Here is a 72,089-nt window from a genome sequence, read left to right on the forward strand (position 1 = left end):
AAAATCGGTGCTACCTAACTTGAGTTGCTGCAGCCTACAGCTAGCCATGCAGGCAGCTACAGTGCTACACTCTGGGAAAGCATGATTTTTAAAATGCTGGAATTATCCTTAGTAGGTGGGAAATTCTGTTAAAGTCTCTCATATCAATGGCCTAGTTCAAGGGCCCACGATCTTCTTACCAGTGGTGTAGGGTTGGCTGTTGTTCTGTCCACAGTTCTTCATCTTGACGGGAGACAGGCACGGAGGCTTGACCACCTTGTGCGTCCCTGTGCACCAGTAGGAGGTAGAGAAGGCCAACACCGACAACGCCAGGGCCAGAGAGGTCAGCGAGAGGGACAGGAGTGAGCGAGACCGGCGAGACATGTGCTCCAACATGGTGACACCCAGCGACAGTGAATGACCGAACAGACACAGACACAGGGGCGATTAAACAGTAGACAAAGAAAAGGACTAAGACAACAAAGGTTTACAGAAGAGGTTGTGCAATATGGGTAAAATGGTGAACCCTTTATTGATGTTGATTTGTTTTTGTGTGTGTGTGTGTGTGTGTGTGTGTGTGTGTGTGTGTGTGTGTGTGTGTGTATAAGAGAGAGACAGAGGGCCAATCGTATCGTATGGATGGATTATGCGCTATAAGGAGAGGATTGCGGGAACAGATGAGATGAGGGTAAGAAGACAGCTATAGCCAAACAGAGCAAAGAAGGGGGAATGAAGAGATAGAACATAGGGTCAAAGGTCGGCGAAGCAGTGGAAGATAAAGAAGGGATTTAAGCAGAGTTGGAGGAGAGGGATGGATGGATAGAGAGACAGATGTATGGGTCGGGCCGAGAGATTCCCATTGACACAGCAGTCCACTTTGGCTCAGGCCAAAGGGCGTCCTGATGCCGAATTATCTATCCGATATTGGTTACCCAAGAGGTTAAAAAAGTTGTCCAGTCATTGGGTGGGGCCCGCTTGGGAAGTGATGGGTTCAGCTTTGCTGAGAAGTGGTGTCGAAACAATGTGAGGAGGCATGATGGCAATGTGGGGGAAAAAAATAAATAAATAAAAAAGAAAGTGGACCAAGTTCATAGCTATTCCATCATCCTAGTTTCCCTTGAGTTCTGTCCCAGACAGCATGTTCCAGATCCACTTTCATAATCCCTTGTCTGTCCGTATAGAGACAGCTTTTCCTTCAGTTTTCATGCATTATTCCCACTCCACCTTCTTAGGGTTCTTGGAAAGATTAGAGAGTTCTACCAAACTGATTATTCCCACGTCTTCAGTCTACTACCTCTCATTCCTTTGTAATCCTTAAAGATATGAGTTAAGAACTTCAAGATAGGTGCATCTCTTTAATCCCCTGGGATCCTGCATGCATCCATTTGCATCTTATGATAGGACCTAGACAAAACAAGATGCACAGAAAGACGTAAAGACAATGAAGGAGATTATGGTTCTTTGACAGAGAGAGAGAGAAAGACAGTATCCTTGAAATTGAGTCACACAATTGAATGAAATACAATCTAATCTCTTCTCTTTTAAACATGTCAGCTTTTACATCATATTTACTGTGCCTACAGAGTGCAAAACAGACAGCAACAAAAACGCTAACAACAACAACAACAAAACAACTAAAACAATTAATGGAGGTATGCAAGAAATTATTTCAAGCTCTTCTTTAACGAATGTTTAAACTGTTTATCCAGTGCAAATAGCTCACTGAACTCACCAGCTCATTCCAGAGTTAGTAAGATACCCATGTGGTCAGTTTACAAATTTGACTTTAAAACATTTGCTTATAGTCAATAATAACCCTCCTGCCAAATGTGTGAGAGTCAGTGCCATCAGCATTTCTGTAACTCACAGGACTGGGCATAGACTCAGCTGCAGCCTCAGTCTGTCTGACTACTGGATACTACCAGTTGCCAACATCTCCAGATGCACAGCTGAATTGATGTTTATCTGAATGATCATTTCATCTGTTGAAAAGAAAGAAAGATAAACAAAACAAAACAAAACAAAAACATTACACTAGCATACCTCCTTGACTTTCATGCTGTCTCCTGTCTCCTTCTCTCCTTCTTTTGCCACTTTTCTCCTTCTCATCATCTTCTTCTTCCTCTGTTTCTCTTGGGTGGCTTTCTGTCAGAAACCCACTCAGATTTGTCTTAATCCACACTCATCCATCTGTTCCTTCACTCCTCTCCCTTTCCCCCCTTCTCTTTCTCCCACATCCCTTCTTCCATAGTAGGAGTACTCATCCAATCCACTTGTCCCATGTGGTCCAGAGACCTCTCCCCCTTGATGTGATGATGATGTGTTTTAATTAAACCCGGAGAAGCTGGTGTGTGTGTGTGAAGGCCAGAGTGGAGGGGAGGCTTGTGGGAATCCCTGTGTGTCAGTCTTATGTGACCCGACCCCCGCTCACACAAGTGCAGCAGATCAGATCAGTCCAGCGCAAGATCAGTCCAATCGCAGCCACGGCAACCCTGGGGAGGGGCAGAGTGGGGCCATCCCTGTGGACATCTGTCCACAGCTGTCCAATGACCCTCTACTCACTCACTCACTCACACACACACACACACACTCACTCACTCAGTCAGTCACTAACCTCACTCACTCACTCAGTCAGTCACTAACTCACTCTCACTCACTCAGTCACTCAGTCACTACTCACTCACTCACTCACTCACTCACTAACCTCACTCACTCACTCACTCACTCACTCATTCACTCACTCAGTCACTCAGTCACTACTCACTCAGTCACTACTCACTCACTCATTCACTCACTCACTCACTCACTCACTATCTGTGCAGCCAGATTTTTGAGGATATGCATTATGCAAGAAACAATTGCAAGCCCTTCTTGAATGAAGGTCCAGGCTGTTAAGTGTAAATACTGTAGATTGCACCAGCTCATTTTAGACTCTCCATCTTACCAATTTACAAAGTAGGAAAGTGAGTGCCATCACAGGCATCCATACAGTGCCTATAAAAAGTATTCACCCCCTTGGATATTTCCCCTTTTATTGCTTTAATAAAATGAATCTTTGTCCATTTATTTTGGCCTTTTTAAAAAATAATTTACAAAAATCTCCTCTTTCAAAGTGAAAGCAAAGTTCTACAAAGTAATGTTAATTAATTAAAAATATATAATGCAAAAACATTTTTGCTTTACAGGCACTGTACATACATCATATCACTGTAAAAAATAGACCTTATTGCCTTTTGTTCTAGTTTGTAAGTAAATATAAATCAAATAATCATAAAGACATGATAAACTAGGGGAAAAAAAACAATTATCTCTGTTTGTTTTTCATCTCGCAAACTTGTAAAATTCAATTGACTCAACTTAAATATTTAATTATTTGTATCAGTGCAAGATCCCAAAGTTCACTAGTAGAATCATCAAGAATCATCAAGTCTTTCCTTAAGTTACTTCAACTTATAAAAATAACTAATGTAATTTCAACTAAATTTCATGAGTTAACACTAAAAAAAAAGTCAGATTTCTTTACAATTTTCTGGTTTTGAAGACAACATATTATGATATTATAACATATGAAGAACATAACAACAAACAGTATAGCCTTGTCACTGTCACTTGTTGCATTTTATTTCCAGATTACATTTCAATAAGGATTGATATGTGATATCTATTTAAGAATATGTTGGCTGGGGCTGTGTCATTCTGGGAACAAACTTCCACTACACTTTCAAGTCAACATATTTATTTCAACTGATGATCCTATTTTGAAACAACATGCAAATTAATCAAGTTAAATTAATCTAATTGAACTTTTGATCTAATTGTAATTTTACAGTAGGACAGCCTCACAAACAGTATAGGCTACTTTTACAGGACTCTCTCTACAGTATAAGTAAATCATTATTAATTCTCCGCATGTGTGCATGCAGCCTACGCATGGTGTGAGTGTGTGTGTGAGGGAGAGAGCACAAGCTGGTAAACTGTTGCTAAATTTAGGCTACAATGATGCTAAGCATTGAAAATCAGATGCTAATTATGTGGGCAACAGTCTCTAACAGCGATCAATTGTCATTTTTTCTGTCGACAAGTTGTGAATTTGTTGTAACATTAAAACAGGGGACGACTTACTCTGCGCTAAAAGTGATGAGCTCCAGCGGTTTCCACTGTACAACGAAACACTAGGAAGAATCATGTGAACGATTTTCATTGGTTGTTGCGTTCAATCTTACCCAGCTACAGAGGTGCTATTTCCTGATTGGCTATTATGACCCCTTTCTTTTTTTCCTTGTTTATTTTTATTGGCTGGTAAGTGACAGGCTCGAGTCATGACTAAAGCAGGCACGGAGATACGCTCATAAATGCCGTTTCCAGCGAGAGCAGCACTAGAATTTTAATGGGGCACTGGAGACTTTTACTAAGGCCTAGTCCACACGTACCAAACCGATCTTTTTTTCCTCCGTCTTCCCTGGAACCATTATCAAGAATATTTGCGCCCAAACGGATCCATCTCAACACGACTCAACACGTTACTTCATACCCCAGGCCTATAGGTGCCACTGTGTCTTTACAGAAATTCACCAAAACTTGCAAAACTTGCGCTTTAAAACAGACAGAATAGGCTACTGGCTTAAAATGGCTAGTGCAAGGAAACCAGAATTGTTTGTGTGGACTGATGGTGAACTGTCAACTGTAGCCAACTGTAAAACTAATAAACTTTATTTTACGGTTTGTGAAGGGTGCAGTCCTATCCTTTATTTGGCTAACGCAGGTAGGCCTACTAATCACCTTTACTTTCTTTGGTTGTAGGATAGTCCGTGATTCACATTAGTTTTGGCTATCACCGCAATTAGGCTACTAAACGCAAGGCTTACCCAAGTTCTAGGCTATTCTGTCGCCACATTTATAATATTGCCATAAAACCTTCGTTAGTACCAGTCAATACTTTTGCCTGCATCAAATCGTGCATTCGCATTCAGTGTGCTACCATCGGCTTAACGTGAGTTCTAAGCGTCTTTGTATGCTTATATCTGATTTCACTCGACTGTGAATGCATGTATATATGTTGTAAGACATGTAAAATAAATGAATGACACTGGCACTACGCACAAATTAATGTACCCTAAACTTACACTGCACTTTCCTAATAACTTAAGTTCTCTCGCGTCACTGACAGTAGCTAAAATGCATAAAAAACACCGGGAAAAACAGTGTTCAGTCCACCAAGTCATAAGCTATCGGTGCTGCGCAGCATCAGTTGTGATATTTATCTTAACGGAGTGTAATCGTAGGTAATGTCATGTATGGAAACTAGTATTGTTAGGCAATACTATAAGTGCAAGTCCAGGGCAGCTGAGGTGTGGCGATGACATCATCGATACGCAAGCAGGATGTGCGGTCTCGCTGTCTAAACGAACTCAAACGGGCTACGGTTTCAGATTTCTCCACTCTGGGACCAGGTTTCAGAAAAGTGCGGTTTCGGGCAGTGCGTTTACAGGATTCGTTTGGACGCTCGGCCAAGACGAAGCAAAACCTCTGCGTTTAACCTAAAAAGCGTCTCCGTGTGGACAGGCCCTAAGGCACGTGCCCCAGTGAATAAGGTCTAGTGACGCCCCTAAAGTCCTCCTTAATTACAATACCGAGACCTTCGATTAGTTGGTATTAATAGATATGGAAGCATTTGATTTAACTTGAATATTTGAGTTATTTACTTGTCATCACTAAACAAAACAAAAAACAGTGAAATAGGATGACTTTTTAAAAGTAAAACCTACGATGGAGTATTAGGGCCACACATGAAGAAAAAAAATATTTTTGCCATGGCGAGATTAAACTCGACATGTTGACTTTTGTACATGTCGACATTTCGAGAATAAAGTTGAAATGTAATGTCGACATGCTGACATTAAACTCGCAATATGGCCCTACTATTTAAACATAGCCTACACAGTTTAAGCTATGTAGCCTACACTAATACACAATATGTTAAAATATGTGGACTAGGCCTTAATATGTTAAAAGAAAAATGATCTTTAAATAGGTGTTATTTTAGATAGATTGCTAGATTGCAGATATTCAGATAGATTGCGTCTTGTCTGTTAACTACTCATTGCAGTCATCGTGAAGTGCTGTCTCGCGGTTATGGAAATACCATGCACTATGCCGTTTAGGCTAAATAGCCTAGAAAAATATATGTATCCAATGATATGTTTCTATACAAAATGTTATTTCACTCTGTTTTACGTGGTTAAGGCCACTGCACATCCAAATAACTGCCCTTCATGACCCACAGGCCGTCCGGGATAACATGGCAAAACTCATTTTACTAAAACTGCTTTTCCATGTCTCACCTGCAATACGTATAGGAGGCTAGAAACACATAGCCTAAGCATATATACTATTTTGATCCCGTGAGAGAATATGTGTGCATGCACTTTATTTATGCACTTTGTGTGCATATGTGTGGATGTAGGCTACCACCCTACATGTGGTGGTCGGGAGGACAGCTTCATTCGTCCCTCCATAGACATTCCGCAATAGGCTGTTTTGCATCCATTACAAACAAGCAACGTGAAAGTCTAGGATTAGGGAGAGCGCCTAGTATGCCTCTAGTGCATAAGCATGAAGTTGAACCTTTAGATGAAAAACAACACTTTAATAATAGGCCTACAATAAATAAATAAACCGCTATGACGTTTAGGCTACTTTTGACCATCGCATTTATCGCCTGTAACTCCGTGATAAGGACCTAACAGCAAAGTATTTGGCTGAGCAACGTAGGTTAATATGTTCTATGTTTTGTCCACATGATATAGGCCTATGTCTAATCATTGTTGCACTCGAACACTCTGAATTATTGTTGCACATTGTTTCATTCGTCCTCCCTTTCAATCGCCCCGAGCGGTCGTTCTCTCTCCAAACTAACTTTATTCTCAACATGTTGAGTTTAATGTCGACACGTCGAGATTAAAGTCAACATGATATTTCAACTTTATTCTCGAAATGATGAGTTTAATGTCGACGTGGCGACATTAAAGTCGATACGTCGAGATTAAAGTCGATATTACATTTAAACTTTATAATGTTGACATGGTGACTTTAAAGTCGACATGTCGAGTTTAATCTCGTCATGGCAAAAATAGTTTTTCCTTCATGTGTGGCCCTAATACTCCGTCGTAAAAACCAGACAATTTGTTTTACAGTGTACATTTATCCACTTATTTTTTACGTGTTCCTTCAATGAAACAAAAACAGATTACAGGGGAAAATAGATAGGCATCTATGATATAATAACAAGAAATAAATTCTAATCCAATGTACAACATGGCAAAGCAGATAATAGAAGAACAAAACAATTTCTTATCTACAGAAATGTCTGTCATATTTAGTTCATGAAGAACTCAAGAATAAGAACAAACAAAATGTAAATTCATGACTCAAGTGAAAGTAAGCAGTTGCCAAAAGTTTCTCTGACACCAAAATTGTTTTTCTGTTCCACAAGGAGCCCTTATATAAGAACACACTTAAGGAGTCTAACAACTTAACATTCCTCTATTTCAAAAATGATATACATTGAGATGCACTTTTACATCCTGGATGATGAAGGCCTGTCTTGACTTGGTCAGGCATTGTGCTCTCATACGCCCTCTGTTGACCACTTCGAGGTACTATATTTGATGTATAGCTGATGTTTGGGACAGTGTAGGGACTGTAGGGACAGTGCCCCTGGAGCGACTCGGGGTTAAGTGCCTTGCACAAGGGTACAAGGTGACACATATGCAGTTAAAACTATCCTACGCTTTAGTTAGCATGCAAATGTGGAGATACGCTAATGTGCAGTATGTAAAATTACCAAATATTTTTAGGCATCTGGTAGGCTAAGGATCATGTTTCTGTGGTAAACCTAGATCAAGATGATCTAACGAGTGTAATTAAATTTGTATTACATATGTATAGATTAATATAAACATACATCACATACACACGCACAGACACCCACATAATTGACAACAGTCTCCAGTGTGTCACTTGTCCAGTTTATTTCTCAATTGTGCACTTTCACAGGGAAACAACACTGCTTTGACATACCTGGTAAAATAAATATATAATTTTTTTAAATATAAAACCAACTCATATTTCTGACTATATATGTATACCATCAATAACAATAACAACAGACATCAACACAGACAACCCCTCGGCTGAAAAAGAGAACAGAACTGCACAGAGAAGGTCCTCCACGTTTCAATGTATTATTGTTTGTTTGATTGCATCATGTCATTGCTTTTCTTCAGTCTGAAGCCACAGGCACTCCGATCAACCAATATGATGGCCTACTGGTTTGATTGATAAGGAAAACAGCTTTTCAAACTTACAGGGGGATATTTCAAGTACGTGGTTTAGTGGCAATTCTGGGTAAGTTAACTTAGAGTAAGTGGTAAACCTCCTAATAGAAGAGCTGTATGGATTAATTCTCCTTACAAAACAATGCCATAGGGCTCTTGTTGTTGGAGGTTTACCACTTACTCTGAGTTAAAGGAGAATTCCGGTGTGATATTGACCTAAAGTGTGTTGAAACATGATACCGAGTGTGAACGTACGTCTCATAGCCCATCTCGGCTTGTCCCCTGCACTCCAAAATCTAGCTAGTTAGCCCGATGCTACCAACAGCTTTTTTCAATGGTGGTGCTTGACATCGGAGCTAACCATGCAAATAAATCACTGTTTTACACCATTTACGAGGCTCAATGTATCTCCACACTTCATTGGTAGACTTCCGAGGGCCCTGACATTTAAAACGAGACAATGAGAACTTTGAAAAAGCACTGGTAGTTTACTTACAAGACGATTTATACAGACAGTATCTTCACAAAGTTTAGCGTTTGCAGCCATCTTGAATTTAGTCACGATATGTAGAGCGGCGAGTAAGAATGAACAGGTATGATAAGGGATCAGATTCCAAAAAAATAATTCAGTGGAAATGCATGGATTCCAGTTTCTTCCAGTAGCAGCAACTGGAACCATGCATTTCCATGGAATTATTTTTGGAATCTGATCCCCTTATCATACCTGTTCATTTTACCGTTGTTCGACTTATCGCGGGACTAAATTCAAGATGGCTGCAAACGCCAAACTTTGTGAAGATACTGTCTGCATAAATCGCCTTGTAAGTAAACTACCAGTGCTTTTTCAAAGTTCTCAATGTCTCGTTTTTAAATGTCAGGGCCCTCGAAGTCTACCAATGAAGTGTGGAGATACATTGAGCCCTCGTGAAATGGTGTAAAACAGTGATTTATTTGCATGGCTAGCCCGGCGTCGGGCACCACCATTGAAAAGCTAGCAGCATCGGCTAACTAGCCAGAGATTTTGAGTGCAGGGGACAAGCCGAGATGGGCTATGAGACATACGTTCACACTCGGTATCATGTTTCAACACACTTTAGGTCAATATCACACCTGAATTCTCCTTTAACTTATCCAGGTTTGTCACTAAACCATGTACAGTACTTGGAATACCCCCCAGATGACATAACAATCCAACAATTGAAATAAATAAACAAACAAGTAATAAATAAGTAATTAAATAAATAAATACATAAATAGCAAACCAGGCTATTGTCCCATCTATCTGTTAGAACTGTCCTCTGACATAATGCAATGCATGATTGGAATGTTCCAGAAGCAAGACAAAACAGCAAAAGTCTGTTTAACAAGTTTTCCCTGTGGCTCCTACAAACCTGTGCTTATTTGCAACCTTCTCTCTAAGCTACAGAATCATCACTCCAATATATCTGTCCATGAAACAAATATCGAACATAACAAGATAAAAAAAAAAACATAATAACTGATATGATTTCACTCATCTGAAGAGTAGCAAGCCCCATGGTGGTCGGATGACTGATGTGTGCACTATTATGGCTAATGTAGCCATGGCTGACAATGCCAGGTCACCAAAGTCTTTTTTTTTTTTTTTTTACTGAAACAGTGGCTTTGTGTAGGTCAGTCTCTGGGGGCGAGTCACATCTGAAGAGACCCTCCCAAAGTTCTTGACTCAACTGAGGAGCCTGAAGGTTTACACTGATGTCAAAGGAAGGAGGGCATTTCACATACATCCAAACCCCCCCTTTCACAATTCACATCCTCCAAGAATGAAAATACAGCACGGGGAGGATTAAGGGCTTCTACACACAGTTGCGTTCCATCAACGCATGCCAGTGGGTGTTCCCGACGGTAGCTATGCAAATGACTTCAGGTATAACCGTAATTTGATTGGCTGGTGCCGTCCGTCGATTGGCTTGATTGGCCAGTGCCGTCCGTCGGTGCAGCAACAGCTGAACGTCTCAACGCGAGCGACGGGAGCAACGCGACGCAACGGACCCACAATTCAGTTCGGCAACGGATGACATAACCCCATGAAAAGTGAACGGGGTGCGTCTCCAGCACTGCAACGCACGCAACTGTGTGTAGGAGCCGTAACTAAACAAAAAAGGCTCTACATCATTCTCTCACTCTTCCTCTCTCACACACACACACCTGTTCAGTCAGCCTATACATTCACTCTACTGAGGGATTCAACAGACATGCATTTCCTTCCTCCAGATGAAGGTAAAGACCACATATGCGCATATTATGCTTCTTATTGACTTTTATATAGTGTTTTTGTAATCTCCAAACATCATGTATATCTTACAGTAAGGTATATCACACATACACTGGAGGCTTGCAGGTGCAGCATCAGGGTTGATAGGTGGTGGGGGATGGGTGGGTGGGTAGTTCATAAGATATGGATGACAGGATATGATGTATACAACATTCATAGGATATGGATGTCTTCAGATGAGGAAAGGGTTGTTTGTGTTTGCACCAGTTACAAACATGCCAACACCACCACCACATGGCGGCTGAGGAGGTGGAACAGGCATCCTCATCCCAGACGGCATTGGGGAACCAGCCATGCCACTGGGAGACCCTCCGTAGGGAACCCCTTGCCGGATGGGTGCCACCATCCCAGCTCCCCAGATGGGGGACGAGGCATGAAATCCCCCCATGGGGGTGAGGTGGTGACGCGGCACCCCCTGGGGGACGAGTGGGGTATAGCTGGATGCACCTGCGAGCCTGGTGCTTAGGGGTTGGAAGCGTTTTGGGGTGACGGGGTTGAAACCAAAAGGGCTGTGTGCCACAGGGGTGGTTTGGTTGACCCCTTCTTTACTAGGCATGGTTAAATCCAGGGACAACCCATCTAGCCATGCTGAGAGGCCTGGGAAAATGGAGGGAGAGAGGGAACAAATACGAAACAAAAGGGGAGATAAAGGGGGAGATGGGATGATGATAGATGGGTAGGGATGAGCGTAAAGGAGGGAGTGAGAGAGAGAAAAAGAGAATGGGCAGAGAGAGAGAGAGAGAGAGATGGGAAGACCAATGAGGATGACTTCTACACAACTACATCTACCCAGGGAGGGTCACATGACTTTTTACCTGCTATAAGGTACATCTACTTCAGAGTCAAATACATAGGGAAGGGGTTGGAAAATCACAAGCACTTAGTTTGAAATTAATGGCTGAAGGAGTATACTTCTCCCTCATCTCTCGCTCTCTCATTCTCTCCCTCTCCGGTTTACTCTTCCTTACCCTGGGGAGCTTTCGTCTTTGCTCCTTCTGTTAGGTTCCCTGCAAAACAAAGCAATGGCCAGATGCTGTTGTGATTTCACTCATTATTTCCATCTAGCACGTTAATTCTATTCTAGCACATTAATCTTGATTCTTGTGGACTGAAAAAAGATCATAAAAACAAAAATGTACCTCAGTCAGTCCTCAATCAGGAATATAAGCCAACTATGTGTGTCTGGCAGAGCAGGAACAGTGTTTGTTTTTCTCAAATAATGTGAAAAGTTACAAACCATTATTAGCACTTTTGGTTGGCGTTCCCCAAGCATCTGTAGAGCCTCCACCTCCAAAGGGGTCACCACTGGGGCTGGTGGCGGCAGCTGGAGGAGCCCCCCATGGGTCATTTCCACTAGGAGGAGAAGTGGCTGTGGAGATTCAACTGATTAGCACCTCATAAGGTTAACATAGCTTAAACCTAGCTGTAAGCATATTTTGAGACATGACATTAAGGCTCTCAAGTCCTGTGATTCTAGAGACATACTTTCAAGGTAACAGTTGAGGAATAACCACTGCATTATGTATTATCCAAGGGTTACTTGGCTAAAATATTACTGATCAACAAGGAAATGTTAAGTGTCCAAATGTAGCATAGGACTGGAACATGGACTGGAATATGGCTGATTATAAAAACACAAGTTGCATAAAATAAGTATGTTCCTATCCCATAACCATGCAGAGTAGATGGAAAGTGTAAGCGTACTCGGGATTTAGCAAACTGCACATTTAATACAAACAAAACATACAAGCTGGTGTACTGGAAGAATCTATTAACAGATAGCAGCATCATATAATCTAAAATGGTGGGTGGTATGATGTTAAACTTGCTAATATGCTAAACTTGCTAATATGCTACTGCAGACATTTTACCTGGGGCACCCCAAGGGTCACTGTCTGCTTTCTTGCCATCACCAAATGGGTCGCCAGGGGACAATGCTGATGCCCCATCCCCAACTCCACCCCAGGCGTCTGCCTTGGTCTGTGGGGCCTCTGCTGGTGCGTCCCATGGATCTGGTTTGGTAACTGGTGCTTCTACCGGTGCATCCCATGGATCTGATTTGGTTTCAGGTGCTTCTGCTGGTGCATCCCATGGGTCCAGTTTGGGTTCTTGGGACTCCAAGGGTGTATTAAATGGGTCTGGTTTGGGTTCTTGCACCTCTGTTGGGACGCCCCAAGGGTCAGAGCTGGCTGGGGCTGCGTCAGGTGAGGTTTTGGCAGCGGGTGTCTCCCATGGGTCTGATTTAGCCGGTGGAGATTCCACGAGTGCATCGAGTGATGCCCCCCATGGGTCGCTGCTGGCCGGTGGAGAATCGTTTGGGACAATGTCTGATCCTCCACCAAAAGGATCACTGGTGGCAGGGGTATCTTTGGATGGGGCATCTACTGTGATGCCTGAATCACCCCATGGATCATTGCTGACAGGGGCAGAATCTTTTGTGGTGTCACTTGCTCCTCTATCCCAAGGGTCGTTCACTACAGGTGCTTCTGTGGATGGCACATCTCCAGATATGCCCCATGGGTCGTTGCTTACAGGGGGAGACAATTTTGGGGCAATGTCTGACCCACCACCAAAAGGGTCATTTGTTGCAGGAGCGTCCTTTGATGGGGCATCTCCTGCAGCACCCCAAGGGTCATTGCTAGGTGGAGGAGATTCTTTCGGGGCAAAGTCTGATCCCCCACCCCAAGGATCATCACTTGCTGGAGTATCTTTTGATGGGGCATCAACCGAACTACCCCAAGGGTCGTTGGTGGTGGGGGGAGATTTTTTGGGGGCAGTGTCTGATCCCCCACCCCAAGGATCATTACTTGCTGGAGCATCCTCTGATGGGGCATCTCCAGCACCACCCCATGGATCATTGCTAGCAGGTGCAATCTCCTTTGGCGCACTGTCAGCTCCTCCACCCCAAGGATCATTAGCTGCAGGAGCCTCTTCAGATGGAGCAGCCTCTGATCCCCCACCCCAGGGATCTTTGCTGGCAGCAGCTGGTTCGCTTGCGCCTCCCCAGGGGTCATTTTTAGCTGAACCGTCATCCTTTGGAGGTTTGGAAGGGGCGCCCCACGGGTCTGAGCCAGAGGGTGGTGCAGTGGTGGCCCCCTGCTCCCATAGGTCTGGTTCCGTATCACCCTCCTTTGCCTGGAGACAAATAGAAAAGGATCAATTGAATAGAAGGTAGAAAGAAACAAACAAACAAAGAAACAAACAAAGACAGTGTGCGCGGGAGATGACACCATATAGGAATCCACACCAAATGCCAGACATTTTGAGTATCAAGCAAGGCGGGGATAGATTCATGTATTTAAACCTGATCAGATGCCCTATAATATTGGCTTAATATATTGGCTGGGCTTGAAAGAGCTTTATAAAAAACACAAAAGGGACATTTATGATTGTACCCGTCGCTCCTCTGCTTTCTTTTTCTCCTCTTCCTTGCGCCTCTCTTCCTTCTTGGCAGCCATCTCGGCCATGAGTTCGGCCACTGAAGGGATGTTATCCAGCTTGGGGAGGCCAGTGTAGGGTGCGATCACTGGCTTTTCTTTCTCTGCTGCTGCTTCTGTCGCAGCTACAGGTAGAAATTGGACAATGGTTATAGAACTTTAGCAGTTAGGATTAGGAAACAAAAATATGAGTATAGTACAAAGTACAAAACACTAGCATTTTCGCAGTCATGTAGCAGGATATGGCTTGTCACTGCTAAGTACCTGTGATTGCCTTTGCTAGTTTAACAAACATAAATACTGTGTACATACGAGGTACAAAGTTAGGCTTTTTATATTCATGTAGCAGGATATGGCTAGTTGCTGGAAAGTACCTGTGATGGGCTTTACTAGTTTAACAAACAAACTGTATGTAGATAGAGATAGACAGATAGATAGATAGATAGATAGATACTTGATTGATCCCTAGGGGAAATTCAAGGTCACAGTAGCATACAGACAACATACACACACACATTTACTAAAAGCAGAAAAAGTAATTAAAAGTATTTAATATAAAAAACACAACTAAGCAGGACTGTAGAAGATAAAGAATATACTAATATACTAAAATACAAATTATCCTAAATAAAACTTAATCTAAATCAATTCTAAAAAACAGTATCCACATAGTGGGTGATTAATCAATCAGGTGCGCTTGCAATGACTGAAGCAGGGACTGAGCCTGTGGTCTTCTGTGCATAAGGTAAGGTAAGGTGCTCTTTGTGAATGAGTGTCATGGTGATGGTGCAAATGAGTAAGTCAAACGAGTAAGTCAAACAGTGCAACATGTATTTGATGTATGTATATGAGAACAAAGTAGTATTTGTACAGTCATGTAGCAGGATGAGGATAGTTGCCACTAAGTACCTGTGGTTGCCTTTTGTAGTTTATCTTTATGTTTCATGGCCATTTCTCGCTCTTCCTTGAGCTTCTCTGGATCCTCAATCAACACCAGCACAATCTTTGCTTTCTCTCTGATGGTAGCACCCTGTGAAAAGAACAGTTGACGTCACCATATTAACCATGACTTCACAATGTGTGTGTTTTCATGAACAGTATGTATGTGTGCTGTGTGTGTGTGTGTGAGTGAGAGCACTATGGAATTAGGGCTCGGATTCAGGTCATATTGTGTCACATCTCCCGCACCTGGTCTTTGCCGTCTTTGTCTACGGCGCGGAACTCGGTAAGAGCTTTGACCACATGGACGTTCTCCTGGCTGGCAGTGACCACTCCATCTGCGCCCGTCTTCAGCAGATACTCCAACAACACAACAGACTGACAATGTGGAAGAGAGAGGGAAGAGGAGGAAGGAACGGAGACATGAGTAAATTTCAATCACATGGCAGAAGGCAGAAGCACACACACTTGCCAGATTTTTTGTCTCCTGTGTCCTATAACCAAAGCCAGTAATAAAATGGAATAAAAACAAGTAGTGAAAACAATGTGAAGTACATTTGATCTAGGCATTGTTATTTATGTGTGTGTGTGTGGCTATGTACTGTATGTTTATGTAAAACATGAAAGTATGAGTGTGTGTGTATGTTCATGCTGTGCCCACCAAGACCGTTGATATCTGAGCCACTGATGCTGTTGGACCCAGGGGCTAATTGCATTGAGGCAGCTCTTCAATCATGAATAATTTAAAGCCACATCAACATACTAAGTGCCTTGCCATGACCCATGCATAGCAAGCCCATGTGGAGACAGACCGTTTACAAAAGCTATAACAACACTGGCAGTTACTGTTTACTGTTACTGATGTCAACAACAGCAGGCTGTATTACGTCCATAGTCCTCTATGGTAACAGAAAGGACAGACGGATTATGCTCTTCACCAGCTGTAGGTATGTGTAGAGATGAGGATTTTTTACATTTAATGAGTGGAGGTTTTCTTTGCAAAACGCACGTTTGCCCAAACAATGCAATAAATACATTCAACACAAAAAAGTGGGGCTGGGTTGTTCTGTTTCCATAGTAACAAAGCTTTCTTCTCTCTTCTTCTGTCATCTTCCTCTCATTTCCTTCTACTTCTCTCTTTTCCACTACCTGGTTCTGGGGCTGAATGATTTTGGGGAAAATATCTATTTTTTCCTTACAGATATTGGTAAAAGTAGGCTACTGATTGATGTAGTATTAATTGCCACTAATTAATTGATAATTAATAATTAATAATTAAGGTCCTCTGCATTGTAGCTTGAATGTTATTCCTTATTTTTGTAAGTCGCTTTGGATAAAAGCATCTGCTAAATTAATACATGTAAATGTAAATGTACTGTAGATATTGTGATTGCAATTTGATTTCTAATCAAGATTCAGTTCAATATTCACAACGTACCGGTAATACGTTTAAAAATAAGTCTGCTGTACATTCATTGTTTTGGTGCCTATGGTGCTTTTTAAAATGTTGATACATGTTCACAGTGTTGCCACAGGAAGTATCAAAATACTCACAAAAAATGAGTTGTGAGCTGTACTATTAGTTATGGCTTTGGTAATTGTATTATAGCTTAAATTGCTATTTTGATTAAAAATCGATTAATCTTTCAACCCTACCAGGTTCCAATATTATGCTATCTTGACATCTGTTCATAGCCATCATAGCCTTTGGACATATTGTAATGACTATCTGTTGTTACTGACATCTGTGGGTGATAGTATCTAGATAGTTATAGACTAAATGTAAGTGTAATCTCTAGAAATATATGTAGAAAGCCATAGAAATATATGGTGACAGCAGTGATCTGCTACAACAGCAGTATCCTTGAGCACATCAAGTAGGGCAGGGTGCTAACAACATTGGGGTCAGGAACATTGATGGGCAAAGTGCAAAGTCTTAAGTCTAACTAAAGCTAGACAAAATGTATTTGCTAGTTTAACACCATGGGCAAGGCATTAAAGCGCCAACATTGATGAGTCAGCTCAATGCTTCCATGTACCACACAATGCCTGTATTTGCTTGATAACAGACTTTGCACTTTGCCCCAGGTGTTAAGACAGTCACGATATTCATCTACAGCCCACAATACAGCACACTGTATTCATCTTTTTCAACATATCCCACTCCACGCTTCACTCAATTCTCCTCTCTGTATCTATTTAAATCAATCTTTATATATAACCATAACCATATCTATAACCATACAGTGTCAGTAAAAATTTGAATCTTCTCAAGGTGCTTTGCACAGCCCTGAACCTCCAAGATAAAGCACTAAGGTGACTGTTGCAAGGAAAAACACTTTTAAATGGATGAAACAGCCCTGAACCTCCAAGATAAAGCACTAAAGTTGGGGTCATTGAACTGTGGTCTAGTAATAACCTAAACCAGTCTCCTCTTGAACCTAGAGTTTAGAACTAGACTGTTCCCGCACAAGCACAGGCCCTTCCCTCGTGCGGGTTACACAAGGAAAAACACTTTTAAATGGATGAAACAGCCCTGAACCTCCAAGATAAAGCACTAAGGTGACTGTGGCAAGGAGAACACTTTTAAATGGATGAAACACTGAGCAGAACTCAGCTCATTAAGGGGGTTATTTGATGTCTGTAACTCTCTTTCTTTTGAATCTCTCACTCTGCCTCTGTTCCGTCACAACTTTTTACATTACATTACATTTTTGGCGCTTTTATAGCCAAAGCGACTTACAACAAACAAGGTAAACAGTTTAAAGCTTTTTAAAACAATTCTCTCAACAATTCTAGAAAAATTTAAAACAATTTAGAAGGTAAAGTACAATAAGAAAAAGTACATTAGTGAGTGCTGTTTTTTATACAGTCAAGTGTCAGTTCTAGTCAGGTGGTAAGTGCCAGAATTAGCAAGGCCAGTTGTAAGTAGTGCTACGAGAGGACATATTGTCTGAAGAGCTGGGTCTTCAGGAGTTTTTTGAAGATGGCATAGAACACAGTGGTCGTCTGGGTTTCTCTTATCTGCACCTCTCCTCTCCTCTCCTCTCCTCTCCTCCTCTCCTCTCCTCTCTCCTCTCCTCCTCTTCTCTCTTCCCCTCTCCTCTCCCTCCCCTCCTCTCCTCTCCTCTCCCCTCCCTCTCTGCTCTCCTCTCCTCTGCTCTCCTCTGCCTCTCCTCTCCTCTCCTCCTCTCCCCTCCCCTCCTCTTCTCTTCTCTTCTCTTCTCTCCTCTCTCCTCTCCTCTCCTCTTCTCTCTTCTCCCTCTCCCCTCCCCTCCCCTCCCTCTCTCCTCCTCTCCCCTCCTCTTCTCTTCTCTCCTCTCCTCTCCTCCCTTCTCCTCTCTCCTCTCCTCTCTTCTCCTCTTCTCTCTTCCCTCTCCTCTTCTCCTCTCCTCTCCCCTCTCTCCTCCTCCTCTCTCCTCTCCTCTCCTCTCCTCTTCTTTTCTCTCCCCTCCCCTCCTCTCCTCTCATCCCTTCTCCTCTCTCCTCTCCTCCTCTCCTCCTCTCCCCTCCTCTTCTCCTCTCCTCTTCTCTTCCTCTCCTCTCCTCTCCCCTCCCTCCTCTCCTCCCCTCCTCTCCTCTCCCTCCTCTCCCCTCCTCTTCTCTTCTTTTCTCTCCCCTCCCCTCCTCTCCTCTCCTCCCTTCTCCTCTCTCCTCTCCTCTCCTCTTCTCTCCTCCTCCTCTCCTCTCCTCCCTTCTCCTCTCTCCTCTCCTCTCCTCTCCTCTCTCTTCTCCTCTCCCCTCTCTTCTCTTCTCCTCACCTCCCACCTCCCTTCTCTCCTCTCCTCTCCTCTCCTCTCCTCCCTTCTCCTCTGGTCTCCTCTCCTCCCCCTCCCCTCCTCTTCTCTCCTCTCCTCTCCTCTCCTCCCTTCTCCTCTCTCCTCCTCCTCTCCTCTCCCTCCTCTTCTCTCTTCCCCTCTCCTCCTCCTCTCCCCTCCCCCCCTCCCCTCCTCTCCTCTCCCCTCCTCTGCTCTCCTCTGCCTCTCCTCTCCTCTCCTCTGCCTCTCCTCTTCTCTCCTCTCCTCTCTTCTCCTCTTCTCTCTTCCTCCTTCTCCCTTCCTCTCCTCTTCCTCTTCTCCCTCTCTCCCTCCCTCCCTCTTCCCCCTCCTCCCCTCCCTCCCCTCCCCCCCTCCCTCTCCCTCTCCTCCCTCCCTCCCTCCCCTCCCTCCCCTCCCCCTCCCTCCCTCCTCTCTCCTCTCCTCCCTCCTCCTCTCTTCTCCTCTTCCCTCTTCCTCCTTCTCCTCCCTCTCTCCTCTCCCTCCCTCCTCCTCCTCCTCATCTTCCCCTCCCTCTTCTCTCCTCCCTCCTCCCCTCCCCCCCCTCCTCTCCTCTCCCCTCCCCTTCTCTTCTTCCCTCTCCCTCCCCTCCTCTCCTCTCCCTCCCCTTCTCCTCTCCTCCCTTCTCTCCCTCCTCTCCCTCCTCTCCTCCCTTCTCCTCTCTTTTCTCTTCTCCTCTCCCCTCTCTTCTCCTCACCTCCCTTCTCCTCTCCTCTCCTCTCCTCTCCTCTCTTCTCCTCTCCACGGAGCTCACCTTGTACACGTGCCTCCAGTTTTTGGCGACGTCGTTGAGGCGCTTGAATAGCATGCTTGTGATTTCATTGCAGGCCACCACGTTGTACGTCAGGTCTGAGATGTCGGACATCTGGGAGCTGGAGGGGCCCCAGGGGTCGTTAGAGGTGGCCTCTCGGACCTGGCAGCAGCAGGAGGGAAAAGAGAGATATGTCGAGTCATGCTCTGAAGCGCTGATGCCAGATGCAGGATTGGCCACACTGTATGCGCTGTACTTTGCTTACGAATGTGAATCTAACGAAGCATTTGCTCATTCTTGACAACTGGCTTATAGTATACCTCTCACCCCCCCCCCCCCCCCAAAAAAAAAATACTGCTTAACCTACTCACAGTCTACATTCTCAGCTTGACTAATATAAATTGTGATACGCAGTCATTTCCCTCAATTGCAATTGCCCAGAGAGTACTGCACAGTAATCCATGTTTTCACATGCTGACTCCATCAGTGCTGCATTGTATCAAGTCAAACAGATGTGTGTATAAAATAAGTGTGTCTTACAGTAGGTGGTGAGTATGTCAGGTGAGCACTAATCTTGTTTGAATTATTCCTGTTTTTTTTTTATAAAAAAAACTGCATCTATACAGTAAATATCAGCTAAGGTGACAGGCGAGTATAGCGTAAATATTGGATCTGACCTTGACTTCAGCCTCAGAGAAGTTCTGGACCAGGTTCTTCAGTGTTCTACGCAACATTGAGTGCGTCATGGTGACAGATAAGTTGGCGTACCGCTGTGGACCAATCAGACAAATACATAAAATGAAACAAAACAAAAAGTACAGTGATCCACACATGCACAATAAAACACAAATGTATAAACAGATATTACATAACGTTTAATATAGCATTACATGCTACACTTCAATAAGAACAAAACGGTGTTAAACAAAGCTCTATGAAAAAAGTTTATGGAGGTAGCTTGCCATTTTTCTTCTGCACCCATCTACAGAATTTAGACAATAACATTCAAGTCAGAGAAATGTCTGTTCTACAGAACAAACTTGTCCACTCAATTAACTATTCCAAACAAATAGTGTATGGACAATTTACTATTGCAAACAAATCTGTTCTGAGAAAATGACAACAGATTGTGGAAAATCAACAAAGTAAACTTCATCGATAGACCCTTTCCACCAAACCTATTTGGGAACCAAAGAGAACATTCAAGCATTGTTTTTGTTTTTATTGTTGAAAGGGTCTATAGGCAAAGACATCTTTTGACATGTGTTGTGAGCTGTATCTCTACTGCCCTCTTCTTTAGGGTTTCATGAGCTAAACAGAAACAGCATCATCCTTACAAAGAAACAGTAAAATGTTTGTTATGTTGTTGTATACAAAATGTTAACATTAACTGTTTTTTATTGTATGTGTTTTGTCTTGTATTTGTCTGTCATTTGCTACATTTTGTATTGTGCTATGGACCATTTTTTGTGTCTTGAATAAATAATGAATTAAAGTAAAACAGTGAAGGCCCTGTGTCCCTATAAAACAGCAAGAGTGTTTGAAACAGGCACGTCATTTACCATTTATGCTGACCTCTTACCAGTCTACCTATATCAATGCTAAAGCAATTGGCACCACTGTTGCTAAAACGGCAGAACAAGCCATTAAAACACCATGGTCATGGGCTCAAAACCCAAGGTGCACATATACTGACATCTGTGGGTAATGGTATCTTTTAAATGACTACATGCAAGTTTTTTTCTCTAGATAGATTATACATAATATATATTATACAAATATATAGTGACACCAGTGATCCACCACAACAGTAGTATCCTGAAGCACATCTGGTAGAGCAGGGTGCTTGAGTGAAGCTTTTTCAACAACATCGATGTAAGGTGTTTGGTAGTCAGGGAGCAAAAACAGATATGCACCTGTAGACTATAACACAGTGAATCCCTCTGAATTACAGCATCTGCCAAACACCCAACCTCCTCCTGCAAATTAATTACAACAAGTGTGCAGCTGTTTGAGGACAGAGAGAGATCTTGTCTTGTTATTCCTTTCTCTTTTAAATCTATTTTAAAGTTAGGCCTACACCACTTGTCTTGAGAGTGTCTTATTCACTTTCCCAGAGAAAAACACACTCTGGGCACTGCTTTCTTCGTATGACCACAAATGGAGTAATGGACTCTTGCAACACAACTCACGTTTTGTTTCAATTGATTTGCACAAGAGTCTAGGGTTGGGCTCCCCTAAACTCTCCTTGGTAATAGTCCTAGCTCAGGCAGGCAACTATACAGTTTTGAATAGCCAAACCCTTGCAGTTGCATTTGGCTGTGAGGCATCATCGTGAACAGGATATATAAACTCTTGGCTCGCTCACCTGATCGCAAAGGTTGGTGGAGGGCTCCCTGTGCTCTGGGCTCACTGGCTGCTAGTAAACAGTGCCTCCCGCCGGGGCAGCAGCATTAGCTCGGACAGCCACAGGGCTGGAGAATTTAGCCTACAAAAGCAAGAAATGTATATTTTACACCTGGACAGAGATACAGGTCAAACAGCTGAGGCTTCTACCCACCTCCTGTGCTGCTGTGCACGGAAGAAAGCACATCTCGAATCGTAGGCTACATAACGGATGTCATCGAGCATAAAAACAAAAGTGAACTGAAAAATACAGCAGTTGTCAAATTAAGATAGAAGTCAAGTTGAGACATCGGTGCAAGCGGTACGTGGTAAGACAGGAAGAGGGAAATACGCTTAAATTAATACTGAGCACTGAACAGATATCCGTCTGCAAGTCACAAAGGATTAGCCTAATTGTTGCAAGGAAACATTGTTGCTTTGACATCCAACTAGCAGCAGGGGATGCGCCGTTTGTTGACAATACTATGAAACGTTACAATATGACATTTCATTCTATAGGCCTGTGGATTGTTTGAAGCCAACAGACAGTAGGCTAGTATCAAGTGGATAGCCTACAGTTAGGCTACCTAGGCTATGACAACCTTCTACATTGGGGCAGGTGCAAATTAATTTAGCTGCTAAGAATCCATTTCAACTGCACTACGTATCAGCGAAATAACCTACTACTTCCCTGTACGCATGGCCACATATGTTCTGATGCACAGGTATACAACACAGAAGAAGGAAATCGTGATCTGAAAGGATAGGCTCGCTGCATGCATCAACTGAACCTTCTTCGGAGATAGTAACATGACACCTCCTTCTGCTCTTGCAGTTCTAGACGGAAGTGGGAGCTGTTCCATATTTCAGTGCTGAAAGGTCCATTGCGCATCATAAGCAAGGCTGCATCTTACTGTGATGAAAATAAACAGCATTTTCCCATTTTAGTAATAAACATACCAACCTTGGGTGATGGGGAAGGGAAGGAAGCAGCTTCTTCTAGGCAACTAAGGAAATTTCCGCTTCCGTTTTGCGTCCACCTGTCTAAAGATAGCTGCTCACAATCTTAAATCCCTCCCCTTCTTAGAATATTCACGTAGTGGGCGTATTTACACTCGTTAAACATTACTGTAAAATCAATTTATGCATTGTTAAAAAAATAGAATCGACTTGTTTAACGTGGTTGCTTTGCCCTGATCTGTAACATTTTTAGGTTGACATTTGTTTGCCATGGGGATTTATTTACGCTACATCCAACCGATTTACTGTAATTCTTCATCCGTATCCACTGACTTACAATCAAGTGAATACAATAAGGTCAAAGCCCAATGCCTGTCGTAGCCTATCCAAGTGCTTTACAATCGGTGGATGCGCGTTTGGCCCGCAGCTTATCTCTCCCCGCATCCAAACTCAAGGACCGCATCACGCCATTGACATTTGGTCGCGACGCAAGCGATCCACCCGCTAAACCTAGCTGGGAATTCAGATAAATGTCACGCGTCGACTGCGCTTAATTCAAGATGGCGACAGAAGCGGAATACGAGTCAATTTTGATCGTGAAACCAGATGTCAACGTTTATCGCATTCCGCCGCGGGCTTCCAACCGCGGCCATCGGTAGGTTAAATGATATAGATTAAATAGCCTTCGCGCCCCGCAATACTGTGAAATGAACGCGTTTTAAAACACTGTTCCTATATTCATCTCTGTGTCGTGCCACGGATAGCCTACTACTGTTTATGTCGGCGCATCTCCTTGATGACTAGTGTTTATATGTATCTCTGTTTAAAACTACCATTCACTGATTCACCTGCCAGTTTAGGATAGGCTATGTGTGGAAATTACACAATTGTGTTGTTGTTTTAACGTGCTGTTAACCCTGTACAACTCATTCAATTCAAGAATATCTCACGGCCTGTTAGTGAACACATTGAGTTAAGGGGAGTAGTTTGTCCGTTGGTTACTGACGGCCCCTATTTATCAACATTTGGAGAGCACTGCGTAAAGTAAAGCTTAGGGCGGAGAGCGTGAAGAATTCGGCGAGAATAATAGGCTAAACCATGAGGGGGAGAGTGACCCTCTGCAAATCTGTATTCCATGTCGAAAATCCCTCGGGATGCTACATGAAATGAATTCCATTAACCACGTTGTTTCTGTTTTGGTGGCCTAGATGTGTGTGTGTGTGTGTGTGTGTGTGTGTGTGTGTACACATCCCACATAAAAAGAATGGCTTTTGGTTAAAGATCGAGCATCATGTTGTACAGACCAGTAAGGTCCCCGAATGGTGATCTAGCATGCTTAAGATATAGCATGAGCCTTGATAAGGGTATTTAGATAGTTTCCCAGAGCTGTCATCTCTTGAGAGAGGAATAAATAAAGTAAAAACTTACTATACTTGAAAGAATGAGTATACTACTCTTGAGGGTTAGGTCTAACAGTGTGTGCCAGTGTGTATCAAATTCCAGCAGTGAATGGAAAGCACTTCATTGTCCCCTGAAGCAGTGTGCGAGTGTAAGTAGTAGTTAGTCTGTGCCAGGAGGCACTCTCTCTCTCGATGTCCTCTGATGCATCTGCCCGACCCCTGTACCTCTCCACAGGGCTGCGGATTGGAAGCTGGACGCCCCCGACTGGAGCGGGCGCATGAGGATCACGGCCAAAGGGAAAGTGGCGTTCATCAAGCTGGAAGACAAAGTCTCAGGTATTTATGCTACTAATACACACACACACGCAAAAACACACACACACGCACACAAGTCTCAGGTATTTATGCTACTAATACACACACACGCAAACACACACACACACACGCACACAAGTCTCAGTTATTTATGCTACTAATGCACACACCACACAACACAACACAACAACAACTTGCATTTATGTAGCACTTTTCAAGGCACCCAAGGCACTTCACAGTGAAGGGTTAGCCTCATTAACCACCACCAATGTGTAGCACCCACCTGGGTGATGCACGGCAGCCATTATGCACCAGAATCCTCACACACCAGCTTAAGGTGGAGAGTGAAGGAATACACACACACACACACACTGTACACAGCACACACACTTCAATATAAGAACGTATATCCACACAAACTGCAAACAGAGCATGGCACAGATGCTGACATGAAGGTAAATCTGCAGGTACTCGCCCCATAACACGCACCATGTAAACACACACACACAATCATCCTATGCTTCTGCTATACATTTACCAACTGAGAGTAGCCTGCACTACTGATGATGCATATCTGCCAGCAGCCATTCTCTACATTAGGGAACGGTTGATGGCAGATATGCATCAGACATATATTATCTCTCTCACACACACACACACACTCTCTCTCTCTGTGATATGCATCAGATATTCTCTCTCTCTCTCTATAACTGTGACATGCTTCAGATATTCTCTCTCTCTCTCTGTGATATGCATCAGATATTCTCTCTCTCTATAACTGTGACATGCATCAGATATTCTCTCTTTCTCCCTCTGTCTCTCTGACTGTGGTCAGCAGATGAAGGGTGGCTGAATCGGTCAGATCAGATGCGCTAGACATGCGCTAGCTGTTTTCTGGATTCACCATCTGTGTGCTTCTTTTTCTTGTACTTCTCCTGTTCTCTTCAGGTGAGCTTTTTGCACAGGCACCAATCACCGAGTATCCAGGCATCGCCTTGGAAACCGTCAGTGACTCAAGCCGCTACTTTGTGCTGAGAATACAAGATGATAATGGTGTGTACCCCCCCACCCCCACTTGCCTATCTCTCTTGGCAGCAAACCTTGAAGTTTGGTGACATGTCACATTCTAGCTGCTGCTGCTCTCTCTCTCTCCTTTCTTTCTTTCTTTCTTTCTTTCTATCTCTCTCTCTCTATATATAGTACATCTCTCTCTCTCTCTCTCCTTCTCTTTCTTTCTCTCTCTCTCTACAGTACATCTCTCTCCTTTCTTTCTTTCTATAGTACATCTCTCTCTCTCTTTCTCTCTCTCCTTTCTTTCTGCCTTTCTTTCTCTCTCTCTACAGTACATCTCTCTCCTTTCTTTCTTTCTGCCCCCCTCTCTCTCTCTCTCTCTATCTATCTATCTATCCAGTACATCTCTCTCATGATTGTGTTAATAGCAGATTCATTGCTTGATTGCTTGTCATGTGGATGGTTATGGTTATGGGATTTGGCAGACTTCTTTGTCCAAAGTGGATGAAGCTTCTACATTGACATGTAGAAGCTGATGGTGCTAGAAGCCCACTTTGGACCATATTTCAGACATGATTATCACTATTGGTAGGCTTCTTCAGACCTTGCTCAAGGGCACTTCAGCCGCGGCCCACTGGTCGGGGCTCGAACCGGCAACCCTCCGGTTACAAGTCCAGAGTGCTAACCAGTGGGCCACGGCTGCCCACAAATTTGAGTGTTCCAAAGTCCAAGAATGTGTCCTCAAATGCCTTGTTTAAGACAAATAAATTTAATTTAGTATGATGGAGGAGCAAGTTCAGCAGAAAATATTGAAGTTTAAGGTGGTAAAATGGAGCATTTTGAAGTTGTTTCCTTAAAAAAATTACACAAACTGAATAATGATTGCCAAATTAGTTGATGATTAATTTAATAGTCAACAAATAATGGATTAACAGATGAATTGTTGCAGCCCTACTTCAGAACTGCAGACCGACTTTACCACAGATATGTTAACAGTTATGTTGCAAGATGTCATTTGTTTACATTTTATTCACTTGATGTGAATAGTTTATTTTATGTAATCCAGTGTTCCTATTTCACTTTCATTGTGCTTGTCAAATGCTTATAAATTATTAGTGGAATGTGTAGGACTGTGCCACTTATAAACTATTTGCTTAGTTTGAACCCTTATGGTATTGTAATGTATTTGCTTTTAAATGAAAGGTCATTTGTTGAGCTGGAATCACTCCACATCTGAGTGGAGTTACTGTAGGTGTGCTCTTATCTGGATTCATTGTAGATCATTTTATAGGGTCAAGTGGATTATACCAAATGTTTTTTAATGGTTGAAATAGTGATGTGGATAAAACATATAAAATGAACTTGCAAGCTAGAGATCTAATCTTGTAATATAGTTCTAGAATATATGGAGCAGGATGCAACATTCTTTGTTCTCATGTGCTGAACCAGTAATCCAGGGTAGAAGAATCTGAGTGGGCCAACAGGGATGTGGAGCACATTGATATAGGATAGTCAGGGTTGCTATTAAAAGACCGTGCTGAAGAACAAACTAATTTTGCTCTGTTTTGGCATTGTCATGTGCAGGTCACAGATTTAGATTTATAATTTAATGATTTATAAAGCCATATGTCCTCTGTGTGTCCATGTATCTGTTTAATATGTTGAGTGTTGTATTTGCATGCATTTCTCACACATATGCAGGTGTGCTGCTGATCTGACATGTTTATGTGACTTTATCCCATTTAGATCTATTTAAGTCAATTCACATGTTCTGTCTTTGTGCTTTGTGCTGACTGATGGCATGTAGAAACCAGGACTGACGACGTGTCGCCATCTGTTCCAGGTCGCAGTGCGTTCATCGGCGTTGGCTTTGGAGACCGGGGAGACGCGTTTGACTTCAACGTGACTCTGCAGGACCATTTCAAGTTAGCGTTGGTCTTTACTAAACTAGGCGTTGCATGTAGGCTCAATACGTGACTCAGTGATAAAGTTATAAAGGCAACATGTGTAATGACAGACATTGTCTTTTCCATATTTTATAACTGTGTGTGTGTGTGTGTGTGTGATGTGTACTAGATGGGTGAAGACGGAGGATGAGATCAGTAAAAATGCTCAGACCCCAGACACAGGACCCAAACTGGACCTGGGTTTCAAAGAGGGACAAACCATCACTCTCAATATCGGGGTAAACCAAAGCATTCAGATAATGTATGGCTCTACTTCAGGCCTACATATGACAGACTTAGGTCTCGCTTTTAGCTAATAGCTGTAACCTTTTACTATATAAAAAATAAAATATATTTCACATGATCCATTATATAATCAATTCTGGCTTAGTCTTATTTGGTTTAAACTGTCATTTTGTTTACATGCATTATCAATGTTGTTGTAATCATTTGTTCTTAAGGAAGTTGTGTCTATATTTTCCGTCTTTTTTTAGCAAGGTAAGAAAAGGGATAAGCCCCGCCCACAGAGTGCAGGAGGCTTTGGACTCCTCCCACCGCCACCAGGGGGAAAGATAGCCCCACCCCCATCCTCTTCCTCCAATGACAACACACCACCATCCACAGGAGGATCACCAACCGGTAACACACCCAGTCCTAATGAGCATGTTTACATCAACTTTTTGGGAAATTAGTTTATGAGCATGTTCACATCAACTTTATGGGAGGAAATTAGTTTATTAGCTATAGGCTAATTGGTGTAACACACTTCCACTGAGTTATGCTAACCGTGTCAAACCGGGTTATGACACACACAGAGAAAAGAAGTTTATATATCCTCTTTATCTAACTCTGGGGTTGACTGCAAAAGTTGGCATGTTCCTTAAACAGCTCACACGAGTCTGTCCTCTAAGCAGTCCTGGGTTGTTCCCATCGTCTTTTTTCCTCCTTTTTTCAGATTGTTTGCTGGACTTGGATAGCAGTAATTCGAACACGGTGGCCCAGTCCAATCCCAGCTCTTCTGATCTTTGGGGGGACTTCTCCACCCCTGCGAGGTAAGCAGCCCTTCATCACACATGTGGCACTCCTCACTGAGAGCATGGAGATGCTATAGATGCTTCATTTTCAAGAAATATGTTAAATATAAAATAGAAATATGTGTAACACTTTACTTGGACAGTAGGCCCACAGAGACTTCTGCTAAGATCATCTGTTAAGATTCAATATTAGCACGTAAAAAAATTGTTGTTGAACAATTAGGTTTACTGAACATCACCTTAACCAACCCTCCCTCTCTCTCTTCCTCCCCCCCCCCCTTTCTACTCTCTCTCCCTCTCTCTATCCTCTCCTCTCCTGTCCTCTCTTCTCTCTCTGTCCCTCCACCCCTCTCCTCTCTCTCTCTCTCTCTCTCTCTCTCTCTCTCTCTCTCTCTCTCTCTCTCTCTCTCGGGAGATTTTCATGTTTGTTTTAAATATGTACTCTTCAAGTGTCTCTAAACTATCTCTTGGGCCCCGTAAAAGGAAAGTTAGGATGGTGTTTATCAATTCTTGTAAGATGTTGATTGATTTTCATTTTTTTAAATCTATGAAGATTCTTGATTGTTTTTGAGGAAAAATGGTGCTACAACAGCGTGATGTGTGTTGTTGATAATGACAAGCTACAGATTGCACATTTCTTTAATTAACTTTCCTAACTTTTACTTTTTGAGAACAGTGTCAAGTTGATCTTGATGTATTTTTAAGATTGTAATTATAATTCTATCTCTCCACAGCGCTCTCCCTCAGTCAGCTCCAGCATCCCAGGGCTCTTCCTCCACCAGCTGGGTTCAGTTCTGAGTCCTATCGCCTCGTCTCCGTCGCCCCAATCGACCCAAGTTGCTCCACCCTCATCTGTTCATCTCAACTCAACTCTCTTATTGAATTTCATCTGTTGAAGAGCCCACAGAAGACCCTTAGGCGGGGATCACACTAGCCAGCGGCAAGCGGCAGGTTTCCTATTGTTCTCTATGGTTCGTCAGCGCAACGACGGTGGCAATGCTGGCGTAACGCTAGCATTGAACAAGCTGAGCGTTGAACTTGGTTCAACTTTCAAAGCGCAACGCTAGCGTATTCAATTGTCAGTTAAGGCAAACCGCTTGTGTTACCATAGGAACGAGATAGAAATGATTATGGTCTGAGCGTTGTGTTACGCTTGCCGCTGCCGCTTGCCGCTGGCTAATGTGATCCCCGCCTTACCCACAACCTCTCGCCTCCCACGACCATCCGATCCACCCTGGGAATCCTCAACCCTTTACAGCAAACCCTCAAACCTTCAGCAGTAAGAGTAAACTAGTCTGACCGTTGTCAATTTCCTTCCTAGCCAGGTCTCTATGCTATGCCATTTCCTCCACAGCAGGAGCTTAACCCCTATATTTACTGTATTTAAGAGTTACCTCTGAAAAAGAGATAATTAAATAATAATATGTAGTGTAATCTTATCGATTGTCTGTTAAAAGGGAAGGGGCATCATATGTCCATATATGTATATGTTGACCAAACAAACATGTGTTGTGAATTAAGATGGAAGAGCTCAAAGCACAAGTGTACTTTGTTGCTTATTTAGATTTCATGTTTTCTGTGTCCATTTCTTGAAAAACATAATTTACATGAGAGTGACCTCTAGTGGTTGGAAGTGTTGACTCATTATTCCCTTAAGTGTTTCCACTGTGATGTCACAACTACTGTAGACATTTAGTGGGTTTCTTTCAAATAAAATATCATTGTCCAGTTTCTATGTAATGGCAAGAGAAAACACAGGGTAGCAGCTGAAAATCTACACACATGGAGGATATTGTGAATATACATAGAATATTGTTAGTGTAATTATGTTGCTATCCTGTGATTTCTTTGGAGGTCTCTATAAGGTGTCTATTGGGAATACACATGCACACCAGATAAGACTTTAGTGGTTTAACAGTGGAATGGGACAGGCTAAAATCAGTGCAATATCATGGATGTTTGTTTACATTTTTGTGTTTTTGACTGTGTACAGTACAGTGTGCAATGTAAGCAATCTCTCTGAACGTGCAGGCTACTCACAGACACATGACCAAGCGAGGGTTCTGCAGTACACGTCACATTTATAAGAGGATTCAAGATGCAAAATGTTGGGGAAGGCAGTTTGTGTCTTTTGGGTGTTTGTGTCCATCAACCATAGAGTGGAAGAAGTGGTCTCTGCACAAAGTCTCTTCTTCACTCGTGCTGTCCAGTTCATCTACAGCTGACACCATATACTCATGGAAAATAAAGACTCATATGTGAAACCCTGCATTGGCATTGTCCTCAAGTCTCTCTCTGTACTGAAAGGAGTTGTCCTGTTTAAATGCAATGAATTTGGTAATGACCAGTCTTGACCAAAGTGGATTTTATACAAAGACGGTTCACAGAGGATAAAGGGGAGCCTGCACACCTTGATAAGTTATAGCCTACTGCAGGTGCAGCTATTTCACAAAGCACAACTTAAGAGCAAGAAGAAGAAAAACACAAAACTGTTTACTCAACGGATCAGCTGCCATTTTTGTCAGTCAAACCATCACCGTCATATGGTAGGGCATGAAGGCCTTTTAGAGAGGTTTGAATATACTATATTTGAGTGACTAGGTTATGAAAATATATTTTGTTTTTACTGTACATTTTGAAAGAGTGAAGAGTGCCGCTCTGATAACTACTCGAAGAGTAGTTCTGTTGCATATACCATTCCAGACCAGCAGAGGGCAGTCTGACAGAACAGTTTATCATTGCACAAAAACCACAATGCTGTGGTAACTGCAGTGTTGTAACTATTTACATGTGACCAAAGGCCAAGTGCTGGAAGGAGCAACATTATTCTAACCCCGTGAACTACTTCTGTGGTAAGGTGACCGATCAAGACCTTACAATCCTCCCTTGTAAACCTGGCTTCCAAATAGCGTACAGTAGATTGATGATATGATTATTCATCATTATCACAGAAAGAAACAAACATGAAATAATTAGGCTACATGAAATATAAAATAACTAGATAGATACATTAATAAAGTTAACTTATATATCTATTTATCGATCTATCTATCCAGGGTATTGGACAACTATAGGGTGAGAGGGAGATTAAGAGCCACTGTGTTTAAGCAAATGAAGCGTTTCAAATGCATGTGGGATGGGTTCTATTATGTTCGCGGCTGGCCAGAGCGCAGCGGCTTTCTGGGGGAGAGCCCAGGAGAGTTTGCTGGGAGTGGTCCACAAGAGTGGGTCAGACGGGGCCTTGTTCAGCAAGAGACAAAGCCTCACACTGCTGACATCATTAACCGCTGAGGTTGTCTTTGACCGTCGCCCTAATTATAGCCTAACTTTCGGAGAAGGACGTTGTTCTCTGTTCTCTCTCTCTCTCTCTCCCTCTCTCTCTCTCTCTGTCTCTTTCTCTCGCTCTCTCTCTGTCTCACCCAAAGCCATTTTAAAGGAAAGGAGTATGGTGATTTCTGTGGTGGAAATCCCCCTGTAAATTAAATGCTTACACAACTGTGCTACAGGATGAAAAGGTCTGAAAACGGGGATATTTGACTTTGTATTTACTGACTTTGTGCAGTGTCTATTAAAGATAAACCTACACACATTCCACAGAGTTAGTGCTGTCTCTAAATCAGACTATAGACCTACTATATGCATCATATTGCATTTTTTTTTCAAATAGTGGATATAATTCAATAAAATCTATAAATTTAATATCGTCTTGCAACTAGTAAAACAGAAACCTGATTGAAGCCATAATGAAGCCAGTTAAATTATGTAGCACACTTGCAGTGTACCACTGGTTAAGGAACTGGTTAGGTTATTGTATCTTTAAAAGGGGGGACACTTTAACAGTTAAGCATACAAAATGATTTCTGGCACAAACTTCTATACCTCTGACGGTGCATTTTCTGCAACTTTGCCTTAATTTTTCACACAACAGTTTTTTTGGTAACTTTCCCTTTCAAATGCTGACATCGCTGAATCTCAGCTGATCTGGCAACATTTCTCAGAGAGATTAATCGACCATCTGGATGTGCAGCTTCTCTGTCTGTATATGTTCTGTACATTCTCATCCAACTTCACCATGCCAGAGCACAGGCTGCAGGAGAGATGTCTCAGCAGATTCTCCATGGAGATGCACCTAGGAGATGCACATACTGAGCAGATGTAAGTACTGAAAGATGCTAAAGGGATCAAAACACTCCAACACTCTCTCTCACCCTGGCTCAACACTCTCTCTCATCTCTGCTCCGATTCTCTCTCTTTCTCTCTCTTTCACACATCTATTGTCCTGCTGCACCCTCATGCGCTCTCTCTCTCTCTCTTTCTCTCTCTTTCACACATCTATTGTCCTGCTGCACCCTCATGCTCTCTCTCTCTCTTTCTCTCTCTTTTACACATCTCCTACTGTCCTGATACACCCTCATGCTCTCTCTTTCTCTCTTTCTCTCTCTTTCACACACTTCATACTGTCCTGCTGCACCCTCATGCTCTCTCTCTCTCTCTCTCTCTTTTTATGCCAATCTCAGGCCATGTCCCTGGGTCAAAAAAATCCAGCGAAAGCTAAATTCTTTGTCCAGGTGTGCCCTTATAAAGGTTAAGCTGAGTTGTGCATGTTTGGAGAAGAGTGGAGGAAAATAGAATGAGAATTCTTTCATCAATTCTGTCGTGGTGTCTTTTACTTAATGGTCATATTAATTGAAGTCATCTAAAAGTAATCCTAAAGTAATCAGATTACGTTACATATTTTTGCCAATCCAACTGATTATGTTACTGATTACAAAAATTGCCATGTAATTTGTAGTCAGTAATGGATTACATTTCAAAGTAATCTAACCCAACCCTGCACACGCACGCACGCACACACACAGCCTCTCTTTCTGTCCATCTCAGCTTTCTGGCCAGAGGCCAAGACAGAAGACCCTCGGATGCTGGTTGGGTCAGCACTCCATTATGGAGGCTGCCAGCAGAGTCACTTGGTGGCATTGGGACAAGCTGTAAAACCTCATCAGGTCACTCATATAAAGCTCTCAATTTATACGTCTCTGTCCGCCTCTGCGTCTGCAAATCTGTCTCGTCTTCTGAAATCCATCTCAAAGCCATGTGCATTATTGGCATGAATAAAGATTAAATGGTAAAGGTGAACCTCAGGTTCTCTGAGGTTTTTCGGTTCTTTTCTGTCATTTCTATCTATATCAATCTATCTATCTATCTATCTATTATCTATCTATTTATCTATCTATCTATATATCTATCTATCTATCTATCTACAGTATCTATCTATCTATCTATCTATCTATCTATCTATCTATCTATCTATCTATCTATTATCTATCTATCTATCTATCTATCTATCTATCTATTATCTATCTATCTATCTATCTATCTATCTATCTATCTATCTATCTATCTATCTACAGTATCTATCTATCTATCTATCTATCTATCTATCTATTTCTTTGAGGTTCTCTGAGGTTTTACAGATATTTTCTCATTTCTCTGTGTCTCTGTTCCATTCCTGTCTTTGTTGCCCTAGTCATCCATCTAGTCCCTCTCTCTGCCGGAGTCTCTCCAGTCTTCCCCGTGGGGGCACATTACCATACCCCATTCTAGCCATTACACATGAGTTACGGTCAGTGTTGCATCCAACACCAGAGCATTCTCTGGATATTTCCAAGAGGTTGGTATGTCGGCACTTTCTGCCTCCATTACAGCGAGCTCTTTGGGAAAATGTGATTTATTCACCTGAGGGGCATGGGCTGTGCTGTATGGTAACCTATAGCAGTTCCATATTTCTGTGCATACGTGTGTTTTGTGTGTGTGTGTGTGTGTGTGTGTGTGTGTGTGTGTGTGTGTGTGTGTGTGTGTGTGTGTGCGCACATCCCACACAAGTGTGTATTTTGCTGTAGGTGATGATAGCCGCGCCAGGGTAATAAACGGCTCCGCGGTCTATTTTCGATCTGCAGTGTTCATTTCGTCACGGTAAACAGTGGATCTCGGCCCATACTCTAAATCACGAGCCATACCCCCCACCAAACCCCCTCCTCTCCCGCAATCTCCCTGGCTCTCACCTCTGCGGCCGGATTCGCCACAGTCCTTCGTCGGGTTTTAGGGGACGCGGTGTCCTGGTTCTTTGCCAGGCGTATCAGCAGGTCTGGCCGGAGGGAATGGGGGGGAGAAACGACTGCTGACTCCGAGCCCCATCCTGACCTGTTGTCAGTCCCGAGGAGTCCAAATGTGGGCAAGTGTGGTGGCCCTTAAGATGAAGCCCTGGACGGTCTATTTACCCCCTCATCAGTCAACAGTCATCACTCATCGTGTCATCTCAACCAAGGCTGGAGATGTCTACAGCAGGGGGGGTTGACGGTCTGAAGTGAACAACAGCAACTAAATTGGGACTGAAATATAATATAGGGCCCTAATTGGAACGATGGGCAAAGTGCAAAGTCTTAAGTCAAACTAAAACTGATTTAATAACGAGGCAAAAACATTTACCAAAACCATTGATTTTCAGCGCAAACATTGATGGGTCAGCTCAATGCTCCCACATTGCTACTGTATACCATAGCTGCAATTCACAGATAGTTTTGCCTGTTGAAAGACATTGACGTTGAAAGGCATATAATGACTGCCTGAGGATACTGCTAAAAAAAAGCCCAGGAGTAGCAGTGCAAGTAAGCTCTTTTGTGACTCAGGGCTAAGCACTTTACAGGCTCTCTTGAGGAACTTAATGTTTAAGTTCATGTCCCGACTTGATGAGTCTAAAAACTGTATTATAATGATGCTCACAAGCCCCAGGTGCAGCTCGGTCAGATATCAATCATATTTGTGGAAACATTGGTATGGGTGCTTGTTAAGAGTCTCATGAATCAGAGTATGTTTGTATGTGTTTATGTATCTTTTTGTTTTATGTTGTATGTCTTGCTGTTGGGTCTAGGGCCTGTAATAAAGTTTATATAACAATGCACTTTCAATTTAGGGCCCTTGAAGATTAATTTGAAAGAAGTCACAGTTCAGTCAAAATTCATTGTCTTTTGGTGGCATGGGACTTACGGTTAAAGGTAAACTATGCAGTATTGGCAGTTTCCTTACTGTTTTCTCAGCTTTTGCTTCTTTTTTGCTGGCTCTGTCATGACAAATGTCTGAGAAACTCCATCGCTACCTCTTTCTATCCGGTGCCTGGCGTGTATGTGTATTTGAATGAAGTAAAGCAATTCGTTACACTCGTTATAATTCCTGACACCAAGGCCGTCGGCCCGCCGGCCCACAGTTGCAAGGGTGGTTTTTCCGCTCACATGCGCTAGGGGGAAGCGAGACGGCCACAATTCAACCCAAAAAAAGTAATATAACCATCCCAATGACTCTGAAGCTGTTAAATGAAGGTAAATTAAGCTTAAAAACTTGCATATTAAGCTAAAAAACCTGCATAGTGTGCCTTTAAGAGATACAGAAGTCTAAATATATTTAGTTAAATTTCCCTAAAAGAAAACCATTCATTCAAAAAAGTCATTCAAGTTGTAATGATTCATTTCAGTGTTGCTATCTGGGTAGTGTGTGTGTGTGGGGGTGTACTTTGCCAAGTCTACATTGTGTATTGTTTTCATATGTTGTTATGTCAAGAAAACAATAAAAACAAAATTTAGATAGATAGATAGATACTTTATTGATCCCCAGGGGAAATTCAAGAAAAAATTTGGGAAAAAGTCAACTAGTGTTGTAAATTTAGAGAACAGGGAGAGCATGACATGGCATCCCATCTACAAGACTTGAGACAACAAACAACATCCAAACACCCCCTGGAATGGAAATCCCATCCAATTATGTCTATTTTAAATATGACAGAGTGTCAAAGCAGATTCATAACAGTGTCATCTCTATGATAAGCAACCACTCAGAACATGCAGGCAACTCATAAACACACACATACACACAGAGAGAGAGAAAGGGAGAGAGAGAAGAAGAAAATGAAGACAGGTCCAGATGCCACTAGCCTCCTCCAACTGATGCCATCTATCAGTGCTACATGACTTCCTCTTCAGAGAGGAAATGCTGCCATATACTGTAGCATAGAACTTGTTAAAATGGCGGTTCAACATCCTGGACCTGTGTGTGCAATATTGGTTTGTCCAAGGTTAAGGGTTGTTAAGTTGGTTCAACTCCTGTCTTGCTCAACAAGTGTCAGTTCATTTGAATTCTACAAGCACATGCCCGCCAAAATAGATCTACCATTTACCAAGGGGCTTCCATTAACCATTACACACTGAACGGATCACTCCTTGAAGAATGGTACCAAAAATATAGAAGTACACTCAACATTGACTTTTAACAAATTAAATAATACAATCAACCTGAACTTTAACACTACACATATAGTATACAGTACAGCATACAGTACATAACATTCAAATCAGGTCACTATTTTCAAGAAGCTTATATGAATCTGCTGCGCTTTGAATATGACCACAATATATGTATATATATATATATATATTTATGGTCTTCCTCATGTTTGCAAAGCACATCAAAATAGTTATATGGGCTGAATAACATTTCAAGATAAATTGCATTTGATAGATTCTTGGAGACTGCCCAAGGAGACCTCTAAAACCCCATGTAACCTTATGAAGTAGCCATCAATCAAATTGCATTGAGGCAGTAGAAGTGGAGACCATAGTCTTCAGTTGATCAATACGTTGATAAGTTAATATGGCAGATTGGCAGATCCTACAATCTCTCCCTTTCTTCCTTAGATAGACAGTGTAACATGTAATGGAGACATAAAACAGATACACACACACACACACACACACACACACACACACTTTGGTATGCTCAGGCTGGCATGTCCCAGTCTAAATGATCCATATCAGATGAAATGTCAGGAGCCAGTTGCAGGTGGGAACAGTTTATCTGACCCTACTTCCCATACACCCTCTCTTCTCCTTTTCACACTCATAACACACTAATTAAACTGTCTGTCCGTTAACGAGCAGTGTGATTTACGGTCTTTGGCCCAGACCACCAAACTCGAGGATTTTTGAACAGTGATGTGTGATCTTTCTATCGCGACAGCTGTGTAAATGGGGTCTGTAATGTCAGATGCTTCTTGTCTTAGCCAGGTGGGCTTTCTCTCTTTCTAGATCACCATCTTCTCTGTCTCTTTTTGTTTCTGCCAATCGATTGTGTGTTCATGAGAGAGTGTGCATGTCAGTTGTGTTGTGTGTGTGTGTGTGTGTGTGTGTGTGTGTGTGTGTGTGAGTGTGTGTGTGTGTGTGTGTGTGTGAGTGCGTGTGTGTGTGTGTGTGTGTACGTGTGTGTTTCACACCGCTAGCATCACTAATCAACAACAATGGAAGGAACGCACTGATTGCTCATTGCAAAAGCAAAGCACCATGAGCTCCTGGTTCTTAAGAGCGATTATCATGAAAGCTTGTCCCAATAACATTTGATACGGATTGGATTTCAGGACAGTTATATTGGGCTCGTCTATCCTCTGGTGCTCATACAAGGCCCCTGAGGATCCATGCCGTAGTAATGACACTCAAGGCCTGCTTGTTTGTATGGTGCGTAGTGCACTGCATCATACTACATCATCACTATGCACAGGTCAGCACAGCTCAGCACAGCTTCATATTGTGGGTATTCTTTAACTTATAGCCTATGTGTATGTTGACTCTTTGTATGTTTATGTGTTAACCCTTAAAGGTGTACCGTCACACTGGTGTGACCGTGACGCGAATGTTGGAAAATTAACGTTATAAAGAATATCAGGGTTCATTGGATTCAACATAGAATTTTAGAACCTTGAATTGTTGCGGAACGGAATCTTATGCTAGAATGTTCAAAAACCCACACCTTCAATTAAAGACACAGTTAGCGATTCAGTTTAGTTTATGCAAAGGTTGTTGGTATATTTACACTCCACAGCCTATGCAATTACACCCGTTGCTTCCATGCTGCGGAGGCACGTGTATTGATCGTCTGGGATCATTCATGGCTCAGGCCCAGCCACTGGGGTTCTTTCCCATTCGCGCACAGCCAATACACGAGTGCACGAGTCTTTTTGACAGCAAACGCTGAACAGACAACTAGAAGACTTTGAGGAATCTGACCAAAGAGTTCGGGTCATGGATTGCAGCTTTGAGGTCATACAGAGTAAAAGATTAGGGATCACTAAAGCGCCTTGTGTGCTGTCCTGTTTCACTTCCAGATCTGACACTGGATACAGATCACATGCAGAGCTTTGTGCTTTGGCTGTGGCCTGAACAGGACTTTTCTTAGCGCTCTTTCTGAAGAAAGGGGTGTAGTGTATAAGCTGGCCTCCCACACATGAATCACAAAAGACAAGCCAACACGTGTCTCCACACACACAGGCCATACACACACACGCCCCAGAGGCCTTCTACATCTCAGTGGGTTTGGCTCTGAATAGGCACACAGCGCTGGGAAACATGCAAGTGTATGTGTGTGTGTGTGTGTGTGTGTGTGTGTGTGTGTGTGTGTGTGTGTATGTGAATGTGTGTGTCTGTGTAAGTGTGTGTTGGTGGGTAATCTATGTAGGTTGCAGTGTGTATCTATGCCTGTGCATATGTGTGTGTGAACTTGTGTGAATGTGTGTGGGTTTGTCTTTCTGTGTGTGGGTGTGTGTATGTGTGTGTGTGTTGGTGGGAAATCTATGTAGGTTAGAGTGTGTATCTATGTGTGTGTGTGTGTGTGTGTGTGTGTGTGTGTGTGTGTTTGTGTGTGTGAGTGTGTGTGTGTGTGTGAGATCTTGCGTGCATGTGTGATAGAGAGAGACAGGTTGTGGGTGATGATGAGTTGCACTAAGTAGTAAAGTCAGGTTGGTCTATTTATAAATGTGTTTGAGGCTGCATGGAGAACATGATGAAAGGGTCTGTAAGTGTGTGTGTGTGTGTGTGTGTGTGTGTGTGTGTGTGTGTGTGTGTGTGTGTGTTTATGTGTGTGTTTGTGTGTGTGTTTATGTGTGTCTGTATGTGTGTGTATGTGTGTTTATGTGTGTTGTGTGTGTGTGTGTGTGTGTGTGTGTGTGTGTGTGTGTGTGTGTGTGTGTGTGTGTGTGTGTGTGTGAGAGAGAGAGAGAGAGAAAATGCTGAGCTGTGTCTTGCTGTCCTTCTCAATGAGGGTAAAACAACCCCCGTCTTAAAAAAACACTGAAATAGTGAAAACAAGTTGCATAAGTTTAGTCTGCTCTGCTCTCCTTGAAAAAACAGCTGTGGGTCATCTGATGCTACAATGATTCCAGAGCAAAATATAGCTGAGATTATTTATTTGAGACCTTTGCATAAATATATACAACACTTTAGCTACATCATGGGTATATAGTATGACAGACACAACAGGATTATCAAGTGCATGACTACTGAAATTTAGTCTTATGAGTACAGTTTTCTAAGAACTATCCAGTTCAAAAAATCAGGAAAAAACAATCAGGAATATCCTTCTGTTATGGTGTAAAGTAGTAGTAAAAACTACTAAACTTACTAATAGTAAAAACTGTCATTGTGTATCAATTACAACAACAAAATGTTGCAATTTAAAGACCGGCTCCCTTAAGCAATGAGTGTAATATGTAAGTCCTCAATCAGCACCATCTAAAGAAAATGCCTTTGGTCTGGATCATGAAAACCTATACTACTGTAATATATATGCTATATAGTAGATCAAAATTATTTTATAATGAAAAACTAAACAACCAAACAAGCAAGTATTATTATTATTATTATTATTATTATTATTATTATATACATACATATTTCAAACCTATTACAGGTGTACACAATAATAAATATAGAATTTGGTCTAGTGCAAAGTGCATTGTAAAGATTCAAAAATAGCTTTAACCTTCTGCAGTAGTCTGACTAATATGCAACATAATTATCGGAAAGTTCCCATTTTCACCCTTTTACATGTTTGTGTAATTTCAATACAAACCAAAACGGTGGATTCCTAGAAACACAAGCGCCCACCCCATAAGTCATTATACAGTAATTCGAAGTAATTCGAAGAGCTGTAAACAGTGTTGTAAGGCAAACAAAACCGCTTGGAGCTTTAGTGGAATTTTGATTTTGCAGCAAGAATCCCTGGTCTAACCACTGATGTGTTGAGTGAGTGGGTGGGTGGAAATAGGGCACCCACCAGCCCAGCACCAAACAGCCGAGCACGGTAAACAAAATCGGATATTTTAGGCAGTTAAGAACCAAACCAGATTTTGTTCTGCACATTATAGCTACTGTATACTCAAAATATATACTATACTCAAAAGAGTATATATACTTATACTTACTGACAAATGTAAGGTTCATCAATCAAATATTATTTTGAAGTTTTAAAAACTTGGGCAGCCGTGGGCCACTGGTTAGCACTCTGGACTTGTAACCGGAGGGTTGCCGGTTCGAGCCCTTGAGCAAGGCACCTAACCCCTCACTGCTCCCCGAGTGCCGCTGTTGAAGCAGGCAGCTCACTGCGCCGGGATTAGTGTGTGCTTCACCTCACTGTGTGCTGTTTGTGTTTCACTAATTCACCGATTGGGTTAAATGCAGAGACCAAATTTCCCTCACGGGATCAAAAAAGTATTTATACTTATACTTATACTTAAAACATCATTGATGTCTAATTTTCAATGAAAGGGGTGGAAATTGGTAGTTTTTACGGCAAGTGCTTGAGTTAATGGAGTCCTCCGTATTTTATCTGTCCCTGCTCTCAGCTCTCTCGGTCTCTTTCCCGGCGTCCATGATCTCTCTCTGCTTGCGGTTGGCCGCTGCTCCCTCCCTCTGTCTCCTGTCCTCGTCCTTCAGCCACGACCTCCCCAGGAAGCTCTCCACCTCCTGGACGCTCCCTCGCCGTGCCGCCTGGGGGTGAAGCAGCAGCAGAAACAGTGAGCAGGCCAGTGGCGTGAAGCGCGAGAACTGTGGCGCAACGTTGTTGTTGTTGTTGTTGTTGTTGTTGTTGTTGTTGCTGTCGTTGGCGTCACTGTCTGTCTGTCCGTTCACCTGTCCATCGTCACAGTCGTCGTTCGTGTCGTTCGCGTCTCTCGGGTGCTCGCTTGCCTGCTCGGCCCACTCCTTGTACCTCACGTAGCCCAGGTTGTCGGAGGACGTCTCGCCCCAGGGCGTCATGCCGGTCAGCAGGGCGTAGATGAGCATGCCCAGTGCCCAGGTGTCCGTGCTGGGCTCCACCGTCACCATGACGCGGCTCTTCTTCTTCACCTCCACGGGGTTTCCGTTCTCGTCCAGAGGGGCGTCGGTGTCGCTTGGTCGGCGGGTCGGTGTCGCGGGCGATCTCGGCCTCGGGTGTGCAGTACGGGGAGCTGTACCAGACGCAGGGCGCCTGCACCCCTCGGGCCTTCGCCATGCCAAAGTCGCCCAGCTTGACCCAACGGCACTCGCGGTCGCACAAGAAGATGTTTTCAGGCTTGAGGTCGCGGTGGACGAAGCCTAGACGGTGGAGGTGGGAAAGGGCACCGCTGATCTGGGACGCCACCCGCTGAGCACAGTCCTCATCCACACCCTCCTGTAAACAGGTACGTACAGTTAACCTTTGCATTCATACCTACAAGTATACCTACGAAACGCCTGATTGGCTGCCATTGCTTATCTTTTGTATTCAATCCAATCAACACAGCTACTGTCACTTTTCAGGTAAACCAACAGATAAGTACAATCATCCTTCACACTTGTAACATGCACACAAACATCACCCAAAACTTGCCCCAGCCCTCACACACTCACACATTACACATCCAATAATCTCCAGCTGACTCACACACTACACATCCCACAATCCCTAGCTGACTCTATGGCAGTTCAAATGTTTTGAAATCATATCTGGAGGTATTTCTGCTGGGATAAGCAGACAGCTACTAGTGGATGCCCCACTGGGGTATGTCAAACAACAACCACTCACATCAGGCACAATGACATCAAACAGGTCGCCATAGAGACTGGGTTGCTGAGCGAAGACGTAGTGTGTTGGTGTGGAGAAGGCAATCCCCAGCGCAGAGGTCAGCGATGGATGGGAACAGAAGGCCAGCGAGAGGTTGTACTCCCTCAGGAAGCCGAGGAGACCTGTCGACTCCCGAGGGAAAAACTTCAGCGCCATGGGAGTTCCTTCATCCATCAAGGAAAAGACAGAAATCATATGCATTGTGAAGAACAGAAGATGATTTCAGTTAATCAAAGACCTGTTCCATTCTGGTTAATGGAAGGTGAGTATAAGCAGTGGTTAAAGTGGGATTTGCCAGGTGGGGGAACCCTACAATCCAGTGTCGGTGCAACGGGGAAAAATGACCGTTCACCGTTGGACAACATGTTGAGTATTGTGGTGTAGCAATACTTTTTGGACAAGAAGTGCTAGCTCCTTGGTCTCCTCTGTACACGCGAAAAAATTAACTCACCATTTATTTTAACAATATAATCGCACCATATCATTGGTATGAAAGAATATATTTATTATTTTATCTGAGGTATGTATCGTCCCCACTTTAACCCCTGGATGATCTTGATGATTCTTCTCTTACCCCTTTTCTTATGGACCGCCAGTTTGACTTGGCCATATGAGCCTTCACCCAGGAGCTTGATGATCTTGAAGTGCTCTGAGGTCTCAAGAGACACCAGAGACTGGGCAGTGAGGTGACAAAGCTCATCCAAACACCTGCTGGCAGTCTGAAGAAGAAGAAGAAGAAGAAGAAGAAGAAGACAAGAAAAAAAAGAAGAAGAAGAAGAATTGCCAGAGAACGTGAGGTGAGAGTAAAAATAAGAGAAGAAAGACCAAGATGACCGACACAAGAAGAAAGAGTTGTCAGTCAGTTCAGTGTCAGGTGCATACCCTTACGTTTAACTACCACCGAAGTAGATACGGCTGTTAGAGTGACACTATTAGCCATTTTATTTGACAGCCAACAATGACCAAGTGATTCATGACATTACTCTGCTGCATGTTGTGTGCAAGTGGAGCATCCACGAGAGCGAGAGGAACCCAGACAGATGCCATGGTGATGGACATATGAGCTCCTGGCGCCCCTCTGGACTAAGCCCCCTCAGACTTACTAAAACTGGGCTGGATTTGGGATCCCCAATGGAGTTATGTAACACTCTCACTCCTTGCCTGGCCCCTGACTTCAGAGGCCTCTAGATTGCACCAGAGTGACCACTCCACTGAGGCTGGCTGTCATTAGGCAGGAGAGATATCTACAGAGAGAATCCACTGATGAAAATTGTTGGCCATTCGCCAATCCTTGTTGTCTACCAATGTATTAATTTATATACATATAAAAAAAAGATATTTATGTTGGACTTTACCTGTTTGATGGGGATTCGAGCACTTTTGCACATTTGATAGTTATTTTTAATGTATGTGGTGTTTGCACATCTACAGTTGTATCTAGTTGTATACAATATAAGATAAGTCTACAGTTCCTCATTCCTTCCCATTTTCATTAGTGTGTTTTCTTTTCTCCTTGACCTGTGCTGATGATGCAGACTCGCCTGCATGCCTCTGCTGGGAGTTTGCAATGAGCTGTATATTAGCTAGAGGGCCACTAGTGATGAGTGCTAACGCTGTGTAGAATGGTGTCACCACACACGGAGGGCAGACAGACTCCGTTGCATAAGTGGCTTCTCTCCCACCTGTTTGGTGATGACGGAAACACTGCGGACACAGTGGACAGACAAGTTCGATTTTGGACGGCATCTACTGTATGTGTGTCATGTGTGGCCTCTGAAAGCCATCTTTCCGTGGTCTGGTGAAATATTTGAAATATAAAAGAATGAATAAATAGTTACGGGGAGTAACGTGCAGCACTGCCACATTATGAATGTAATATTGATTATTTAAAAAAAAAATAGATAAATAAAATACAGCTTAGTTAAAGAATTTCACTTAAAGAAGTTTTTCATATGAATTATATTATATTATATTATATTATATTATATTATCATTTATTATGATGTTATATCATATTATACCACATTATGTTAGTATTAATGTTTTATATTACTATAAATTAAAAAGCCATTTTTTTATTTTTTCTATAACTGACAAATGGCACTGCAGTGACAAAGGATTGACATAAATTGATGAATGAAGTTTACTAGTAACTTTGAAATAGTAATATTTTTATGCTTGCAACAGTTTTTTACCAAGTCAAATTCTTTGCTTTTTTTCTTGTGTAAAAAAAAGCCTTGGCAATAAGCGATTCTGATTCTGATTTTGTAAAGCAAGTGCATATTATTAGAGGTCCGTCAGTAATACTAACCCTACATTTAGCTCTACAGCTAATGCCTTTAAATAACAACATATAGTAATAATAAGTACATTATAAGTACACTAACACTATTAAGAAATACTAAGATTTAGTACACAGTGACATGCACGTCTGATGACAATAGTACCTGATGATTCATATTTTGTTGATAACAACAAACCATTACCTTTCAATTGTTTTTCTTGTATTTTAGGTCCCTGGTGTTTGATCCCCAAGATATAAAATGCAAAAATAACTAAACACTTGTCTCAGGTTTTAGGTAGCCTACCCCCTCTCACAGAACATACTTTTCCCAATTCCTGGAATTAAATTAGACACTCACAGTCATGTTTTCTTGGAGGCTGATTTTTTTCTTGTAATCTTGCAATATTCACTCTTCTGATCAGTTCCTGTTTGCATCCATAAGTGGGTGAGTTTTCCACTCAATGTTCTCTGTTCTCCACCTGAATCTACTGCAGGTGAAACGGAACAAGGCTCTGCGGGGTTCTGCAATGGCCTGTCTTCAGTGTCTGATTGATGTCCGCTGTGCTCTTAGAAGCTGTTGGTCTGCTGCTTCAGCGTAGGAAATTTGTCAAATCTGCATCTGCCAGTCTTGTCAAATGCCTTTAGTAATGACATTATTTCTCCTCCTCCTCCTCCCTCTTTGCACTCCCTCATTCCCTCCCTCCATTCCTCTTTTTCTCCCTCCCTTCCTCCCTCCCTCCCTCCCTTTGAATTCTCCACTGAATTTGTCCCTAAGTGTACCCCCTCCCAGGCTAGCCCAGCCTTGCCATCCCGCTGCCGGTGAGTTTGAGTATGTTAGTGTCAATGCTTTGAGGTACAGATGATCCATTACTTAAGCCTGTATGCATCAACACCCCTCATTCAACTCTCTCCAACATTGCTCCCCCCTTCTCCCGCTCTGAGGCAATCTATGGCACTTTAAGTGTTTAAGAGCTGCAGTTCTCTGTATCAGATGTCTATGTCTGTCCAGGCCATAGAATCATCCATGCTTCTTTGGTACAACTCTTAGATCACTACACACTTTCCCCTTTATTTTTGTATTACATACCAAATGTACTTATTCATCCAGGTCCCTCTTAGTAGTCTACACACTCGCTCCCTCTCTCTCTCCCTCTCTTTCCCACTCTCTCTCTCTCAGCTTGATGAGTAGAACAGCTGAAAAAGACTCGCGCTCTTGCGGTGTCGCTGCCAAGTTAGCTTCCTCATTGGTGCCAACTATTCACCCTGAATGCAGAGACACTTGCTCACACATGCACACATACACACACACACACACACACACACACACACGCATGCTACACAAACACGCTACACAAATACACTACGCAGAGACACTTGCTCTCACATGCATACGCACACCACACACACACACTACACAAACACACACACACAAACACACAGTATGCAGACATGCAATACATGGTTAAGAATACACACTTACATGCACACACACGTACACAGTTACAGTGCATATAATAAACACACACCACACAAGGCTTGTTTAACCTTTATCATGGCCTCACTGACAAGGCAACCAGCCCAGTTTTTCCTCTCTGATCCATTCTCACTCCATTTCTCCCACTTAGGTTTTTGCGATCAACCCTTCCCTCCCACCACTCCTCGATATTTCCATTGATAATGTTATGGCAGTTCCACAGCTTGCTGCAGCGGCGGCAGCCTTCAAATTGATTAACTTCATGTCATTCTGCCTACACGGTGCTATAATGGGAAGGCATCAAGACGCCCACTACCTGTTTGAGGAAAGCAAAGAGGCGTGAAACCTTTTTCGTCTTATTTACGCCTGCATGTTGATCAAACGGAAAACCCTTATTTTTAGTCTGCGGGGCCAGGACATTGAATGTGACAAGTGACTGTAAAACCGCACACCAAACACTAATGTGTGAGACTTCCGATAGTTCAAGTGTATTCAGACGTCTCACAGGTCTTACGTATACCGATCTGAGTTATTTAAGTCGTTCATGGGGGCGTCTTCACCACAAAATAGTTGAATAGGGAGTAACAGTTTAGGCAGCTATTGGCTGATATTAGATCTATAGATTCTTGACAATCACAATTCAATACATTTTCACAAAAACTTGATTTCTTTATTTTTTCATATAAAAAAGACATACCACATACATCACAACAATAGAAAAAATACATTTAAATTGTTTTTTTTTAACCAGCCTTTTAAAGAATATTTTATATTATATAATACAGCATATTAAATATTACACAACACAAAATATTTCATAATAAAAATCACAGCAGGTCAGAGCAGGTCTGTTCCGAGCCACAGACCCGATGGAGACACTTTCAATTCGATTGGATGACCCATCAGGCACTTGGGCCCGTTTAAACAGCAGCAGTACAGCCCAGAGAATCACATCGTCTACTTTCACGGTCATAAGACACCTTCACCAGCCAGCGGCTTTAGACAACATAATACTTCCATAGGAAATTGCATTAAGTGTACTTTGATGGGTTTACATTAAGTATTAAGTGCATCGACGACGTGAAGCTTGCTTCACTAAACTAAGTACCTCATAATGTCTGGTGGTATGTCAGTGTAAAACACTGTGTAGCTGAACAACACCATAGTAGTAGTTCTACTGATCAGGGTGTACCAGTGCTGTCAACAATATTTCTGTCAAGAATGTGTAGCCTATCTAGTGTCCAACAGGTTTCAAAGCAAAAATTATAACTTTGCTGATAACCTGCATTTCGTACAATTTTTAATCACAGTGCTTACGTCTGAGGGGCAAAACTCATAACAAAAATTCTCATTTGAAAAACATGTTTAAGACGAAATGAGCTTTTTAAGTGGTATCTCATATATTATGCATGTTGACAAAAATTGCATTGTGTCGGTAAGTAATACTTTACTTGACAAAGCCTCCACACATTCCACATCATTAGGAGACATTCTCATATATAAATACTTGGGTCAATATGCACTATGTTTAAAGCACCTTTTCTGTATTGGAAAAGGAATGACTAGCCTCAGGACTAGAGCGCTCTAATACTGGCAAATCCATTATGTCCACTCCTTAATAGCCTGACTCCACCTACTGGTCGGAGCCTGTCATAGATACTTCCTGTCTTCTGCTACAGAGATGCCCCTTTGAACAATATATAACGTTCAGAAGTCTGTTGCCAATCTCAGATTCTCAATGTTTAGTATCCATTCAAAAGTCAAGTTTGATCTTTAGCACTGTATGCCTTTAAGCCATTACCACAGGTTAATACTGTGCATGTTGTACATATATATATATATATAGTGACTGTAAATCCAAATGCTTGGGGTCATTTCATGTACGCTGTAAGTAGCGACTTCAGTGGAAGCCAACAGTCACATGGTTGAAGCTTAACCATGTCATGTAAACAAGTTCAATTAAATAATTAAATATTAAGTTATCATCTTAAATATGTAAATACATTTCTTCACATTACTTTAAAAGAAGGCCATAGCATAAACATAAATATTAAATAATATTGTGGTTTGCCAGAGGAATGTTCAGAAGAAATAGAAGCTGCCGAAAGTTGCATCAGCTGGTGGATGGGATGGGCACAGGTGGTCAAAGAATCCAGCAAGTTGGGGATAAAGAGTGGTTGAGGGGCAGTAGAATAGTTGGAGGGCTATAGGGCTTTTCGCATCAGGTTGTGAAGGGCCAAGACTGACCATTTGCAAAAGCTTTGTAAATGCTGATGGACCACGACGGACGCGGTGTGGATGTCCCAGTTGCTGGTCAACCGTGGCAGCTGTGGTGGTACCCGTGGAACTGGGTTTGAAGGAAGATTCTCCATCTGAGAGAAATAAAGAATAAATAATCATTAAGTAAGTAAATAAATTAATGCATAAAGTCACTGTAACCATTACTGAATAGGTAATCTAGGAATTGTGTGTTAAACAAAGTTTAAAAAGCTGGTGACAAGAGAACCTTTTAAACTTGTAAAACCTTTTTAAAAAATTGAACACACAAACACAAATAATCAACATGAATATCTGACATATTGTTCCATTTTGCCTCCAGCGAACTAATTTTGTGAAAGCACTTGATGCGAAAGAAAGCATAATTGTGACTGGAATAAAAGCAAGCATTTACTGCAGTGCTGTACACGTTAACCTTTTTCTTGTTGTGTGTGTGTGCAAGCAGGCATAAAAAGGGCTTTTCCCTTTGTCTTCACTGGAAATCAGCTTACAATGAAGCCAAGTAGCCACAGAATGCTGTGTCCAAGCATGAGACACCAGCACAGACAACGCCCATCCTCTTTTCCCCTCTCTCTCTCCCTCCCTCTTTCCCTCACTCCCTCCCTCCTCCCTCCCTCACTCACTCCAAGATCTGGCTTCAGATATGCTCAGACAACAAATCCATACCTATAGGGGTAGGTAATGTCTGACATTCCCTCAGGACAAGAGCAAGGCAAGCTAATGTCTGATATGAAGTCTTTGTAAGAGTGATGAGGATGTTTCCAACATGGCAGAAATGACAAAGCAGTCACACAAATGAGCACCTTGAGTCTTACACACACACAAAAAACTTTTTTTGTGTGTGTAAAATCACTTTGAACAGATATGGGCACAAACGACAATAACTCCTGTTTCCTGTTTGTTTTAGTACGAGTGGGTAGCCGGCAGTGACCATGAGCTTTTGGTCAGATGTATTTGCATGAAACAAACTTGCAGGTCAATGTTAAACTAAGTAGAACTCCAGTACTCGTGGAAATACATGTAGCACATAATAGTAGTTCTTTTCACTATCAACACGTTTTCGAAAAGCAGTGGACCAAACAAAACAAAGTCTAATATGGACATGACATAACACTGACTCAGACTTATTTAGACTTTTAGAATCATTTTTACCAGCTGTCTAATAATTAGGAAGCTGGTCTAAACTACTTGTCAGTTCTACCCCCAACACCAATCCCACTATCTGTGGCCTGTTCGGGCATGGGCTCTCACCTGTTTCTGTAGCAGCTGCAGATGGTCCATGATGCGCTGAGTCATAGGGGGGACATTCATGGACCTGTTCAGATGGACCTGCCGCAGCCAGTCAAAGTGAAACTGGAAAGACTGCAGGCCAGAGTGAAGCTGCAAAAGGGTGGTGTTCAACTGGAGAGAGAGAGAGGAGAGAGAGAGAGATGAGAATTCACTTTCAATTCAACTGTATATTGTATAAAAATGGACAACCTGAATTTGTACAAACACCTTCAAGGCAAGAGAGAGAGATACAGAGAGAAAGATGTATGCGTGTCTGCTCAGATTCATTGTATTGTTTAATAACGGCATATCAATATGAGTGACCTTGTCATGCCAGTAAAGCATTTTGAATTTGAGAGGCATGAGTATAAAAAACACTGAGTGAGTGAAGTGGGAGACCCAAACACCAAAGTACCCCCAACGACTTTAGAGCTGAGGTACTGTACCTGTAAATTCCTGAAGTCACGCGCTCGGGAAGTTATACGTGGTAGGGCAGTAAGGTTGTGCTGGTAGTCGGCCTCCAGGTCATTGGTGCTCTGGAGAAAGAAGGCAAAAAGACAGATAGGCACTTTGTTAGCAATTAGTCTAAGCCAGATCAATCACATCCCCACCACAGCTTCTGACTGTGACCCAGGAAGTCTGACAACTCAGCTTCCTTCCTAAAAAAAAACACCAACTCTCCACAGGGCACATAAACCAAACTTTAAATAATGGTACATGCTACTACAATAAAAACAATCAGAATTCAGAGGCCTACAAATGCACCCTGAAGATATCATCCACCCCACATTCAAGCCCAAATTAAAAACCCCTAATAGGATCTGATGTTAAGTTTGTCATCTTTCTCCACGTGCTAGATAAGCCAAGTAACGCATTAACTCTAATTGGCAGTCCTACAATGTAATGAAACTTACAAATGGTCCACGAGCGATGACCTTCAGGAGATTCATCTGCTTCCACAGTCTGTTGAGCTTCTCCCGACGGGGAGAATGGGTGAGCACGGGCACCAGGAGGACCAACAGCAGGCAGACGCCGAGAGAAACATTGGAGCTCAGCAGCACTGTCAGCAAGATAAAAAGGATAAGAAACATTATAAATGCTGTTTTCTCTTTTTCTCTCTCTCTCTCTCCCTGTCTCTGTCTCTCTCTTTCTCTCTCTCTTCTCTCTTCCTCTCTCTCTCCATCTCCCTCCCTCTTTGTCTCTCTCTCCAGCATGGAAACCCCACCGTGACACAGCACTCTCCCAGCTGTCTGTGCGCTTGTGTCCTCGGGCCTGCCCGGGGTAATTTTTGTTTGTGACAATGAGAAGCACACCATAAATGCCAAGATCACACATGGAAGGGCAGGGGGCTCCCAGAACAGAGCATACCACTGCCAAATGTAATATTTATGCAATTAGTAAATAAAAACTATTTCTTTGACAAAGTGGTCCTAACTGTTTGACTCCATGTTAGCTCAGGAGATATCACCCCTCAACTCCACAGTCGTGGATGCAGAGAGTCTACACTCACTCACCGAACATCATTTTGTATTTCCTTTCATCTAATGCAAAGAGAAACAATGTGGACCCCCCTGGGGACTTGAACCCATGACCTCCCAGACCAGCCCGGTGACTCCGTAGATAAGGAAAGTCCAGGGAAAAGGAAATAGAATCCTCTGGCAGTGGGGGCCGGAACAAGTCCCAACATGTTGGCCAGAAACGTGCAGTACCAGCAAATAGCACTGCACTGCCAAGGAACTGACTGAGCAGTGTGAGTAGCAAATGTGATTCCCCTGTCTGGCCAGTTAGGATGCGACTCAGCAATTTTCAAATTGTACACCCATAAGGCATTGACGTCATTGTGAGCGCACTGAGAAAGAGTTACAGAAACTGTAGTCCCTTTATTCCACATCACAGAAGTCATGGCAGATATTACAGTTGAAATGACCCACTAACTCAGTTTCAATTTGACTCAGTTTGTTTAGCATGCAGTAAAAATGAGACACATTCACTGCACTAAAGCCACAATTTGTGTCCGAGATTTAGACGTAACTCGGAAGTTTATCTATGGCTCGTTACCACAGAGGAAGTGCTTATAATCTGAATGTCCTTCTTCAGTGATGCTGATTGCTGGTGCATGTGGTAATTAGATTTCCACTCTAATTCCAGCTAGAGCCAACCATGTGAAACTCTCTCTTTTTCTCTCATTCTTTCAGTTGGTGAGGTACATTCAGTGAAACACAGCATGCACTGACTACTTTTTCCCTCTGCACACAGCAAATTAATTCAGATTTTCTTTAAAGGCACTGAAAAGCAACCAACTGACCAATGAAACAGCACCAAGGCACAGAGAAACACAACGTCATCCTCGTATGTGTGTCCACTTCTACACTTAAAATAAATATAAGAAAAGGTACAATTTGTACACTGGACCAGGTCAGTCACACAACACAATAAATAAATATAAATTCAACTTTTTGTGGTGGTCAGAAGCAAAAGCATATTCCCAAAACTCCAGAATCCTACACATTCAATCATTCAAGCCAATTCATTAGTGCCAGCTTCATCACCCTGTGCTAGAGGTCCACTGATGTGTCTGTATTATAATTATCACAGAGCCACTCAGACTTTGAGATATCAACAGTCATCCTCATGACCTATCCTGACCTTCCCAGGGATACCCCCGCCCCTCCCCTCAATAACCACAAATAAATAATGTCACCCCATGCTATCACTAGAAAACACTTACATTTCATCTTCTGTCCAATTCCAGGGCGCTAGTAAACAAAGTGAGCTCTGTGCTGAGCTATCACTCACTGTGCAAATGTTTAGTCTGTTCTGTGAACTTCCCCCTTTATAGAATGTGTATGACACATCCAGTGCCTGAGTCATCCTCTTCATTGACAAACGCTAACGCCCCCATGCCCCCACCCCACCTCCCACCCAACCCCTCTTCTTAGGACCTCAGCAGTAGTTTCCCTTTTTCTGTTTATTTTTGTAAGTGTGTGTGTGCCTGTGTGTGAGCCTTTGTGTGTGTGTGTATGTGTGTGTTTGTGAGAGAGAGAGAGCGCCTGTGTGTGTGTGTGTGTGTGTGTGTGTGTGTGTGTGTGTCTGTGTGTGGTCAGTGTATGTGTGTGGTGAGAGTACAGTATGCCTGAATGATGTCATCACATGCAATTCTTAAATCTCCTTTGACCGTTCACAGGAATTCATCAAATGCCATGATGTAATTTCAACTCTATTCACACTTGCCCCCTATTGCGTTCTCTATACAGTATACATATGATACACATGATTCATGAACTGTAACCACAACTCTTAAAGTAGCACTATAAAAGATTTGCTCTCGGGGTCCCTCTAGAGTTGAGAGGTTAAATAAACTCGTTAATATAATAAATGTGTGTAACAAACTATTTACATAACACGGATACAATATAGAGGGAATGAACGAATAGCAGTCTGTAGGAAGAGAGCTCCGAATTCCTGTAAGTAGCCTATTTATTTGTACTCTATAGTCTAGCAGCTGTAATGTAATTGGATCCAATCCAATGGAATGCTGCCACTCAATTAGTCTATTTGCCACTCAGGTAGGCTAACTAGCATGCTAGCCGTCGAAGCCAGTAAGCATAGCATTAGCTAACCTACCGGATAAACCGATGAGTACTTATTAAAATACTAACTTACGAGCATGAACTGAGGAATCCACCCCGGCACAGCAACTTGCTTAGTAAGTAAGTAAGTAGGTAAATGTTTATTTATTTAGTGGATTTTTCATGCAACAGAGTGCACCTCAAAATGCTCCACGCACAAACAGCATGCCAGACTGAGCAGCGAAAGATGCCAGCGTATGGGAGAACAGGGTAAGATGGGCCATTTTTTACATTCTTCATCATTCTAATGTCTCAAAGAGATTTTATTTTGTAACCTTCACACCAAACAAAAAATCGAAGTGGTCTACAACTTCTATAACCAACAACTCTTTGATAACTTATAAGGGTAAATATATATGCTCTCTGCAAAAAAGTACCCCACATATGTGGGGTAAGATGAGCCTAGGTGTGGGATAGGTTGGTCCAAAACAAAGATTTCAGGTAAAACATTTTTATTTTCTTAAAACAATCATTTAATTTCTACAAACAGTGGCAAACACCAACACATTCAACTAAAAATTTGCCAAGACAGATTTAGGGTTATAAACATTTTTGTCTAGCCTGGCGGGCCATCCTATACCATTGAAATGTATAGTCTGGAATCGAACCATTCACCTCGCTTAATCCAAGGGGCGGGCAGAGAATTGTCTTTCAAACTGCCTAGGCATGCAATAGGCCAGCACTACGACCATATCTGTATCCGGTCGGCAAAACGGCAAATACATCCTTCTTCGAAAGGAATGACTTAAGTGTATTGTGTTGCTCAACTTTCAAAGAAAGGCACAAGTCCAACTCCTCCAAAGTTGACCCCAACGCCGATTCAAACAACCGCTCTTCGTTCGCCATAGCCGACTCTCTAACAAAATAGAGCGCTGTGATTGGATGACGTCCACAGCGTCAGCCAATAGAAATCCCTATGGTTTGATACTAGACGTACAGGCTGAGCAAATTAATTTGCCGCCGCTAGGGTGCGTCTAGATTTCTAGGCTAATTTTTGTCACCTGTTTATGTTTGAATTCGCCCATTTAATTGACTTAGCCTAAATAAGTCAGATTCATTTGCTGTCTAGTGTCTTTAGCTCTTAGTTCTAAGGAACCATATAGAATGAGGTCACAAAATCAAGGCAAACTTAATCTTACAGATGCAATACAAGTACTAGTTAGCTGGCTCAACTTACCTCAGCCCTGGTGGCTCATCTTACCCCACAACCACCATTTTGAAAGAAAATGCTTCTCCCAACAAGCTAAGGTAACATTCATGATTTTGTTTAGCCCTCACATCATAGCTTAAAAGGGCACCAATTGAGGTGTAATGCATCTGAATGTTGTTCTATTCACGTTTTCTCTAAATCACCCTAACTCATGAATGGAATCCACTTGGAGAGTAAAAAAAACATATTTTTACACATATTTATTTATTTTAAAAAAAAAAAAACATATTTGCCATGTGCTGCACCTTCCACAGATTGTAAGGAATGATTCCCTCTCGATTAAAATGCTGTCACATGATAAAAATTGTTTACGGTTTCCTAGGAAAAAAAGGGGTGGCTCCTTAATTTATCCCGTTCTCCCCTACCCGTAGCCTAACTAGTCAATCAGCATGGTGAGGCCAACATAAAACACACATGACATCACACAGTAGCCCTAATGATAACAATGTGATTGAACAATATGACGTTAATGTTATGACAGACAGAGACATAATAAACACATTAACCATTAAAATAATTACATTAAAACAAATGAAAACAAGATGCTTAGTCTTGCCTATACTAGAAGCTGAGATTGTGGCATATAAGTGTCATTGCCATTACAGTTTATGTACCATCAAAATGATCTTTGAAACAATTTTAAGGTAAAAATAACTCTTTAGCAGGCCTTTACATTAGCATTTTAAACACATTCATAGTCTAAACTTGTAAAGAGTATGCCACAAAAGAAGTGACCCATCATTCAGATCATTAGGAAAATTACATACCAAAGGTCCAATGACCCTAAATATTACACTGGTAAATTTCCTAAAGTGGTAGGCTAATTAAGTCGTGTTGCGTTCTGCATCACCACCAGCAGGAAAATAATTGGTTGTTGGTTACCTGACAAAGGGCGCGCCTGCTGGTGTACGTCCGTACGCACTGTGCGTACCATCAGGTTACTCAAAAACGAGAGAAAATGTCCCTTGTGTGTGTGTAATGTGTATTCACACCAAATTGGCCCACCATAACTTCCCAACTATGCACAGTATCCCATTAGCTGCATGCCATCAGGCTATTTACAATTTTCTATTACATGACTTAGTGAACACGTTATCAAAATTAGCGCGCGCACATTTTATGAGCAGGAGACAGAATAAGCATGCAGGCATGCAACTAGGCTACTTGTTATTTTCTTTTACTCGGCTATCTATATATGGTTATCAGCACACAATGTTGAGCTAATTCACTAACTCAATACTTATCATGCATATCACAAGTTTAAATAACGAAAACAGAAAGTATGGAGTCAGCAAAGCTAAAGGAGTTATTCCAGATGGGCAAAAACAAGGTAGGCAATTGGTGTGCTTGTCAGAACGTTAGACTGCATTGTTTAAAGCCAGACGTCACGGTACGCTAGAACAAAACAAGGTAACTTTAGCCTGTATAGGGCTGTATCAAGTTGTCCAAATGAATAGGTCATTGTAGACGTTGTTGTTGTATTATTGCATGTGGATGCACGGGGCTAAAACCGGGGAAACGGACAAATATTATCCACGCGTGATTTTGTTTGTGATGGGTGTGCGTACCATAGCATTAATTCCTGCAGGCGCCCCTGAGTGACATCCAACCATAAACAAGTGTTTGATTATTAGCCTACCCCCGGAAATACACACAGTTCTTGTCTTCGCCATTTGCCCCCGCCTGCTCCACAGGCGCGTACGCCCCCGCAACAGGCGCGAGGCCTATTCTGACACATCCCTCTGATATTTCCACTCGACCGTTATTGTTCACCCCGTTCGCGGGAGGTCAACAGCAGGAGCCTCTCCTCTTCAGGAAGCCTGCGCGCGCGATGACTGCGGGTCTGTCTGTCTGATGCCATGCATCCAACTGTGCGGACAACTGAATTCCAATCTCGCTCTCACCAGGGGCTTATCTGTGGGTATAATATCGGTCATGCCTGTGGTGGAAGCGGTGGCGAAATCACGTTAAACGGAAATCTCACATCAGCAACACAGCCATGCTTTGCTGAGTTGAAATGGGTCTAAAAAGGGTATCTCGTAAAAAAGTGTAAGGCGTAAGTCAGACTGTGTGGGTTTTTTGCACATTTTACCCACGCCAGTTCATAGGTCTTGAAGAGAGAGCATACCACCCCTATTAACTTAAATGCATTTCTTTTACCACAGTAGGACTCGGTCTCACAACAGGTGTGTCAAAACATGAGCTCTGTCAGATACAGACACCGTTAATTAATGATTTGTCACACACACACACACACATCCTATGATTGGTTTGCTTATGATCTGTTTCGGTGTACAGTTTAAATAGCCTAATTTACAGCATAATTCAGAGTCAACTCCCGCCATTCAACGTCATGCGTCTCGCCCCAAAAAAAAAAGCCCACGTCAATAACAAGTTCAGTGATGAAGGTAACGTTTGCAGTTGGAGAGCATCGCTGGCGCGCGGGTTAAAGCTGTGGGGGCGAACGAGCCGAAGCGTTCAGATTGCTCTTTCTGTACACACGATTAATCCCAACAAGGAAGAACATTCTAGAGAACACGAATGGCTAAAAATAAAATTACGGATGTGGTTCAAAGGGAGCGACTCCTTTCTTGAAAGTTCCTGAAGAACCTTAATGTTTTAATGCCTCGCTCTCTCTCTCTCTCTCTCTCTCTCTCACTCACACACACACACACACCCACACCATACTGTATGTGAACACTGGTTCATTGGTGCTATTAGTAACCTGGGCTGGGACATGCCTGGGCTGGGCCTCTTGGTGCATGGTGATATAAATGACAAAGGGAGGAAGACCCTTGTGTCCGTGACCATGTTTTTTATTCAACAATGGCACTTCCTGAGATTGGCTCTGTGTATGATCACATGAGATCACATGAGAGTCTTCTCGGTCATCACAGAGGCAGGGACGCAGAGACGGAGAGGCAGGGACATTTCTCTGCAATATACTGTAAAGGTGTCTGTGAAAGTAAATTCACCAATCCATGGCACTCCTTGAGTTACAGCAAACACGTCTTTACTCTACTAACTTGTTCTAGCTAGACAGTCAGTAAAGACTCATGTTGGCATGTGGTTTGTGCCTTCTTCAGGGCACTGCAGAGAGAGGTGCAAGATGCCATGTGAGGGTAGGGTTGTTTTTTTTTACTCTCCAGTTAGAACATGTCAGGTGAATAAATACATTTTAACTCAAGTTTCCTTTTGCGTCATCAAATCATTCCAACTTTTCTTGACGTCAAAGATCACCTCATTTAAATAACATTTGATATCAAGCCTTTTTAAGATAGAGCATGTCTGCCCAGGTCCTCAGGAAGGTGCATGAGATGAACAAGTGGAGGATGTTAATGTGATATTATGTCAACAAGATAGAGGAATAGTGAAAGGCCACATACATCCCAAAAGCCAATTTGGATGGGTGCAGGATCTAAAGCACACAGAATACAAGAGATAAGAGATGAACTGCACACCAAGGAGCTCACATTTAATGTTTTTATTTTTAGTTGTTGTTTCAAGTAAATGCTGTGAAGTTTGAAACAGATGTTTAAACAGGGACGCTGACATTTTTTGAACACAGTTAAAAATGTCCTTTATTTCCTATATCTCGTAAAGGCGAGGACACATTAATGCATTAGGCAGATAGGCATTGCAATTGTAACAGAGGTCGTAATTCGTCCGCCGCTCACGGCCCTCGAACCCGCCACCTTGACACACACCGGCATGGGAGTCGAACGCTCTAACCACTGAGCTAAAAGCCCAGGCTCCCAACTCAGCGGTTAGAAGCGTTCTTTAGGTTAGGGCTGTGAGGATTTACACGGGCAACTAGCACGCTAGCTCAGTTCGCCTCCGTTACACTATGAAGGCCAGTTCAAATATATAGCACATGATACACATTTTGTTTCATGTGTTGGCCCATCTGATGCCCAAAAGTCTAACATTAAAGGAGAATTCCGGTGTGATATTGACCTATTGAAGTGATATTGAAGTGTGTTGAAACATGATACCGAGTGTGAACGTATGTCTCATAGCCCATCTCGGCTTGTCCCCTGCACTCCAAAATCTGGCACTAGTTAGCCGATGCTACCAACAGCTTTTTCAATGGTGGTGCTTCGGCATAGGGCTAGCCATGCAAATAAATCACTGTTTTACACCATTTACGAGGGTCAATGTATCTCCACACTTCATTGGTAGACTTCCGAGGGCCCTGACATTTAAAACGAGACATTGAGAACTTTGAAAAAGCACTGGTAGTTTACTTACAAGGCGATTTATACAGACAGTATCTTCAACGAAGTTTAGCGTTTGCAGCCATCTTGAATTTAGTCACGATAAATTCGAAACGGACAGTAAGAATGAACAGGTATGATAAGGGATCAGATTCCAAAAATAATTCAGTGGAAATGCATGGATTCCAGTTGCTGCTACTGGGAGAAACTGGAATCCATGCATTTCCACTGAATTATTTATTAACATACGTTCACACTCGGTATCATGTTTCAACACACTTTAGGTCAATATCACACCGGAATTCTCCTTTAGATAATTCTGTCATCATCAACTGACAATATCATTTTTAATTCTGTGCTGTATTGTATTTGTCCTCTAATGAGGCAAATTGCTGTTGATAGACAGGCTTTGTAAAATATTTTGCTTCCGTAAAACAATCTGTGTGACTCTGAGTAGGCCTAGACTTTGTTTTTTGCAAGACTTGGCCAAACACACCCACGTGGCGCTCCGCTCCACCCACAACACAGCTCATGCCGCCGCACAACAAGACATCGTGCAACTCCATCTCAGCCACGGAGGATGTGCAGTTGAAGTGGGGAAGCATGGTCAATTTCACAGGAAAACTGCCAAACAATTTACGGTTCAAATTACAAGACGATCGCTTTAATGTTGTGAAATCCAGCTTGACAATGGAGCTCAGATCCTTACAGCGAACAATTATCCCCTTTTATGGGCGGTAATTGCTGTTGAGCGGCGAGTGCGGTTTTGGTTCGGCCCCTCACCTGTGAAGAGAGTTGCTGGCGGGACGTCGGCTAAGCGGCAGTGGCAGGAGAGAACTTGCGCTTGGAATGCAGGCTAAAGGCAGGAAGCCAGACAGGAAGTGTTAGTCACACTTCTCCCTGTCTCGCTTTTCAAGGCCTGCTCATATTTTCGGGGTGATCACAGAGTCTGCGATGAGCATCGATGAGTGTGTGTGTGTGTGTGTGTGTGTCTGTGTTTGTCTGTGTGTGTAAGAGCTTTGTTGTCGGGGTCCCCTTTGATGACACCATGCTGACACCTCAGTGGGGTGGTGATGTCATTGTTCCGTACTGATAGCGAGCATCCTGAAACAGATGCTGATTGGCAGGTACTGTACGTAAGCATCAACTCCCTTGCCCTCAGTGTTTTATCACTTTCTAATGTGGTCACTACTTCTCTTTTTGCTCATTTCCTCTTTCTGGTTTTCTCCCTTCCGCTCACCCTCTCTCTCTCTCTCTCTCTCTCTCTCTCTCTCACTCTTTCTCTCTCACCCTCTCTCTCTCTCTCTCACCCCTCTCTTTCTCTCTCTATGAATCTCTGACGCAGTAAATCATGATGCTGTGAAATACAGGGCAGGAGGGTTTCTGCTGAGATCTGGTTCTCTGGAATTGTTGTGGAGAGTGAACATATCCTGTTTTACAGTAAGGGTTCTGCCCAGGAGCAGCCTGTTCAATAAACATATCTGTAATGACAAACAGGCCTCTGTAAAGCAACAGTTTAATTTGGTGAAGTGAAACAAGGTGAAGAATCAGGACTTTCACTTATTTGTACAGAAAAAATTACCAATGCAGTCGTGTTTTATCTTTTTTTTTTATCTGTTAAGGAATTTAGGTAGTGCACTGCCATTCAAGTCCACTGTGTACTGTGTATGAGAATATGTATACAGACATGCACTTGCATACGCTTACATAGGGGTAGATCAAGGCAACACAACACACACACACACACACACAACACCACAACACAACACACACACACTAGGGGTGTAAAGATTAGCCGATACGTATCGGTATCGGTTTTTAACGTGTAAGATACGATTTAATTGTTAAGAATCGGTTAACAAACTTTTTTGCTCGCTCAGACTCTTGTTTACGTTGCAAGCAGCAATACATTCTAATGCTGTAGAGTGTGTTGATCCCACTTTCGATTTCAAAACAATGCATTTCAGCCAGGGATGGATTACTGCACGGGCCTACCGGGCCCATTAAAGTATTGGCCATCCCCCAAATGCACAAGAATACAGGAAATCACATCAAACAAATGTAAAAATTTCTGGATCTACACACACACATATGCGACAATTAGTGGGGGACCCTTAATAGATTTGGGCCCAGGGGCCCGAAAGTTCATAATCCGTTCATGATTTCAGCTACACGTGGCACAGATTTGTGGGTAGGCTAATGCAGTTCGTTTTGGGCTACATTCATTGCCCATACATCTACTGCAACTTACAGTAATCACATGACAACTCACACTTGAAGCTATAAGAAGATATCTTGATCGCTCTGCATCGGTCGTTTGTTTGACAGTTTTTACTCTTTTGTTTTTCAAAATCTAGCGCAAAATTAAACACTTATAACTATGGGCTGTGAATAGACTACTGAATTCATGAGCTCCCTCTCTCTCATACTAGCGTTCGGTTTGGAACAGGCTACTCTACAGGCTACCATTGCTGTTTGGGAAGGCAAATAGACCCTTTCAACAATAAAAACAAAAACAATGCTTGAACTTTCTATTTGGGCCCCAATCTACTTCCTCTGCATTAAGATAACATATGGAATGTTAAAAAGGAAGTCTTGTGGGGCCAACTATGATGCTGATAATGGAACTCTCTTGAAAGGGTCCATAGGCCTACTTTACGTTTGATAAAGGGGTTTCCTTAATGTTGAAAAAATATTTTGCACTTGCTGGTAAAACGATGCACAAATGATCATTATTTTGTCATATTCCCTCAGACTGTTGGCATTATAGGTTTCTGCATATTTAGGTCTACTGTAAATAGGCCAAGACAGTTCAATGATATGTAGGCCTATTTTATTCTTGTAGGCTATATAAGAAAAGGCCAAGGTTGTCCTAAGCACTGTTTTATTTTATTTCTGTATTGTCTTACCTCAACAATAGGATACAGCTCCTTGAAAAGAATCAGATACACATAGCTTTATAAATCTATAAAGTTTTTTAAAAAAAAAAAATTATGCTGTATTTGACTGAAATTTACACTATTATTTTTTTCATTTTAATATATGATACAAACCTCAGTTTAGATAATCATATTCACACATTGTTTTTTTTGCCTAATTGACAACCATAACCATGATAATTGATAACGTAAAATTGATGTGCACCTTGAGCAAATGATAAACATTCTTTCAGGATGCGTTTACATTTTTTAACTGCCTCGAATTGCATCGAATCGTACTGAATAATTTTTATGAACATGCATCTTTTCTTGTATCGAATTGTGCCCATGTATCTACATGCGAATTGGATTATCTTTTACAGTACATGAGTGATTCACACCCCTAATACACAAACACACACACAGACACACACACACACACACACACACACACACACACACACACACACAGGTACTCAACTCTGTGTGGGGGGTTTCCAAGCCACATCATCAGCTTCTCCTCCTGTTTGATCCCCAGTTTCTCAAGAAAGGAATGTGAGGAATGTGGAGAGAAAGACAGACAAAGATACATAGGGGTAGATGAAGGCAAACTCCTTACATTAACACACACACACTTACACACACACACACACACACACACACACACACACACACTCTCTCTCTCTCTCTCACATACAAACACATGATCACAGTGTAGTAACACATGATCACAGTGTAGTGCAGATGTGTGGGAGAGATTTAATCAGTTTCCATTATAAACCCCTGGAGTATTTCAGTGGAATTAGCTTTGGCTTCCAAAACAATCATTGCGTAACATAACATGATTTCCACACATTAACAATTTCCCCACATTTTTTGTTGTTTGGGTGGTCTTCCCAGTTATAATTTGGCCAGTTCACCACCAAATGTCTGACCGACGCTCTATGGGAATTGGCAGAAGAATAGCTCAATTAACCTCTGTGCTATATTTAGTGACAGTTGGGGATAAGAGCATCGGAAAGTGCCTCATGTTTATATAGTGAGGTCATCTCTCCTCTTCCCTCGTCTCCACTGGTTACTCACACCATAGACCCTCCCATGGATTCCATGCAGATAGATGCACATATATGGCACATGGGAGGGCCCCAAATGACTTTCACAGGCACTCCACCTCCCCAAAGAAGACAAAAGTATTAGTTCTGGGGGGCTGAAATATTCCCACACGTTCTGCTTAAGAACTGAATGGCACTGGTAAGTAATAAGTGATAAAGCGAGGTTTGACATAGCGTCGTCTGTTCATCCTAGCTCAACTCGTTTCACTAATGCCAATCCAGGATGAGTAGGAGCGACTATGTCAAGCCAAGTGTAAGTAATTCAGGATGTGTGTGCGTTTTCGTTTCTGCTCCAAAGTGCCCATGGTTGGAATAAAAAAGACGCTGAAAATAGCGTCATTCACACAAAGTGAACAGCCGCTTTTGATATAGACTAACAATGAAGTAAAGTTATCCTTTTTGGAATGGGGAATCATGACTATTTCTGTAAAACAGCAGAAGTAGGTGTGGTAGACCAACTGAATGCAAATTTACGTATGCACCCACGTGTGAGTGCTTGTCTCGGCACGCAACATCATTAAGAAAGCGCTTGCCACTGCAAAGATGCACACAGTATGATATACCTTAATATTATAGTTGAAAATACCTTCGAAAACTTGCCCCTCCACTTCCAATCAACTACAGTAGGCTATTCATCAAATGTCTATCAATAAAATAAGCAAACAATGAGTACCTAGGCCTTATGTTAATAATTATAAGGCTATCACAATTAAAACAATAACCATATGGTAGTAGGCAGACAATCTGTTTTGTTTTGCAAGCAAATACATTTAGCAAATACTTTATAAATGGAATAAAGCTCCTTAAAAATTAGCACGGAGGTCTGATGTGAATGACAGCTAGCTGAACCAATAAGACGACATAATTACCATTAGAATTATCTTAGCTTGGCTGTTAGCCTGGTGGGGACCAGGCTAGGTGCAGTGAATAAATCCCCATGGTAACTTATGTGCCATATCTTTTGTGAAACCAAATCAAGGCTAAATTCATCCATGATAACCTAAAAGTCCCAGCTTAATCCCTTATCTAGGTTTTGTGAAATACCCCTCTGGATCTGCCATAACCAATCGCTATCGTTTGGTTGTGACGCATGTCTAGCTCAAACTAGCGCACAACCTCAATGTCATCGTTCTCAGCCACTCCCTCTGTTTGCTGATTTGACTTGCAGAATTTTGCATGAGAAAACCCGCGAATATACCGCAGACCCAGACGACGTACTGAGGGAAATGAAAATTGAGTGGAAGTATGTAAGAGGGCGGAGCCAGGCTAAGGGCTAAGGGCTACGGCCTAAGCCTACCCAAATATTGTGTCTTGCCCAATGCACACCCAAACAAAGCCCAGGTTTAGTAGTAACATACAGTACAACCAAATGTAGGGTCTGGGGACTCACCATTCAAGGGGCGGGATAATCGGTTGTCTTTCAAATTCCCTCTGCACGCAATAGGATAACGCTACAACTCATGAGTCCCATGCGTTTTCCCACCAGCGGAGCTAGTTGGCTAACTTACAGTTGCCAACTTACAGTTTTTTCTGAATGCTTAAACACAACCGTGATTCTTATAGCACAATTTCTAAAACTATTATACTTACTGAGTGAGCAATTTTGTAACATACACTTTACACAACTGTAGGTACAATCCACTAACCTGACTCTCGCCAGATGAATTTCGTTCTGCCTAGCTCCACTCACATCCATCTGGGATCGCTTCCGTTGAGAGTGATTTTGGCACCAGATTTTATGGTAAGAGCCAATCAGGATGTGAGATGTGACGTAGATGTGACGTAGCGTAGAAGCGACTGTGAGACTGTTCTCAGCGTCATGGGCAGGGATGGATGGCCCAGGCCCAGGGGCCCAAGGGGTCAGGGGGAAGGCCCATGGAATCATTGCCTCAATATCAACAAATCAGGATGGAGGCTATGAATCTGATTGAATTTAGTATTGGTCATCCCCAAAATGCACCAGAATACAGGAAATCAAATCAAACAAATAAAAAAAAATTCTGGGGGAGGACCCCCAAACCCCCCCCTCCCACATATGTGACAATTAATGGGGGGCCCTTACGTAATACATCTGGGCCCAGGGGCCCAAAAGTTCATAATCCGTTCATGGTCACGGGTTGGCTTCGATGTGAGTGGTTGAAGTAGCACGTCAATAGATGACGGACAAGTGGCTTATCCAATCATATGCAATAATTTTTGATAAGGCCCAGCCTTCTGAAACACCTCTCCGATGGATCAATTCCAGATGGATGAGTGGAGCTAGGCGGAACGAAATACATCTGGCGAGAGTCAGGTTAACAATCCACTGCACAGCACTCTTTTTGCGGAACTGTAAACACAACCAAAGTCCTTTTAGGCAAGTCCCTCCACTCGGCGGCCAATAGCAACACTTTTTGGGCACTCATCGGGCATCCTATTCAGCAGAAATGCGCGTGCGCAAGGCTTCACAACACCAATCTTGCTCCAGCAGGGAGTTCACAACACATGATTGGCAAGATGTCTTACAAAAAAAAGCTCACCGAAAAAGAAGAAGGGTTCACTGGCCTGTTCTTCTTCAGTGAGTTTTTTTTGGCAGTTTGCAAAAGGTGTGCATTACCACCACCATCTGCCGGAGTTAAGTGTAATGGCAAGTGTGCCCTGGGCCCCGGGTGAATAAGGCGAATTTGTGGTTTAAATATAGCCTACAGTAGTTGTTTCTAGCCTACCCACAAGTGGTTCAGTTTCACTTGTGCAGATGCGCACATTGAATGGACACTCCACTGGGCTACCATTTCATTGTATGCCTCTATATTTGATGACACTAAATTAAGAACTAGGCTATATCTTGAACGGGGAAACTTTTAGTTTATTTTTCTTTCAGTCCGATAATAGCCTACAACTGTTCCTTCAATTGTGCCGCAAATTAAAGGTTGTATCAGCGATGGTGGGGTAACGTCACTTCTGTTGATGTTCAAACAAAACAGAGAGCGAGCTTGCTATTCCCTTTCCCTCCCTCCCGTGCAATTGAAACTCTCCTGAACACGCATCTCGATGGTTATTGGTTGGAACACTTTATTTGCCTTTGAGTGGTTGGCAACACTTGTTGTTAGCAATTGTTTTTGTGTGCAGATCTCAGAGTCTAGGCTGCCTACAGTGACACGTTTTTTTGACGGCCTGCTTATGGGGCGGGCAGCTAGCGGATCGTTAGGAAAGATTAGATGAATGTGATCATTTATGTTTGAGCCTTTTTTGGGCCTGCAATCGCTGATACAACCTTTAACAGACAGAAGCACGGCAGGGCACACCCCCAATGAAAATGAATGAATGGAACACAGAACCTCGCTTCTCTCTCATCAGTCACTGACAGTAGAATGCATCGGGACACTGTTCACCAAGTCATGATGATCAGCTATTGCCGCGGTACAGAATCAGTGTGTGATGTTTATCCTACTGAGAGTTCTCTTAGGTAATGTCATGTATGAAAACTAGTATTGCCCGGCAATACTACATTAAAATGTGTAATCACCGTGGCAACGGCAATACTGGCGGGACACAATCTCTGTCTTTCTTCCGCTCTTGTTGGCTTGTGATGAGGAATGCTTGTGGTCTGTAATGGGGGATGCATGTGGTTTCATAGCTTGTTTAGATTTTGGGTTGATTTGAATCTCATTTTTGAAAGTGGATGTAATGGGAGTGAAGGGAATGAGGGTTACAGTAAACGAATCCCCTGATTCCCCTAAGTGTGTTAAATCCATCCTCTGACCAATTTCTGTTTTTGGAGAAAGAAAAGCCCAAACACTTAAAGGTGCCATTCACAATGTGTTTTGTTGTTGTTGTTGTTTTAAAGGATTTGTTTATGGGCTTAATTTGGGCCTTTATTGATAGGTCAGTGGAGAGTACTGTATGTAACCAGGAAGTGAATAGGAGAGGGATGGATAGTGGGATTGAGAAATGACTTCAGATTTATTAGTGGCAGCCGTGGCCTACTGGTTAGGGCTTCAGGCTTGTAACCGAAGGGTTGCCCGTTCGATCCCAGACCATAGGAAAAATGTGGGTGGGGGAAGTGGTTGAGCACTGCTCTCCCATGCCCACATCCACGGCTGAAGTGCCCTTGAGCAAGGCACCTAACCCCTCACTGCTCCCCAAGCGCCGCTGTAGCAGGCAGCTCACTGCATTGGGATTAGTGTGTGCTTCACCTCACTGTGTGCTGAGTGTGTTTCACTAGTTCACAGATTGGGATAAATGCAGAGACCAAATTTCCCTCACGGGATCAAAAGAGTATGTATACTTATATAGATCAGACTTGAACCTGGACACCGGACCCGTATGTGGTACCAGGTGCTGCCACTAGTGACAACTTTTTGTCAAAAAAAAAATGTTGTGAACTATTTCAGCCAATCAACAGATTGCTTCTGGAATATGGAAGGGAGGACGTAATTTAACTGGCTATGACGCTCAAATATCAACATCCTTTCATCAGTCACAGACTGTAAGTTTAGGTGGCTTAAATCCATCCTCTCCGAGTTCATTTTTGGCGGATGAAGGCCTGCTGAAGGTCTCCTCACTCCTTCAAATAGTGGAAACATCCTTGTCATTCTTGTTCAGTTTGCAAATTGTTCTCATGGACCTGCTGTGTGTGGTATTAAAATCATATGTAATTTCTAAAACAAGTGTAGAAAATGTTTCAATGCCAACGATTCTGCACTTTCCTTTCCATTTAGTAGATGTGTGTGTATATAGAGGTTACGTCAGGCTGATTCATTTCATCAGCAGGGATTCTGTAAAAGCCTTCTAACATCATAGCTGATCAGGAATGCAGCTCTGCAAATAGCATTACCTGCATACCAGCAGCAAATTACTGTGTGCAACCCACTCAACCACACTTTATGTTTACAGCAATGAGTCAGTAGGTCATCAACATCAAGTGGAATGTAACAAACACAGTTTATTTTACATCAGTACACGTGTATCCATGAGTGACATTAAGTGTTCCTTTAGGTCATACTGTAGTGCTGTGTGCTAATGGGGTTATTAGCTCAAATCCCTGGGAACACGACTACTTGTGAACACATAGCTCCTTTGTAGTGTAAGCTTGGAAAAGGTGGTTAACCATGAATAAATGGAAATGTAGTCCTAACATCCTCCTCCTCTACTGAGCTATGAGCCACTATGTGTCTACAGGTTATGAGTCAGGTATGTGTCTGTTAAAATAGATATACTTTTGTGAGGATGATACATTATTGGCTAAATTAAAAACTATAATTTCTCTCTTTTATAGACCTTGAATAGATTGCTGGAGATCAGAAAGCAGTGGAGTTTGACAAGGATAATTGAAAAAAGGAAATTGTCAAAGAAAAATAAAAAAAAAAATATGGATGGAACACAATAGCCCTGAACAATAGAGAAGATGTGGCTGCGAGAACATACGTTTGGTGTCTGTAGAACTGTTGCCATCTACTGGTTGTACTCAATTCTGTTATAATTTCTCTTGTAATTAATGAATTGAGAATACTTCAAAATGACAAGCAAAGAAAATGAATGAATAACAAGAATATATTCTTTAAAAAAAGACCCATACAACCTCACCTACATTTCCCGCACATGTACACCAATTGTTCTTCTTTACCACACGATACAGCATTTTCTATCCTAACCCTATCCAACTGATGTCCTAAACCTACCTTAAAACTCTCTTAAAACTATTCATTTGTTGTGTTTTGTTTGTCTCATACGTTTATTTCATTGTGCTTACCACAGTCCAATACCTGGATTTTGTGTTCTGGATATATGTAAATATCATCCATGTACTCTCTGGTCGTCTGGTAGACACTGAAGGCGACATGTAGAAGTCCGTTTCAGCTGCTGTGTCATCTGCAGCCAGAAGATGGCGGCAAAGTACAATGGAGGACTCACATCATTGTTGCAGAAAGGTGTTGGGTTGCATGCATCCATTTCTAAAACTATAATGTGCATGGAGGAATAAGAGTTTATATGTTGTAGAGTTTATATGGTTGTACAGAGAATCACCTCCACACCTCTGGCATGACGCAGTAAAGGTTTACCACACTGATTGGCTCCACAAAGGTCCAACATGCTGCTGCTAACTAACCATGTGCTTTATTGTCTAAACCCCATTCTGTTTTATTAACATTTTCCCAAATAAACAGACAGGAGAATGTAAACTCTGTACATCGCTGTAGATGACAGATAAAATGGCGTGGCACATTACACAGCCACATATTGTACACGTGCCGTTTGCATCTGTTGAGAAACAACTTATATGCAGAACATACCACACATAGTCTTACGTCCTTCATACTCGGGTAATGACCCTGACCAACTGGAGATATTAAACACTACACTTAGACCCAATTTGCTGAGTTTGTGTGGTTCTAGAACTAGAACCTTAACTGGAACCTGAGTGTGAGATGAAATGAGTCCACAATAGGAACACCGTTTTATGAAGCTAGCTAGCTCCACTCAATACTAATTTGATAGCTCTCAATGCTGGCTAAGTGAGACTTGACATATGGTGTTATGGAAAATTACACTGCGCAGGTACAGTGTTCACTATACGTGTGTATATGTGTGTGTGTGTGTGTGTGACGGAATGGTGTTCAGAGTACAGAGCTCCAGCTCTCAGCAGATCCTGGTGATAAGGAGTTTGAGACACCCAGACAACGGATTCTGCCGTGAGGTGATGTCTGCAGGAAAGAAAAAAAGGGGCCCGCCTCTGTCCTCTGTTCTGGCGGGGAAACAGAAACTCTATTACACTCTCATCTCTCCTCACTGTCATATCCAATCTGTGTCTCAATCTTTTACCCTTAGTTCACTGCAGCAGAGAGGGGGAGGTGGAGGAGAGAGGGAGAGAGAGAGAGAAGAGGGAAAGGAGGGTAGAAAGAGAAGGTATAGAGATGAAAGAAAGACAAGGGAATGGGGGGGTATACTGACTTTCTCTATGGTTTGTGGAGAGAGAGAAAGAAGGAGAGAATGATGGAGAGAGAGAAATAGAGTAGGAGAAAGAAAGGAGGGTAGAAAGAGAGGATAGGAGAGATGAAAGGGAATGGGGAAAATAGACTGACTTTATCTCTCTATGGTTTGTGGAGGGAGAGAAAGAACGAGAGAATGGAAAGAGAAATCAATATAAAAAGAGAAGGGCGACGGGGGGAAAGCCAAATTTTTCTGTTTGTGAGTTTGTGTGTGTGTGAGCAGGAGAGAGAGAGAAAGAAAGAGAGATGGAGACAAAAAAGAAAGAAAGAGAGAGAGACAGAGAGGGGAGAAAAGAGAGAGAGAGAGACAGAGAGGGGAGAAAAGGCCAAGAGAGAGAGACAGAGAGGGGAGAAAAGGCCAAGAGAGAGAGAGGCGCTGAGAAAGAAACAGACAGACAGAAGCACAGACAGCGAGTTTGAGTTTATTACCTAAGAGACGCGCTGGTGCACCCGTTGCCCCCACCCCCACCCCCTTCTGCTGCCCCCCAGCCCTTTGCCATGGTTACCAGACTGGCTCCCGACACAGACGGCTAATGTGTTTTTGGGCAACAGGGAATGAGTGGGATACTAATGTTGTCACACACACACAGACACACACACACACACACACACAGACACACAGACACACACACACAAACACAGACACACACACTACACACACACCTACCTAAGTCTGTTAGTCTGGTAGATAGATAAATGGATAATTACATGAATATATAATAAATCAGATAGATTGATAGAATTACATGAAAACAACTCCACCATGAACTTTGAAGAATGAAAAAGCCTTTTATTTTTTGTTTGACACATATAATTCCACTAAATTTGATAAATTCACTATGATGAATTGAGGGAAACATAAAATATAAAACATTAACACAGAACACATGTACTCCAACACAAATCTTCCTGCAGATTTCATAACTCTCTCTCTCACAGCATGTCTATAGCACTGGCTATATAGCCTGACTAAGATGCATCTGAATTCTCACGAGAGGAAGGGGTCGCGACCTTAGACCGTCCTCTCTTTGGTCACGGCCTGAGGCCGGACGATAGGGCCTGTCCCCAATGATGACCCCTTATGTGGGACACTTGTGAGGTCCAGTATACTCTAACTAGGGTGCTCATCTACATCAGATGTGCTGCAGCCACATGGGTATTAGACAGAGACTTTTATTTGTCCTTCATCTCTGAAGGTTGCTGCCAAAATGCATGTGGCCTTGTTCCCAAGGACCTCACCTGTGACCTTACATGACATCACAGGTTAAGGGTCTCAGGGACAAAGAGGCATGCTGGAAGTTGTAGTTCTACTCACATTTCATTCAGTAGAACGGTCGGAAGATTGCATTAGAATCATTCATGTGATCTTTTAGTATTTGCTATCACATGTTGCAGTACACAGTGATATTTATATCTCAATATTCACAAATGATGCGTTGATTCACTTAGTTTACACAAGACAATTGGACAATCACATTGCTAGAGGTGACTACTGGGAAGTCTGACGATTCAGATCGAGACGCCCCACATCTGATTTCCTCTTACCATGTCCCTCGTCGAAAAAGAGGAGTGTCCCGCACCTCAAACCCAAGGAGTTCCAAAATGGCTGGCTGTTTCAAAATGGCTGCTGTCCGACCGGGTCGAACCCTGCATCTGTAGGGAGAAGACAAATGTGTGTTAAAAAGATAATTCGCTCCAACAAGAATCCACACGAACTGCACTGCACCGTCTCACACCCATTGTACCTAGTGCAGACGCTGGAGACTTGGCTTTGGCTCTACAATAGGAAAAAGAGGGGGTAAAGGATTTGTGTGAGAATGCCCCCTAGTGGCAGACAAAGAGCACAGCTGACAGACACCCTGAACTGCCTGAACTCTAGTCTGGGTGAGCAAAAGGACCATTTAAAACCCATACCACACACCGTGTCCCCTTTACCTTCAAAAGTACTGCAAGTAGGTCCATAGACGCCCAATGTCATCACAGAATCTTACAATTGCATAAGGTACACAACCCAAACGTACAACCGATTCAGACAAAGTGTCAGACGCTTGCTTTACCATTTTCTTCTTTGTTGTTCCTTCCCTTTTTGCGCAGCGCAAGTTGCGTTGGGGAACGCTGTAAAGTCAAAGTCGTGCTTATTGCATAAACACCCAACACAGACCCATTTAAGAGGCTAGCATACGATGCACCCACAAAGT

At 42.6% G+C, this 72,089-nt stretch overlaps 4 protein-coding genes and 1 long non-coding RNA gene across 6 annotated transcripts in view; 1 reads left to right on the forward strand and 4 right to left on the reverse strand.

Annotated features, from left to right (window-relative positions):
• The window catches only part of si:ch211-232m10.6 (uncharacterized protein LOC572203 homolog), a 10,377-nt gene extending 8,174 nt beyond the window's left edge, over positions 1 to 2,203 (reverse strand). Inside the window, exons 1-2 of the mRNA XM_048229088.1 lie at positions 2,023 to 2,203; positions 180 to 1,383 (exon numbers count right to left, since the gene is read on the reverse strand). Coding sequence (XP_048085045.1) covers positions 180 to 375 — 196 coding nt within the window. The 5' untranslated portion in view covers positions 376 to 1,383; positions 2,023 to 2,203. The remainder of the gene's footprint in view (positions 1 to 179; positions 1,384 to 2,022) is intronic.
• Positions 2,204 to 9,881: 7,678 nt separating this feature from the next.
• Positions 9,882 to 23,047, reverse strand: epn1b (epsin 1b). Its single transcript, XM_048229070.1, has 11 exons — positions 22,882 to 23,047; positions 21,901 to 22,020; positions 20,210 to 20,302; positions 19,536 to 19,694; positions 15,255 to 15,383; positions 14,976 to 15,096; positions 14,025 to 14,191; positions 12,501 to 13,764; positions 11,867 to 11,998; positions 11,598 to 11,636; positions 9,882 to 11,226 (listed from the first exon to the last, which is right to left on the reverse strand). The coding sequence occupies exons 3-11, from the start codon at positions 20,276 to 20,278 to the stop codon at positions 10,802 to 10,804; spliced, it is 2,505 nt and encodes an 834-aa protein (XP_048085027.1). The 5' UTR covers positions 20,279 to 20,302; positions 21,901 to 22,020; positions 22,882 to 23,047; the 3' UTR covers positions 9,882 to 10,801.
• A 248-nt stretch (positions 23,048 to 23,295) lies between these two features.
• Positions 23,296 to 29,403, forward strand: necap1 (NECAP endocytosis associated 1). 2 transcript variants are annotated; one of them, XM_048229109.1, is made up of 8 exons: positions 23,296 to 23,532; positions 24,513 to 24,613; positions 25,541 to 25,645; positions 27,411 to 27,528; positions 27,680 to 27,788; positions 28,044 to 28,188; positions 28,505 to 28,601; positions 29,318 to 29,403. In XM_048229109.1, exons 1-8 carry the CDS (start codon positions 23,438 to 23,440, stop codon positions 29,379 to 29,381), a joined length of 834 nt encoding a protein of 277 aa, XP_048085066.1. In that variant the 5' UTR covers positions 23,296 to 23,437; the 3' UTR covers positions 29,382 to 29,403. The 2 variants fall into 2 exon arrangements, with proteins under 2 accessions (XP_048085066.1, XP_048085067.1); XM_048229110.1 differs by having other exon boundaries at positions 27,447 to 27,528.
• An 11,710-nt stretch (positions 29,404 to 41,113) lies between these two features.
• Positions 41,114 to 45,504, reverse strand: si:ch211-171h4.3 (serine/threonine-protein kinase SBK1). Its single transcript, XM_048229089.1, is given in 5 exon segments — positions 41,114 to 41,842; positions 41,844 to 42,101; positions 42,495 to 42,697; positions 43,108 to 43,252; positions 45,176 to 45,504. Coding segments are annotated over 5 exon segments (1,179 nt in total). The 5' UTR covers positions 45,182 to 45,504; the 3' UTR covers positions 41,114 to 41,275.
• Positions 45,505 to 70,660: 25,156 nt separating this feature from the next.
• The window catches only part of LOC125284955, a 22,215-nt gene continuing 20,786 nt past the window's right edge, over positions 70,661 to 72,089 (reverse strand). Inside the window, exon 3 of the long non-coding RNA XR_007191970.1 lies at positions 70,661 to 71,544. This is a non-coding gene — a long non-coding RNA (uncharacterized LOC125284955). The remainder of the gene's footprint in view (positions 71,545 to 72,089) is intronic.

Source organism: Alosa alosa, chromosome 20, assembly GCF_017589495.1.
Source record: "Alosa alosa isolate M-15738 ecotype Scorff River chromosome 20, AALO_Geno_1.1, whole genome shotgun sequence".
Taxonomy (NCBI): Eukaryota; Metazoa; Chordata; class Actinopteri; order Clupeiformes; family Clupeidae; genus Alosa; species Alosa alosa.

Bases quoted from the DNA above. Each gene is read 5' to 3' on its own strand.
- epn1b (XM_048229070.1), bottom strand. From the start codon at position 20,278: ATGACGCACTCAATGTTGCGTAGAACACTGAAGAACCTGGTCCAGAAC. The intron at 11,999-12,500 runs GTAAAATGTCTG...GAATCTCCACAG, and splicing joins TGACCCTTGGGGTGCCCCAG to CCACTTCTCCTCCTAGTGGA. The intron at 11,227-11,597 runs GTAAGGAAGAGT...CCATTTTCCCAG, and splicing joins AAAGACGAAAGCTCCCCAGG to GCCTCTCAGCATGGCTAGAT.
- necap1 (XM_048229109.1), top strand. From the start codon at position 23,438: ATGGCGACAGAAGCGGAATACGAGTCAATTTTGATCGTGAAACCAGAT. The intron at 24,614-25,540 runs GTATTTATGCTA...TGTTCTCTTCAG, and splicing joins GCTGGAAGACAAAGTCTCAG to GTGAGCTTTTTGCACAGGCA. The intron at 27,789-28,043 runs GTAAACCAAAGC...GTCTTTTTTTAG, and splicing joins CCATCACTCTCAATATCGGG to CAAGGTAAGAAAAGGGATAA.